Genomic DNA, 60,948 nt, shown 5'->3' on the forward strand with positions numbered 1-60,948 from the left:
TTGTTTAGATGGCTGACATGTTTGATACGGCACAAGATTCACGCAGTGCAGCCTGAGTGCAGCAGGTGTTCTGAGTCTTTGATTGCAGCGGTCCGTTATAAAGCGGAGCGGTCTGTTATCCAGAAATATCAGACCGCTGATTTCAGCGACTGACCAATCAGAATCAAGTATTCAAACAAGCTGGGTAATAATGTCAAATATCAATTGTGTTACAGACTCATTCTTATAAAAGCAGGACCACATTGTTGACTAAGACTAAGACTAAAAGACTACAATTTTGATATTTAGTCGACTAAGACTACTAGCTAAGACTAAACAATTTCAGATGACTAAAATAGGACTAAAATTCAAAAGACTTGCCCATTCCCACTGGGCCAGATAACAGATAAAAAAAATCTCTTTCTCCAGATATTTTTGCATTCAAAGTGGATGGTAGACACAGATAAAAAAAATATCTGCCACAGATAAAAGAAATATCTGTGGCAGATATTTTTTTATCGGCATCTACCATCCACTTTGAATGGAAAAATATCTGGAGAAAGAGATTTTTTTTTTATCTGTTATCTGGCCCAGTGGGAATGGGCCTTTAATCAGAATTAGCTGTCAAAATGAACACTGGACTACTTTGTCTCTTAACATTTCAGCTCCAGTCCATGGTTATGGCTCAGCTGATGTAACAATCCCCTGCCAGGCTCCCAACTCTAACCTGAAGGTCTTCAGTGTCACCTGGCGCTTCAACCACAAAGATACCATTCTCAACGAGGGAGAGGTCACGGACCAGTGGAAGGAACGAGTCAAGGGGGTGTCTGAGTCTGGTGACCTCCAGCTCAGTGCCTCCTCTGAGAAATTGGAAGGGGTCTATATATGTGAACTCAGCCATGCTGACGACACATATGTCACCTACACCTATCTGAACATAAACCAGGAACCACAAAAAGGTATTGTAATTTGAAACACAAATAATATTACATACACCCAGTGGTGTAAAGTAACTAATTACATTTACTTACATACTTTATTTAAAGTAGGACTGTCATCTAAAGGGGTACTGTCACCTGTTGTCGGGGATCGAGGGGCAGATTACACTGTGACATGAGTTTCAGACTATTTCAGACTGTTTTCAGAGAGACCACGTGACCATACTATTATAATTTCGGGGCGTGTCAGCGGGCAGGTATTTGTATTTACTTGAGTATTTCCAATTTCCAATATTTTTACTTCTGATCCGCTACATCTCAGATCCAAATATTGTCCTTTTACTCCACTACATTTATTTGAAAACTTTAGTTACTAGTTACTTTGAAGATATACATTATAATATTATAAAACATACATTAATCACTTTAGCCCTATTTTATACCTAGGCTATTTGAAAAAAGCAGATCTACAAGCTCACAATGTGTCGCATTGTTGTGAGCTTGTAGATAATAACACACACACACACACACACACACACACACACACACACACACACACACACACACACACACACACACACACACACACACACACACACACACACACACAAAAAAACAATCAATCGATTCTTAAACTTGAAGAATGTAAAAAGAGATTAAGAACCCATCTTATGCAACATCAATGTAGACATTGAAATTGTATTTCTCTAAAGGGTTGGTGACAAAGGATATGTAACACTAAAGGGTGGAGTTTGTATGTTCTCCCTGTGTCTCCTAGGGTTGATACCCTCACAAAAACATGCAGTAATCCTGGTCTCAATAATGCCTCCCCCTGGCCAGCCGGGGCGCTTGATGGAAAGGAACTGGTTGGAATAACGTGTTCCTTCCACGCACTACGTCCATCCCGGGGAAATCCCCCCTGTCAGGTGAAAAGAAACAACTTGGACTACTCATGCATTGAAGGAAGCATGAGGTCAGTCCGTTGTCTCCCCAGGCGCGGCAGAGGGAGAGCAGAGCCCAGGATTACATAGGCAATTGGCACTGGGTGAAAATGGGTTGCAAAATCGTGGGATAAAAATTATAAAATACAAAAAATAAAGGGAGAAATAAGAAATCCTTTTCGTTGAGCATGTAACTTTTCTGCTACAGTATTGCTGCAACGTAAAATATGTTGACAGAATTTTGATGACAGAATTTCCCTCTTTTAGGTGGTCCAAATGTTGGAGCTATTGTAGGCGGTGCAGTTCTCATAATCTGTATTATAGCAACAGCTGCCACTGTCATATATAAAAAGGGATGTATACGGGTATGCAAATCCCAAGGACCCAAAGTCCAAGTTTCAGAGGTAAAATAAAAGTTTGTCTACACTTGTGCATGTTTTGTTTATTTTATATACTGTATATGTATTATTGCTGAGCATTTCCTTACCAGTCATGTGATCTCTCCATTTAGCAAGCATCCGAAATGGAACATCTACAATCACCAGGTAGGCTACAGTTACAGTATACCTGCGTTTTTATATACTGCACAGTAGTGATGATGCAATGAATTAGTTAGACTACTTTGACATTGTAAGACTAACTAATTATATATTTATTTATTATCAGTAAGTACCCGTATTAAAAATGCTATTGTAATTGTTCTCTGCTTCATTTCATTTGCAGGTTAATATGACTGAAGCTAAAGTAAAAGGAAAGAAGCGTCAATGCGGGGTCAACGAAGTCAGATGAGCTCCCCCTGGTGCTACTGTATGCTACTGCATCACTGACTATAAAGTTAGACAGGTACATACTATTGCGGCTGTAGGTCATTCAAAAAGAGCCGCGAGGAGCTAAACATGAGAGTGTAGACACTTGTATGACGCGCATGCAAAAGAATTCAGGTCCACAGCAGGCATCGCGTTTGACCATTTAATTCTTCACAAAGCAGATAAGTATAACAGTTCCCAGCACACTATTATACATACTACCGTTGATGTTATTTTACGTTAATGCGGTCAACAGAAATTGTCGCTCCCACGCTCACCCCCTCTCCGTCCAAATTCCCCAAACTACTGGTGCCCAGCTGAACACCATAGTAATTAACGTGGCAGCGCCCCAGCTACGGTGCCCACGCCCACCACCAGTGCAGTGCCCAAGCTGTCAATCAAAGGTGCATCTATTCATGTCAATAATAAAACACCAGACCTTACATTTAAGTCATTCTGGCTCCTACATACCGGCCCCTAATTATGGAAACACAATAATTACACAATCATAACATGTAGGAGACAGCAAGAAAACATTTAAAACGATCTTCTTTTCTTCTTTAGGCAAAAAACAAAGTTCAGCCTAATAAAGTGACGTGATCCATCACTCAGTGAGTCAAGTCAAGGGAAAAAATCAATGTCAGTGTCTGTGTAAATGTCTATGAAGTTCATAGGTCCACCGCAGTCCTCATGGCTCTTCTGATTCCTGTAGAAGGCAAACTTTGGTGATTGGTCTGTCCAAATAGCTGGTCTTTGTCTTGATCCGCATGCAGCGTACAAGTCCTCTTCTATCTGGCGTAGTTTGCACAACCTTTCCAGTGAGCCATGAGTTGCGTGGTGCTGAGTCATCAACTATGAGAACAATATCTCCAGGAATGAAGTTGCGCTTGACTCTTGACCACTTCTGACGTTCCTGAAGTAGAGGTAAGTATTCCTTGATCCACCTTTTCCAGAACAAGTCAGCTATATACTGTACTTGTTTCCATCTGCGTCGAGCATACACATCCTCCTTTTGAAAGCATCCTGGTGGTAATGATGGCTTGATTTTAAGCAGCAAAAGATGGTTAGGAGTCAGTGCCTCCAGATCATTTTGATCTGTAGATGCTCTTGTAATGGGTCGGCTGTTGATGATAGATTCCACTTCGCAAAGCACTGTGTGAAGACCCTCTTCATCAAGGTTCTGTACTTTCAGGGTGGAATTCAGTACCTTCCTCACAGATCTTATCAGCCTTTCCCAGACTCCTCCATGATGGGATCCAGTAGGTGGATTAAAGGTCCACTTAATTCCTTTCTGAAGTAGGGTGTCATTGATTCGAGCCAGATTCCAACTTTCCATTGCTTCTCTCAGTTCCCGCTCAGCTCCGACAAAATTGGTTCCATTATCTGAGCGCAGTTCCAATACTTGTCCTCGTCTTGAGATGAAGCGTCGAAGGGCATTAATGAAGGAATCCGTATCCAATGACGGTGCTACTTCAATGTGGATGGCTCTTATCGCCAAGCATGTGAAGAGAACTCCATATTTCTTCACCATACTCCTTCCTCGCTTGACTTCGAAAGGCCCGAAATAATCAACTCCAACATGAGAGAATGGAGGGTGATCTGCAGAAACTCTGTCTTGAGGTAAATCTGCCATCTGCTGGTGGGCTGGAGTTGCATTCAGACGCCTGCAGACAATGCACTTGGACAGAACTTTACGTATGGCCACACTAGCACCAGGGATCCAATATCTTTGGCGCAGGCTAGATAGCATGTGGTTACGACCTCCATGTCCTACATCTTGGTGTACTTGCTGCAGAATGATGTCAGAAATGTGAAGATCCTTTGCCAATATGGCTGGATGTTTACTTTCTTCAGGCATGGCCGATCTACTGAGTCGTCCTCCAACTCTCAGAATGCCATCTTCGAGTATTGGGTTGAGCCTGTAGATATGACTAGTCCTTTTCACATTCTCTCCTTTCTGCAAACAGTTGAGTTCATCAGGAAACCTCTTCCTCTGACAGGAGCGGACGATTTCCATCTCTGCTCTTTTGAGTTCCTCCACTGAAAGAGAACTGACATGTTCCTTGATCGTCTGCAATTCTCCTTCCATCTTTCTTTCTTGTTGATCTTTATTCAAACCAGATTGAGGAAGAATGACACTCAATTCTTTCCTCCTCCGGCTGAGACAAAGCAGCAGGTTCCCAAACTTGAGCATCCAGCCCACAATCCTCTTCAGACGTCTCCAAGACGAAACGCGATCAATCAGGTGGGCCACAGCATCAACTTCCTCTTCAGCCTGCACCGCATTAACCAAGACAATCAACTTGACCTCCGGGTCATCTGGGGAGATCTTTAAATTGTCATCTGGGTTGACAGGCCATTCCTCTTCAGACCCAGTCAAAAACCGTGGTCCAGAAACCCATGTGTCATCTTTCAGTAGTGTTTCCACCTTGACTCCCCTAGAGGCAATGTCAGCAGGATTGCTTGTGGTGTCGACATACCTCCACTGAGATGGATTTGACACACTGAGTATCTTTGAGACCCTGTTGGCTACAAAGGTCTGGAACCTTGAGGTCTCATTCCTGATATACTTCAGCACTGAAGTACTATCGGTCCAGAAAATTGAGTCTTGAAGTTGCATTTGCAGCTCCTTCCTCCACAACCTGTCCATTCGACTTGCCACCATTGCTGCTGTCAGCTCCATACGAGGGATGGTAATGGCTTTCAATGGGGCAACTCGGGCTTTCCCCATGATGAAGGCGCAGTGCACTTCTCTGTGGATGTTGTGTAATAACAGGTAAGTAACTGTTCCATACCCGCTTTCACTTGCATCTGCGAAGTGGTGCAACTGCGCAGAGATCACTTCTCCAAAATCCTCTGGTTTCAAGCATCTGGGAACTTTAAAACCTTCAAGCTGACAGAGCTCCTTCAGCCAACTTGTCCACTCTTCAGCAGACGTAGATGGTATAACGTCATCCCAACCTAGATCTTTTCTGCACAGGTCTTGTAGGATGATTTTGGCTGACAGCACCACAGGCGCCAAGAATCCTAAGGGGTCATAGATCGAACTGACTGTGGAGAGGATCCCTCTTCTGGTCAAGGGTTTGTCACTGAGCATGAGCTTGAACATAAATGCATCAGATTCGACACACCACTGAACACCCAATGCTCTTTCAACAGGAAGTGTGTCGTTATCCAAGTCCAGATCCTTAACTTCCTTTGCTCTCTCCTTTGATGGTATAGCAGCCAGCACTCTGCGTCGGTTGCTTATCCACTTTGTCAGTAGGAAACCCCCTTTAGAACACAGTGCTCGTAGATCTTGATACAGTGTGATCGCCTCCTCTTCAGATGTTACTGATGCCAGGCAATCATCTACATAGAAGTTGTTAAGGACAGTTTCAGTTACTCTGGTTGCGAACTGGTCTTTATTATCCTCCGCACACTTCCTCAGAGCGAAACATGCACAACTTGGCGAGGATGTGGCTCCGAACAGATGTGCAACCATCCTGTGTTCTATCAGGTTCTTCTCATGGTCTCCATCTGGCCACCAGAGAAACCTCAGCAGGTCTGAATCCTCAGATGTTACTTTGACCTGATGATACATGGCCTCAATGTCTGCCATGAGTACAACAGGCTCCTTCCTAAATCTGGTCATCACTCCAATAAGTGAGCCGGTAAGGTCTGGACCCTGTAGAAGCTGAGCATTCAATGATGTTCCCTGAAATGTAGCTCCACAGTCAAATACGACCCTGATCTTTCTCTTCTTAGGGTGGTATACACCATGGTGTGGTATATACCATACCCTACCATCACTGCGTTCCAGATCCTCGACAGGCACCTTCTCTGCATAGCCCTTAGAGATTATGTCATTCATGAAAGCAGTGTAGTCAGCATGAAATGAAGCATCTTTATGAAACCTCCTTTTGAGGCTCAGAGTACGTTGTTCTGCTACTCTCCTGTTGTTTGGCATGTTCACATCTCTTTTCTTCAAAGGCAAGCCAATTGTGTAATGGCCATCAATCAACCTCGCAGATTCTGTCACATACTCCATGAACTGACCATCTTCTCTTGACAACCCCATCTGCTCATCTTCACTGCATTCAGGGAAGTCAACTTTCAGCTGCTGCTTCCACAGGTCATCAAGGCTTGCAACGGAAATTCTATTGACTGTGACATCTGGTTGTCCACGAGCAGTGTCATTCCTTCCGTCTCCTCTGAGAGGTCCATTCACTGTCCAGCCCAGCATTGTTTTGACTGCGTATGGGCCTCCTTCTGCACTTCTCACAACTTGCCATGGTTCCAGAGCCTTGGGCACGTTGGTTCCAATCAAAAGGTCAATACCTGAATCAACTTCAGTTATTACCACATGTTTAAGGTGTTGCCATCGTTGCAGGTCTTTCTGTCTTGGAATGTTGCCTTGATGAACTGGCATAGTTTTCTGTGAATAGATGTCAGGTAGGTCACATGAACACTCGCCATCCAATCCAGACACTTCCAAACCTGCAACTATATGGCTTCCAATAACCTTCTCTTGGCCCATCGTTCTAAGGAGAATGTTGGTTCTTCTTCCCCTGAGATTGAGCTTGTTCATCAGTCGCTCCGTACAAAATGATGCCGAGCTCCCAGGATCCAAGAAGGCATATGTAATCAATGTCTCTTGTCCTTTCTTGGCCTTGACTTGAACTGGTACAATAGCTAGTGTGCAGTCTTGTTCACCGGCCCCTGTTAGACCACTCGATTGCACAGAAATCAGAGCACTGCTCACTGCGGTCTCGGATTCTCCTGTGGCTTGCAGAACATTTTCTGCTCTCTCTCTTGAGTAAACATGAAGGATGCTGGGGTGCTTCAGACTGCATACCTTACATGACAGGCGCTTCCTGCAGTTTCTACTTATGTGCCCAATGCACAAGCATCCGAAACACACACCGTGTTCTTTTAGGAAGCCAATTTTATCACTATGCATTTTCTTCTCCAATTGAAGGCAAAGATCCAATGTGTGTTTACCTCCACAAAACAGGCAGACTGTAGTTTCATATGAGCTTTTCTCCTTCACCTCTGTTCCAGGTTCAACATCACTTTCCATGGTTGCAACAGTGGTGGCAAAGCTACTTCCCTTTTGGACTCTGGGTTTCCACAGATCTCTTTTTGTAGCCATTGGTGGAGCATCCTGTATGTCTCCAAAGATTGGATCACTTGCGATCTTTACTTCTCTCTCAATGAAGTTAACAATGTCAATAAATGTAGCTCTCAGGCCGCTCCTTTCCTGCAAGTCACAGGCCTTAGTTCTCCATTTGTCCCTGTGTCTGTAGGGCAATTTCTTTATGATGGCCAGCATGTTGGTAGGTGTATTCAATTCGTACAAATAATCAACCTCCTCCATGGCGTTGCAACATCCTCTAAGGAAAAGACTGTATGCCTGTAGAGCTTTCACATCATCAGATTTTATTGGTGGCCATGAAAGTGCCTTTTCCATATAGGCAGAGGCGATTTTCTGGGCGTTTCCAAAATGTTCCAGCAGCAAAGCCTTAGCAGTGGCATATCCTCTGTCATGAGCCATATGGTGACAGCTTCTGACAAGCTCCCTTGGCTGCCCCCTGGTGTACTGTTCAAGGAAGTATAAGCAGTCCTTGGGGTTGTCAGTCCTTTCTTCTATGCTGTGCTCGAACGCCCTTATGAAAGTGTAATATTGCAAACAATCACCATCAAAAACATCAATGTCTCTCTTAGGCAGGAATGAAAGAGTTTGCTGTTGAACAAGCAATGCTGTTATTTGATTTTGTTGTTCCAGTACTTGTATTATTTGACTTTGTTCACTGCTGCTTGTTGTAGATCGATTCCTTGGTGTGGCTGCAGGCTGAATGCTTTGTATTGGTGAATGATTGATTTGTGTTGCTGGTTGGTTGTTTTGTATCACTGGGTGGTTAGTTTGTATTGCTGGGGGGCTGGTTTGTATTGCTGGGTGGCTGGCTGATATTGTTGGGTGGCTGTTTTGCTGCTGAGCTCCATTCTTTCTTTTAGGTATTGCACCCAAACGATATGGGTTGTGCTGGCCACCTGCTGGCTTATGAGGCACAAATGATTTTGCATCAGCACTGAGTGTTTTGAGTTTCCTGTGTTCTCTTTCGGCATATGCATTCATGGCATTAGATGGCCTGGATGTTCCACTTGTGCGAGATCCTCCAGAGCGTCTCAGCACTTCCACTTTTGCCCTTGAGGCTGCTATTTCCACTTCAAGCTCAAGTTGCTCCTTTTTCTTCCTTATAAGTTCTTCTTGCTCCTCTAAAGCATGCATTTCCTTCAATAATTGTTGCCTCGCAATCAGAGCTGCCATGTCAGCCTCCTCAGCTCTGATGCGGGCTGAGGATGTTCTTGAGACATTAGACATAGCTTTTACAGACCTCTTGCTTCCCACATTGGACACACTGTCGCTTGGACTTATTTCGTCTTGTACGCATACTCCAACCCTTTGTACAGAGTGCGAAGACGCATAAGTGTCACCTTCATGCTGTTGTTCAGATGTAACATTTGTAACAACATTGTGTGCCGTGATTTTGCACTTTTGTATCCCAATTTCAGAAAGCCAGCGTTTTGCACCTTCAATAACACCATTGTTGCATTTGAGCACATTTTTAAACCAGTCATTTTGTTTTGCATGTTCCTCCGGAGGAATTAAAGGAATCAGGGATTGGTGCAGCACAGTGATGTCATGAACCATTTTTATTAAACTCTCACGGTTACGTTGTACTTGTATGGCATTTTCATCGCATTGCATTAGATCTTTCATAGCATTAGTTACTTCCTTCATTTTGTGAACCATAGTTTTACGTTCCTTTTGTATCATTTCTATTTTATTTGCCAAGGCCTTTGCAGTGAGTTTGATTTCCCTTTTTTGTTGGTCATCCATTTTTGAACCATTGACATTTAAAGTTGACTCCAAGTCCAAGACATTCATTTCCTCCATTTTCCACCAGCGCTCGGCGGCGCACCAAAGACCCTTTATTCACACAGAGCAACAGACTTCACAGTTGTTTATCAGCAACAATCCACTTCCTCATATAAACACCACCCAACGAAGCCAAAACAACACACGAAAACAACACGTCCCCAATGGACAAGCAGCAGTCACTTGCAATTTCGTAGCTGTGTTCCAACACAACAGCTAACACAGTACGAATCAACATCAAGTCACTACAGTCAAAGTCAGTAGGCCTACCGCTTTCGTTGCGTTGTTACCGTTTAGCCGACGCCGGGCTGTTTTTGTGAATGAACGTGTCGCTCCTCCTCCTCTGTCCAAAACAGCGGAGATAGGATCCGATCTTTGTGAATGAAAGTGGCGGGTGGTATTTCGCCATTCCGAAACATCGCCATTCCGAAAGGGTTAGGGTTAGGGTTAGGGTTAGGGTTAGGTTAGGGTTAGGGTTAGGTTAGGGTTAGGGTAAGGGTTAGGGTTAGGGTTAGGGTTAGGGTTAGGGTTAGGCTAACAATGTAAGTCAATGTGCGGAATGGCGATGTTTCGGAATGGCGGAGTGTAACCAAAGTGGCGTCCTCTGTATAGCCTCCAACAGCGGAGATCCAACGTTAGTTCTTTCACTGTCCAAAGCGTCCCAATGCGATCCAAGAAATCCACGCTGACGCTCCAAAGTTCATTTTCCGCGGATCCACACAGGTTCGGAAACACTTTCTGTTGACTAATATTGCGGCTGTAGGTCATTCAAAAAGAGCCGCGAGGAGCTAAACATGAGAGTGTAGACACTTGTATGACGCGCATGCAAAAGAATTCAGGTCCACAGCAGGCATCGCGTTTGACCATTTAATTCTTCACAAAGCAGATAAGTATAACAGTTCCCAGCACACTATTATACATACTACCGTTGATGTTATTTTACGTTAATGCGGTCAACAGAAATTGTCGCTCCCACGCTCACCCCCTCTCCGTCCAAATTCCCCAAACTACTGGTGCCCAGCTGAACACCATAGTAATTAACGTGGCAGCGCCCCAGCTACGGTGCCCACGCCCACCACCAGTGCAGTGCCCAAGCTGTCAATCAAAGGTGCATCTATTCATGTCAATAATAAAACACCAGACCTTACATTTAAGTCATTCTGGCTCCTACACATACTGTATATCGTTGTCGATATATGTGCACTGTTCCTTTGCGTATCTTAAAGACCAGGCCCATGTTTTTTATTAATAATGAGCACCTTATCAATCCTGCTTATTGAGCCAGGCTTTTATTGAGCGTTTTTTTTTTTTTTTTTTCTTAAAATATTTATCCCATGATTTTTGTAACCCATTTTTTTTCACCCGGTGTCAATAATCTAATGTAATCCTGGGCGCTACACTCCCTCTGCCAACCTGGGGAGACAACGGACTGACCTCATGCTTCCTTCTATGCATGAGGAGGCCAAGTCGCTTCTTTTCACCTGACGGGGGAGTTTCCCTGGTTGGACGTAGCGCGTGGAAGGAACACGTTATTCCAACCAGTTCCTTTCCCATCCATCAGGCTGGCCAGGGGGAGGCGGTAAAGAGACCAAGATTGCTGCATGTTTTTTGTGAGGGTATCTACCCTAGGAGACACAGGGAGAACATGCAAACTCCACACAAAAAGGCCCTTTCGGCCAACCCACCCAGGGTATGGGCACTGATGACGTGGAGGAGAGAACGCGCCCCCAGCGCCCACAGTGTCCCCTGGGGGGCTGCTATGCTTGATAACAGGCTCAACAAGCCCAAAGCTTATTGATACTGGGTCTCAATAAATGTATTATTTATCAAGTTATCAAGTTTGTAATGGGCTTGGGTTTCGAGCTCCATCCCTAGGCCCATTACAAGTTGCTGTACTGTTTTCCACCTCGAGCCATCCCAGCCGGACCAAGTGAGTTAGGGTCAGGTAGTTCTAGTTTGAGGTTCAGTAGTAGTCTTTCTTATTTGTTTGTTTTGGGAGGTCTGAAATGTAGTTTTCAGTGCCATGGGGGTGTTAGTGAACCATGAGGTGCAAGCATAAACAAAGTTACACTGGATGAGGGCTCCATTTTCTCACCGGAAAGTTTGCAATTCAAAATACAACCCAAATAGTGCACAAAAAGGTTGACGCCTCACCTGTCTCTGAAAGTTCATTAACCCCTTTGTCCTTGAATCCTATCAGTGCATCAATCGTATTGCTCAACGTCACTGTCTCCTTCTCAGCTTTGTACATTATTGTGAATTTATATCAAATGTTTTTAATTATTATTCTGTTTAAAGAATACAATTTCGACAAAATATGTTACAAAAATGTCTTCCATGTGTATTGTTAACCCTGTGTTTCATACTGTATCATGTGTTTGGCAATCATTTAAATAATTTGATTAATTGTATAATCTGTGATTAACTCACTAAAAAAAACATACTACTACAGATCAATTAAGGTATACAATTTGCACTCAAGATAGTGATCACAGTTGGGATAAAAGTATCAGCACCACCATACCCAGGCCGGGGGCCACTCTCCATTCCGACATGCTGCCATTCCGACATTGACACTTCCATAGAGGTTAGGGTTAGTGTCGGAATGGGGGGTGTCTGAATCACAGCATGTCGGCATGGGGGGATGCACCCCACTAGGCCAACTACTACTGCTGCTGTTGGTCAGTTCCCAGTTGTACAGTTCTGCTATGCAGATAAATGTTCACATTGCATTATTTAAATGTGTTGTTCCTTGATCACAAATTCTAAGAATGTTAGTAGTAAGCAAGCATGTTGTCTCTGGTATCCTAGTTTCATGGAAGCACCAAGTTGTTTTGTTTGCACTTTTATGTGACTTTCATTTATTGACCTGGGTTCGAGCAATTTACCTAGAATTTTAACTTGTAAGTCACTCAGCCTATAAGAACTGCCAAATTGTTAAAAGAAATGTTTGTAGATAGGTACTGTTTCATTAATGATGTATTTTATTTGTGCAAATGCAGTGATTGTCTGTTGGCATGACAAAACTTTGATGCTATAAACTCAGTCTGACTCTCACCTAATGTGTTTCTATTTTATTTTTCTATTTCTCTTGAAATCAATGTAAAAAACGATTCATATTGTAAGCGTATTAATTGTACAGGAGAAAACTGCATGAACATACATGTAACATCCCCTAATGTCTTATGGATCATGCACAATTTAAACTATTGAACAAAGTAACACATTACCACTTAAAGCACAGACACGCCAGGCATCAGTTCTTAATATTTTAAAATGAGTTAATTGTTTTGTTGAAGTAACTTAATTATGTTCCTATGCCATATTTCCTAAATGGTATATGCAATGCTCTGGATTTTACAGTACAGAAGATGGCAGCAAACATCCTGCCTCATTTGCTTGTCAAAGTGCTGCCACTTAGCATCTTTCACCAAAATGCAGACAATAAGATAGCTACATAGATAACTTACATATCTGCTATACCAGTATTTGGCTAATGTTCCCCACAGAATATGGATGCTGGGTTATAAAAAATAACCCAGTATTTCCCTAATTAAAAGTTTTGAATCGTTTGAAATGGGGGGGTTCCAATTGAACCAATGTAGTTATTATTTAGTCACTTTGTCATAAACTCTGTTCTTAAAGGACCACCTCACCTCTGGGACAACCAGATCTTATTTTATTGTTGTTTGGGACATCTGTCTTTTTAGATATTTTAGTATTTCAGCATGCAACAGCATGCAACAACAACAACTGTCATATGATGCATTTTGCATCATATGAACAGTTGTTGCATGCTGAAATACTAAAATATCTAAAAACACAGATTGAACACAAACAATAACTCAGGTTTGTGTTGATCGTGTCCCAAACAACAATAAAATAAGATCTGGTTGTCCCAGAGGTGAGGTGGTCCTTTAAATACCCTGTATAAGGAAATACCTTGTTTGGGCATTTCCTGCTGAGAACAGTTTTTCTTGTAGGCAATAAAAACCTCACCTGATGACAGGTACCGGTGAGTTTCACTGATGTCATCAGAATAACACTTAACCACTTTCGCTTTATTTCAATTGTTTATGATGATTCAGTTCAAAATGATCTGGCCAAAACTGGCATGGTTATGAATACTACAATGGGGCCGATTTGAAATAATTGGGCCTGAACATTTTCCTTGACCTGTTGGGAGTGCATGCGTGCAACGTTTCACGCCAATCGGTCCAGCAATCGGTCCAGCGGTGTCCAATATTGGCTACTAACAAAAAAACAACAGCAGATCAAAAGTTCATGACATGTTCAATACATGACAGTGATTGGAGCTGAGCTAGACCAGCTCATGAACAAACACTATGAACGACTGAGTCACTGAGACCTTCGTCATAGGCTATAATCGGTTCAGGAATATAAAAGAAGACATATCACAGGTATTTTTACAATCGCTTGCTTTTCGATGTGCACAGTACATAATTAAACTAGAAGCAGTGCTCTTCCGAGCACAGGTCTCCACCAGGCCAGGCGTCCTGGTGGCGCTATAGTAGGCCAATGTAAAAAGGGTGGCATGTGTTCTTCGCCAATCTTAGACCTTTCATGGCAATCGGACGCTGCATGTATGATTTGAGGCATTGTGTTCCAAAAAATTGTTTTGCTAAAGTCTACCTGCTGGTGGCGCTATAATAACAGTCCAATGTGAAAAGGGTAGCATTTGTTCCTTGACCTAGTGGGAATATATGTGGCAAAGTTCACTGTAATCGCAAACTGCGTTGATTTGACACATTTTGTTCAAAAACTGAGCAATCCTGCAAACTTTAGAAGCCAATATTAGCCAATTAGGATGGAATATGAAATATCAGACGGATCGCTCTTGATCACATGACTATAGAGATACTGTGTACTGATTTGCGTGATTGTTGGAGGAAATCTCATGGAGTAATAACAAAGAATGTGTTTTACATAAGTTGTCTTCCTGGTGGCGCAAGAAAATGCAAATGTAAAAAATGCAGGGCAAAGGTTTATCCTTAGCCTCTAGTCTAGGGAGTGCACATACAAAGTTTTCCACTTATCGGTGGAGTTAAAGGTAAAAACACAAATTGCCCTGTTATAGCGCCACCATGAGGCTGATTTGAGAAATTTGAAGTGGCATTTCTTCCTCTGCCTAGTGGGAATGTGCGTGCCCAATTTCACCAAGATTGCACAGTGTGTTCATGATTTGAGTCATTTTATTTAAAACGGAGCAATCTTGCAAACTTTGGGAGCCAATTGTAGCCAATCAGGATGGAATATGGAAAATCGGACAGATCCATGTTGATCACATGACTGTAGAGATACTGTCTACCGATTTGCATGATTTGTGGACAAAATCTCTAGGGAGAAGTGTACAGAAATGTGTTTTGTAAACATCGGCCTCATGGTGGTGCTAGAACAGGGCCATGTGAAAAATGTGGGTCAGAGGTTCTGAATTGGCATCCAGGGAGTGTGTGTGCTCAGTTTGGCAGTGACCGGGCCAACGGTGCCCGAGATTAGCTGGTAACAAACTGGAGGGACGGACGGACGTCCCTCCAGGACGGACGGACGGACGGACGGACGGATGGACGGACGGACGGACAAAGGGGAAAACATACTCTCCCCCATGCCTTCGGCTGGTGGAGACAAAAATTACTTTTGTACAGTTAAGTACAGTACAGCCCTCCAGAGCGGTCAGCGCGGTGAGTGTGAGACCAGTGGAAACGAGCACAGGTCTCCACCAGGCCGTGCGTCCTGGTGGTGCTACTGTATTATAGGCCAATGTAAAAAGGGTGGCATGTGTTCTTCACCTTAGATCTTTCATGGCAATCGGACGCTGCATGCATGATTTGAAGCATTGTTCCAAAAATATGTTTTGCTAAAGTCTACCTGCTGGTGGCGCTATAACAAGCCAATGTGAAAAAGGTAGCATTTGTTCCTTGACCTAGTGGGAATATGTGTGGCAAATGTCACGGTAATAGCAAGCATGGTTGATGATTTGAGGCATTTTGTTCAAAAACGGAGCAATCCTGCAAACTTTGGAAGCTAATATTAGCCAATCAGGATGGAATATGAAATATCAGACGGATCGGACTTGATCACATGACTATAGAGATACTGTGTACCGATTTGCGTGATTTTTGGATAAAATCTCAAGGAGTAATATCCAAAAATGTGTTTTACATAAGTCGGCCCAAAGGTGGCGCTATAAAAGGCTGATGTGAAAAATGCAGGGCAAAGGTTTATCCTTAGCCTCTAGGGAGTGCGCTTACAAAGTTTGAAACTGATCGGTGGAGTTATAGGTAAAACCACAAATCGCCCTGTTATAGCGCCACCATGAGGCTGATTTCAAAAATTTTAAGTGGCATTTCTTCTTCGACCTAGTGGGAACGTGTGTGCGCGATTTCATGATAATTGCAATTTGCGTTTGGGATTTGAGGCATTTTGTTCCAAACGGCTCAATCCTACAAACTTTGGAAGCCAATCTTAGCCAATCAGGATGGAATATGAAAAATCGGACAGATCCGTGTCGATCACATGACTGTCGAGAAACTGCCTACCGATTTGTAGGATTTTTGGACAAAATCTGTAAGAGTAGTGCACCGAAATGTGTTTTGCGAACATCGGCCACTAGGTGGCGCTAGAAAAGGCCCATTTGAAAAATTTAGGGCAGAGGTTCTAGATTGACATCCAGGGAGTGTGTGTGCTCACTTTGGCAGCGTCCGGGCCAACGGCGACTGAGATTAGGCGGCAGGCACTCACAAGGGGACGCACGGACGGACGCACGCACGGACGGAGGGGAAAACATACTCTCCCTCAGCCTTCGGCGGGTGGAGACAATTATTAGGGCGAACAGCCGAGAGGGCGAACAGACTTGTTACCCTACCTACTGCACATGTACTGTAATACACAAAAATGTCTTCCTGGCCTGAGGGGGTAATCCAAAAATATATGTACCTGTCCATAATGGTATAAAATACCATTTGATCAAAGATTTAATGTAATAAAAAAATTAACATTTCTGTCAACGAGGAACTGCCTCCTGAAATGAAATGGTAATCCTACAGGGATTTCCCAGTGGGGAGGAAGAGAGCTGTTCTTGTTTCTGCTTGCTACCACACCATCTACAGTACAGCAACTATATTTGCACAGCAGGGGGAAAAAAAGACTTTTAGACAGAATATTTCCATATCATTGTATATTGGAGATGAACTACAATCATTTTTATAATTGTTTTTTTCTTCTCTAGGTGATGGGAATTCTGTTGCAATCATTGTGAGTGTAGTGGCTATTATTGCCGCTATTATTATATCACTACTTCACTGCATTTAAAGGGGAAGACCACCCATTTTCAATATTGAACTATATAGAGGAGTTGTGTGGAAATAGAAAAAAAGTTCACCCACTTCTGTGTTGCCTAGAACTGGAAGATTGATTTTGGGCTTTGTATTGTAAAGTACAATGTGTGATGTCATCAAGTTGTAATTTGCAATACAAACCCCAAAATCAATCCTCCAGTTCTAGGCAACACAGAAGAGGGGGAACTTTATTTTTATTTCCACACAACTCCTCTAAGGTATATTAATGACATAGTTCAATATTGAAAATGGGTGGTCTTCCCCTTTAAGAGAAGGAAGCCCAACGGTGTTATTTGAACATCTCACCAGGTATAGATATCCATGTTACCATAATAATCATCTTAATTTATTTTCAAGACATTGTTTATTAAAAGCAAATCTCTAAAATACTGAAATGCCATTGAGATTTGACAACGAATGAGCTCTCAGCCTCTCTGCTTCATTTTATTTGCAGGTCAATTTGAACAAAGCCATGCTGGAAGGACAGAAGGAAGCTCACTGGAGGTCTCGTTGCCCTTAATATATACTGTTCATGGTGCTGCTTGGGTGGTGCAATGTTGAACCTACCCACCATTGAGAGACTGGGGGTTCGGGTCCTCTGCGGTGCATCTGGCTTGGCCATGTCAAAGATATTTAATTAATGAAGATAGCTCAACTTCATTGGATCCACTAGAGTGCGACATGGTACACAAATCCTACAAATAGACTCCTAAGTGGGCACCGGCTCTGACTGCAAATCTCGCGCACGTCCCGTTTGCTGGGACAGCTAAAGAGCAATAATAAAGTCGATTTTCTCCTTTGTTGTGTCGCGGAAAAAAGCCACTTTAGTATGACAATTTTGATAATATTATGAGGCTTGTGATGAACGGGTCCAATATTTAGTTCAGTGACCATAGCTTCTGAACTATTATTTTGCTCTGTGTTCACGTTAGCTCTCCCTTTGTAAATGAATAGACTCCAAACATGCTTCCGCCTCCTAAAAAGGTATCCACCTACGTCGCGCAGAAACGGGAAGTACGGGTCTAATCCGCCCTCTTGGGCCACGTGTTCCAACAAAGACATTCAGGGAGGCTGATCTCTGTTGCTGTGTCGGTTAAAGGAAATTATCCTTTACTCAAGTTTTATTGGCGCTTGGCAAACCGCACAGACCAAGTTCCAAGGGCAATCGGTTATATCCGTGGACAAACTTTGTATGCAGATACATAGTGAAAGAAAATCATGAATGGACTGAATTTACAACAATTTGGTGTCTGCAGACGTACACGTGTTCAGGAGCAACACAAGATGGACTCAACACAGGACACGAACTAATGACCTTCCAGAGAGGACTTGTCATGGCAGGTCATTGATAAGAGGTCTACTGGCTCTGTCTTGTGTCAATTATTTCTGTGCATTACTGTTATCCTCTGAAGATCTCAAATACTAATAAATGAACTCAGAAAACCTTGGAGAAGGGGCGCCCGCTGGCCTACTGGTCCAGGTGCATACCACTTAGGCATTGCCACATGGGCATGGATGCCTGTCGGCGTCGCCGGTTCGATTCCAGAATCAGATCCGGACGACCTTTGTCGTATGTCACTCCCCATCTCTCCCCCCATTTCCTGCCAGTCTACTGTCCTATCAATAAAGGCATAAAAAAAAACTTAAAAAAAAGAAAAAGAAAATAAAACCTTGGAGAAGTCTTTTATGCAGGCTTTTATTCTCTCATGTTGGTGAGTTAACTGTAAATGTGCTGTATTCAGTACAGACTACAACCAAGTAGCATAAAAGACTCTAAGCATCCTGAAAGACACCCCATGGCCACACTGGACTAGCAACATGTTTAATTTTGTTCATAAAAAACAGTATAGTACATAATGAGTTCAATAAAAAAATGGAGCTGACCTGAACCATGTGGATCTGGCCCTTGCAAATTGCATCAGTATGAGTGAATGCGGACGTTAATCCTCCGTTAAACGTATAATCATTCACAATATAGTACTATATGTTTACAAGCCGGTGCGCCTATTTGATATCATGAATACATCCAAAATGAGGTGCAAATGGATTGATAAATGTGTTGGTAGAACTGCATTACATACGGTAATAATACTTTCACCATGAGTCAGCAGTCAGATCGTAACATAACATACTTTTACAGATGTACAGGGTACTATTACAATTACTTACAAGTACTTAGTTCTTTAAGCAACCTTTTTTTTTTTTAAATGAAAGTAACATGTAATAAAGAAACTTACTCACCAATGTTTGAACTACCGGTACATGCAATGATGCAATGAAACATTCTTAGGCAAGTCAATTACGGTATCATTCTTTTGTCAACATTCACCAAGTGTAGAAACAGTTCCTTTGTGTAGAAACACTGGTGCAGATAGTGTTGTCAGGATGTAGATCTTATTAAATGCACAAATATGCAGAAAATGAAGCATTTTGAGCATGATTCTAACGTAAAATTGTCATCGGATGGATTTTCACTATAGAATTGTGAGAGGGTGATCTTACGATTTTTTCCATTTAAACCTCCCTGGACCCGAAGATCCAGTAATTATTAACTTAACACTGCCACGGATCATTTACTACTAATAACAGTCATTACAAGCTACGCAACCCTATCTGTGATACTGCCTTTCACCGTAGCTCAGCATTTTGTGTGGTCTACTTTTTGAGCAGAGCCTACCACTCCAACATTTGACCGAGTGTGACGAGAGAGTCTGGATGTCTGTCCGCAGGGACGTGCTGGGCCCCTGATTCAGCCCGGGAAAAAGAGTTGGAGAGGCCCTTATTGCACGCTATAGAGCGAGATCTCTCTCTATAGCGCTGCTGCTACTCAAAGATTTTCCATTTCAGATTGTGACAAGTGACAAGCCAGTGGGCCAATTACATGAGTTATATTTCGTCGTTGTCGGGTGGAAACCTTGGTTGGATGTCCAAAACCGTTTGTTTTGTATTTATCATTTAAAAAAATTATTAAACTAGTGAAAACAGCCGATCTACAAGCACACAACGCCTCGCACCGCGAGGCGTTGTGTGCTTGTAGATCTGCTGTTTTCACTACTTTTGTGCGACGGCCTTGTATAATGAAGCAGGGCTTTGCAACTGAAACTTGGAGATACGAGGTTTCTGCCCGACAGTGACGATTTACTTTGTTGGCAGCCCAGCCCCCAAAATGGAATGAAGAAGCCGACATTTTATTTTTAATCTTTTCCTAATGGCCGGCCTGGACCGGCTGGGAATGAACCGGCCGTTCGGGAGTTGTCCCGCTTTTCCCAATGGCCAGCACGTCCCTGTCTGTCCTTATGAGTACAGCCTCAACAGCTGCAATACTGCTACCTTCAAGTGGCGCTGTTGGGCAGCCTCACAGCTCATCTGCACTGCCCGCGATGCGACGCGAGCGATGAAATCTCATCAAAATACATTTGTTTCAATGATGATGTCCTGACCTACCGCGAGCGACAACGCGTCGTGCCGCGACGTCGTCCACCCCTCCGGTTTTCGCTCGCGGAGCCTCTATTTGAGCGAGGTTTCGTAGCGCCGTCCATAGTGGTAAATGGCCATGTCCCGCCACCCAAACACTTTATATTATTATGTATTTATTTGATTGGTTCAGGCTACGTCACCACGCAATTGCCGACGCTCCATATGCGGACAGTATTTTGCGGCACATCGTGTCGCGTCGCTCGCTCGCGTGCAGTGCGGATGAGGTGTCAGGCACCCACTCACTCCTGTTGGGTGGGATTTTTAAATGTAACGGGCCGGCAGTCCAGAGTTCTTACAGATATCCTTAGTAAACCTGATTAGATCTGCTGCTGGTCGGGAGCATGCTTACACCCATTTAGGCCTGAGGCCGATTCTAAAAACGCCTTCATACCGTACGCTACATACAGTACATGTACTGTACTACACAAACATGGGTCCCGGCCTGATGGGTATAAGCAAAAAAAAGGGGTTCCCGTCCAAAAAACAGCACAGGTTGTCAAAAACCCGATTTATATTGAAAGGTGCAATATAAATAAGGTTGTATTATTATTATTATAGAGCTACAGTGAAGTGGGTGAAGATAGGACTACAAGCTATGCTGATTAAATAAAGAAAGCGATGTGGATAAATTGCTGTTAACACATCTGGTGCCAACCCCGAGTTTCCCGAGTTTGTATTGGTACCACCCCTGTGCCAACCCTGAGTTTCCCGAGTTTGGGCCGTTTTTGAAGAATTCTTTTTTTTTTTTTTTTTTTTCAATTTTTTTTTTCCAAAAATGTTTTTTGGACCTCCAGAAATGTATTAGGCATGATCGCGATCGCGAAATTGCAAGTTTAACCCCCATACCAACCCATTCTTTCAAACATGGCAGCCATGTTTGTTTACATCTGAAGAAAACATAATGGCTGATAAATCATGAATGCCTGAACGGATTTCCAAGCGGATTTTTATGTTTAAAAGGTGTGAACAGTGTGCACACACGTGGTGCATCATCTAGGCATGGGCGTGCACGATCCATGCACTATAAATTACATGGAAGTCTATGGAGACCATGGCATCGCGGGACATTGAAGAGAAAAAAATCATCGCAACATAAGTGTTAAATGCTCATCAGGAAGTCCCCTCCTCTTCATAAGCAATGGCTATGCCTCTCCTCCCCGTCACTGCTTTCAGCACAGGCGTCTCTCCCAGCTTCTGTTCTAAACCCTGCCAGCTACGACCAGCCAGGAAGGAGGCTGTAAAACACAAAAGGAAAACAACAAAAAACATTTTCAATAATGTCGTAAGATAATTTATGCATTGGCAAAAACAAAACAAAAATTGTTGCTTGAGAAAAAGTATTTTCAAGACATTTTTCTTTTTCAGTTGAAATAAATTATGACACCTTTTCACCAAATCGGGGACGGACCCCCATTCCGACAACCCACCTTTTCGAAACCCCCACACTTTGACACACCGCCACTTCGACACGCCCCCTTTTCGACACCCCACCAGTCCGACCTGTCTGAAAACCCCCATGGACCCCCGCCCGTACCCCAACCCGGTCCCAGAACTCAATCGTACAAAGCTATCTCTAAAGTGTAGGCTATTGCCTATACTGTATATATCCGGCCACACATTGATGCACAGCTGCAAAGACTGATAGTGAGATAGCATACAGTATGTACTATATCAATCAATAGACGATTCTACTCCAACCGACGCACAAATACGCACGTGGCGCGCCCCGTAGTAGCCAGGCGTTTTGCACGCACAAGTATTGTTTTATTAACTATTATAAAATAAAATTACTTTAATCGAAACTGACAATGATAGAACTGGAGCGGACATAAAAGAAACAAAACGGATATCCTTTTTAATGCAATACAAACGTAGCCAATAACAACAGTTAAAGCATTAGGCCTACATTATATTTGGGACTGAAAACTAGTTCCCCCCCCTAGCCTCGCGTAGCCAGGCTTACTCATCTGCGAAGAGAAAAGCCTGGTGACAATATCAGGCAGAGACCGTTCAACTTCCGCCGTGAGAATTTCAACGGAAGACTACAACGCATGACGTATCTTCCGTTAAACACAGCACTTCCGCCACTTCCGCTAGAACCAACCTGGAAGTCATATTGTGGCCAGGGTGGTCCCCCCCCCCCAAAAAAAAAGCAATAAACTTAAATACACTGCTTATTATTTCAAATAATAAACAAACAATTTGGTGTAGGGCTTCGGCCTAAAGTCAATGAATCAAAGCAGTCCATCTCCAACTGGGATAGAGTTGTTAACTCCTAGCTGGTAGATCAAACAAAGAGTTGATGATGGCCCATTAAGCTACAAGCTGTACCTAAATGGACAATTGGAATTTAAAAGGAGTAGAGATTACGTACGGGTGACGATCAGAGCAAGGTGACCTGGGTAACTCTTTTCACAAATTATCCACAAGAGGACGAATTCCACTTTACCATGTGGGCCTCTATGCCCCGTGTAGAAAAGAATCTCTGCCCCCATGACAACGGCAAAACGCTATTTAAACCCCTGTTAAAAGCCTGCGTCCCCCTGATCTCATCACAGCTCAGCAGCAGCTATAGCTTATGTGACTATGCCATTGTCCAATTATTTTCTCAATCTTCTTTTATCGAGCCCACTATTTAGCGTTTTCTGATATTTTGTGGAAAGCTCTCTCTCTCTGTGTGCCTGCCTGTCTGTCTATCTGTCTGTCTGACTGCATCAGCGCACTGCAGCAGAAAAAAGACGAACATACAGTACATCCCGTAGGCTAAATCTAATGCATTTCTGGGAATACAAGAAAAGATTAATAATTTGACAATTTGGAAGATGCGGTGACGGATGGTGCGGATTTATAAATTGTATAAATATAATTAATGCGATTGGATAATGGGCGGATAATTAATTTGCGCGGATGGATTCGGATGACCTCAAAAGCCTATCCGTGCATCACTAGCACCTAACAACATCCCCCGTTTACTTGAAAGGTGAAGTCAATTGTAGAAAAGCCGACGTGTCGCGAGGCGTTGTGTGCTTGTAGATCGGCTGTTTTCACTAGTTTTGTGCGACAGTCTTGTACGATGAAGAAGGGCTTTGCTTTTTCTGCCCGACGGTGACGATATTTTAGTGATTATGTTGCGAGGAAAACGTTGAGATAATAGCTATTTTGGTTAGAACTGACTGAAAAAAACGTTGTACTTCATGTTTAAAATGATACTAAATATCTTTTCCAAGTGTCCAAATAAATTCCAAATATTATCAAATGATCTCGCGGCACCCCTGGACTGCCGTTCGCGGCACCCCAGGGTGCCCCGTCACCCACTTTGAAAACCCCTGGTCTACATGCTGTGTGTGAATGTGTCCCTGCATGGAGCACCGTACCTGCAGAGTTAGTGTTGGCCACAGTGAGCGTGGGGTTCCTCAGGACCACCGAGGCGTCAGACGGCCGAGGCGGGGGCCCGTCGAGGATCATCTGACGCGTTCGGAGCGCTCCGGTGATCAGCGACATGTCGGTATCATCATCGCGCTCCTCTTCCTCGCTGGCCAAGGGCACGTGACTCGGCCCGCCTGGAGCAGAGTTGAGATTGAATACTTACAAGGGTAAAAGTCTGATTATACTTAGTGGTGTGGGGACCGTACCTATGTTCCCCAGGTTCTATGTTCCCCACTTTCTTACCACCTAACCCTACCTCTAACCCTAACCATAACCTCACTAAACTAATGCTGTGAGGTGGGGAACATAGGTTGGACCCCGTGGTGTGCTGGTGTCACACGCCAAAAATAGTCGATCTACAAGCTCATAATGTGTCGTGATTCGCCGCGTTGTGAGCTTGTAGGTCAGCTATTGTTGGTGTGCAACACGGTACACAATCAAGTATGGTAGGCATGGTAGATAATTGTGGCCACTTTGACAGGTCTACCTAAATCCTGACTGGACAGATAGAATGAGAAGGTCACCAGGAGCTTACATACTAGGACCAGGAGTTGGGAACCACTGTGTGTTCAACTACTTGAGCTAAATAGGCGTCTTTGAATCAGCATGCAGAATATACCTTTCTGGTTAACCTATTAAAAGGGAATAAAACCTCCTTTATACTGCTGCTCTCCGAGCATTGGTTACATTCAGCGACTGATATTACCAACACACAACCAAATAAATGTAGTACTTTCTCATACCCCACCCCAAAATGCAAGACTTTCAACCTGGCATTCCTATTTTGGGAATGTCATTATAGAAAACGTTATAGGCAGCTCTGTCAGGTGGAAACCTCATATATTATTTTTGAAAGCAAAAGAAGCAAACCGACAAGCTCAAAACGCGTTGCTTCGCGCTGCGTTTCGAGCTTGTGGATCTGCTACATTTGTGTAGCAGATCTTGCTTTAAGACACTTTATGTATATATATTATTCGTTCCCTTTCCTGTTGTACCTTGCTTTTACTGTACTTACTGTACTCTGTTCTTGTTTTTTCTTTTTATCTTTTTCATACATCTCTGTAACTTTGTAAATAACTGTGCTGCCTCTGGGCAACTCATTTTCCCCCTTGGGATAATAAAGATATCGATCGATCGATCGATCGATCGATCGATAGATAGATACCTTTATTATCCCAAGGGGGAAAATGCCCAGAGGCAGCACAGCAGTTTAAGGTTACAAGTAAAAAAGTACTGTTGTGTACAGTAAATAAAGAAAAGAAGAATATAAACATAAAGTGTCAAAAAGCTGTGACACTGTAGTATGATCAAGTAGGGCATTAATTTAGGAAAGAACACACAAAGTTAGAATATGGAGATGTATAGGATGGATGTGGTTAACCCCAATCTAACCTGGCAGCAGGTGGCGAAAGTCTGTCACGTACTCCTCGGACCACTCCCTGTGCTTGTTGCAGGCCACCTCCATTTCAAAGGGCGTGACCACTGGCTTGTAGAACTCGCTGGAGTCCAACAGGGTGTTCTCGGGGCAAGCGATCAACACGTAGATGTCAATCTCCAGGAAGTTGGCCAGCTTGGCCACGTTGAGTTTGCCCATGGCAAACATGTAGCTCTTCTTGCCCGCTCGGTGGATGGTCTCCTTCAGCTGCTGGATGATGGTGAGGTAGTCTGCCACGCCCAGCGTGCCCACCAGAATGCCCACCACGTTGGCGTCTTTGGCCCTTTCTATGGCGTAGTAGCGCTTCATCAAGGCCCGGTTGATGCTCGCCGACTCCGCGCGGCCGGTCGCCGTCGACGGGTTGAAGGAACAGAAAGAACAGCCGTTCCACGTCATCATGAAGTTCCTTAAGGCCGTGCCTTGCGCGCCTATGAAGAACATGCCGTAGTCCTTTATGCTCGTGCCGCTCTTCAAGGCGAAGCGCCTGCCGAACTGGCAAACGACCTCGCCGTCGTTTTGACCCGAAACGCAGGGTTCGTGTTGACTTTGCGTCCGTCCGGGACTGTGGCACTGTTCCCCGTCCACCAGGAGCTCTGAGGTCACGACGTTGGGATACTCTCGGGTCAGGAGGGCTAGGAGATCGTCTGAGTGAGGGAAGACATTGAGTTCACAACTTAAACTAGTTTACAGCCCTAAAATGAGGTGAGCCAAACTCCCTTTGTTTAACCCAGAGCAGTATAATCAGAGAGTGGTGTCACTGCGGGGTCAGAAACAGCGCTGGTCACGTGGTTCATTGTCACTATACACCTCATAGACTTCAATGCATTTTCTAAACTTCCGGTTGGCCGTTTGTCACTATACGCCAATAGATGTGTGCGTAGAAGACCTGGCCCCATGAAGTGAACGGGAGTGACGCAACTCTCCATTCTAGGGCTCTGGTTTAACCCATTTAGGCCTAGGATTAGAAGGATTCAAAAGACACTTATAGAATCGGGTCAAAATTCTAATGTTCACGACTTTTCAAAAATAGCAGATCTACAAGCTCGCAGCGCGGCACTCGGTGCCGCGCTGTGAGCTTGTATATCTGCTATTTTTCAATAGTTAAAGCATAAAATAATGAAACACAAATTGTGTACCCGTTCTAAATGGGTTAAACAGTGACATACTAGAGTCAATGTGATCCAATAGCCTACTAAACAGTACACAGTAAAGACAAGACATGCATACAATCTGATTTATGGTCTTGAAAAAAGAACATACAAGAGCAACCTTTTAATTGTATTTTAACCACATGCCAGTGATAGTGTTATGTCTTCCACAACTTATTACTTGTAGTAATTCCTCATTGTATAGTTGCAATTAATATCACATTTAGGGGTTGTCTTATTCAAAGTCAAACATTCCACTATTCCACTACTGTATATCGACAACCTAAAGACAAGCAGACTTTTTTTTCCCCTTCGTTTTTTTGGAACATCTTACCGATAATGTGGGCGTAGTTCACATCATACAGGACTACGACGTGACTCTGTGTGTCGGGATAGAGGTCTTTGAAGGACGCAACGCACTTCTCCAGGTCCACGGGTCTCTTCTCAAAGACGTACATCAGCGGCAGCCGTCTGGAGGGGCTGAGGCACGCCCTGCCGTAGTGCACGATGCAGTCCGCTGCCACATGTTCCGCGGCCACTTCATCCACGCAGCAGCTGGCCCAGAACGGAACAGGAGAGGTGAATGGCTGCTTCATCTGCGTTTAGGCTCTAATTCTTAAGTCTTCTGCAGCTATGGGGGGGGGGGGGGGCGCTCTCCATTCCGACATGTCGCCACTCTGACAGTGACCTCTTATTGTCGGAGTGGCAACACTTCCATAGAGGTGAAGGTTAGGGTTAGGGTAAGAGCTAGGGTTAGTGTCGGAATGGAGACATGTCGGAAAGGAGACATGTCGGAATGGAGAGATGCACTTGCAGCTATGCTCCATTTACTTTAGTTTACCTTTGCTTTTGCTATATCGTTTATCAGATGTATGCCTATAAATGCATGGAACCAACGGCGCTTTCTAACAACATGGAAGCGGAATAGAGACTAGTTGTTGGTGTTGTTGTTACCTGCCATAGGATGTGTCTCCGAGTATGTACATCTTGGCTTGGGTTTCCTTCTCTATCTCGTCGGCTATTGCTACTGAATAAACCAGTAACTCATCAGGAAACTGCAGGGCAACCTATAGGGAGGATTTATGAGAAATTCCTTTATAAAAATGGCGTATCGAAAGAACAATATGAGTATATTTGTGGTCCAACTTAACCATTTTAGTTTATAATCTATAAGAAATTAGGATAATGTCAGGCGTGAGAATACAAGTGTAATGCTGCTATCACAAACAATCTACGTTTACTGTTTGCTTTGGCTAATCATCAAATCCTGCCTTTCACTTTTGAACACAGAGCATTTCCTAGTAAAAATGGACTTACCTTTTTGTAATGATTGCGACTGATGAACTCACATGTCTTCTTAATCTGGTAAACCTCTTCCAGGCTTTCCAAGGGAACGTTCCTCTCTACTGTTGCATCCAGCACACGCTGAAGAACTGCCTCCGAACTGCTGCTGAATGCATCCGTCATGGTTGGATCTCAAACAAGAGGCTGTGAAATAAGTCCGTAGTATTTCATTTAATCAACAGGATGGGTTATTTATTAAATGGGTTACAGATGGGAGTCCATGGCCAAATATACTTGAATTTAGGGGTTCTTGGCATGAAGAAGTTTGAGAACTACTGGGTTAGGTCCCAATTGCCTCCAAAGACTGCCCTCTAGTCTACACTCACCAATATCACACCAGCTTGGAATTGGATCATCCTCTTTGCAAGCCTCACAAATATCTTTTACCTGGGTAAACACACAGCAAAAGAAGAACACAGAGTTTATTGACAGAAAGTTGACAGTGGATTTTCATGAAACCACAGTGATGGATCCTGTTTGGTTAATATTATTAATATAATATTAGTTAGTTAGTTTCATTTATTGTCCACAGTGTGGAAATGTGTCTTTTGTCTAATATACATTTATACAACATTAAAATGACAGATAAACAGCAACAAACACTTACACACAAAACATCTAAAAGACCAGGTCACCTCTGGGACAACCAGATCTTATTTTATTGTTGTGTGGGACACGATCAACATCCTTTGTGATGTGTGTGATGTGAAGCACTTTGTTAACTTGCTTTTGAGAGCTATACAAATAAAGTTTATTATATATTAATGGCATTTGGAATGAATGAATTTAAAAAAATATTACGGCTACGGTGTGCCCAAGCTGTTCTATAGACTATAGGGTCTACCAGAGGGAAGTAAATCGAACTCCCTATGGAGTGGGTGAGAGGGATCATTTATTATTTTGACAGCTTTTTTCCTAAGCACTTCATAGTAGATACAACTTAATTGTTTTAGTTTTTTCCCCTATGATTTTTTTATGCCAGATTTACTATTCTCTGCAGCTTGCCTCTACATTGTATGTTAAGATTACCGTACCACATTGCCATGTTGAAGGTTAAGATTCCCTCTATGAGGTTCTTATAAACCGTTTCCATAATGTGCTTGCTCATATAGTATTGTGTACCAATTTTTCTCTAATGGCCAAACCCTGTTTGTTCTAACATTGTTATTAAAACATCTTAAAACTGAAACCTTGACACGGCACAAGTGTCTGACCTTCCACTGGTTAAGTAAACAATCTTTACCCTTATGCGAGTTTTTAGGTCTGTCTGTGACGGCAGGAGCCGTCAAAAACCAGATTACACCATCACGTCAACAACTCTGTATTCTATCCACTGATGAAGGCCGTGTCAGCCTGTGACATGAGCACTCTGCACAATATGACGTTATTATGATATGACCCATCCATCCTATTGTCTTGATCATATAAAACACCATGTCAACTGTCTATTATTACAGAACAATATGGGTGTACCGCTGACTTGCTGTATTATTGAATTCTGTTAACCTCTTGAACCCCATTGCCCCCGCCGGTGGGAGCAAAAGGTGTTGACTGTCAATAAATCAATTGAGACCAAATCAAACTACACTTTCATCGTTGATTATTGTTACAGTAGGCCTACAGCATAGTAATCAGCTGCCATTGTACTTTTCATCCATACATTACTCATATTACAGTATTATTACAACTTATTGTTACTAGTTTTTATCATGTTTCACCCTATACTTTAACATTACTAATATTACAGCACTACTCTCACTAAAACATCTGTAGAGTTTACATAGTTTGGAATATATTCATACAATTTTGCCTAATTTTGCCTACCTTGTTGAACAATTTCTCTATTCACTATACATGTTTTCAATGAGGTCTTGAGAGGCTCACTCACTATTCAGAAGGCAAAATTTCCATAGGCGGAGGTCTTATTCAATTATCTTTTCCTATGGTAAATGATCACAGCAGGACAATTTGGTAGGAGAAATGTGATGTATTACAATGCATTTGTGAATTTTCAGGGGTTAGCTGACATTTGGTGGGTCAAGAGTAGCCACAATCATTGTAGTTTTGTGTCCACAACTGTTCCAATTTGGGTATAAATTTTAGGCAGATTTTCCCCCTGGACCCCCCTGGGGCTTAAGAGGTTAATACAACTCGCAGTGACTCTTCATTGACTGGACTTTGGTTGTATTCTGGGCGGAAGCAGAGTCTTCAGGAAATTGTTTACTTTCTAAAGGAATTAAAATACCTAGCACACAGGATTTCAGATCAGAGGATAATAATAATAATCATAATATACCCAAAGCTGTCCATAGAGGTGCAATATTGGTGACACTTATCGCTGTTAAATAAAATCAGATTAAGTCACAATACACAACATTAAAATGTCCTTTGTCACTTGCAGATAAGAAAACCCAACAAAGCATGTCTCATGAGAGTGAAGCAGGCTGAGGGCGTTTCTGAAAAATAATGTGTTCTCAGTTAACCTCCCTGCCTGGGTAAATAAAGGTTGTTGCAATGTTACAACATTTCTTAAGTGTATTATAAAATTGCCACCGGGAGAACTGGGCCCATGAGAGAACCGGGCCTGTATTTGAGGGGAGAACTGTCACCGTGTATAATTTTTGAGAGAACTGAGCCTGTTCTGGGTGTAAAATTGGGAGTCATTTGGGACCATTCCCCATTTAAAATACATCTATCATAGCCTATATCATTCTTGATCTGGCGCATTGTTGCATTCAGTGTTTTCCCTGGAATGTCACCAGTAAAGCCCGCAGTTCTCTGAACATGTAGATAAATATATATAAGGTGCTTAACAACTTACCCTAAATGTTAACTAGGCTTGCGGAGTGTTTGTGCAATGTATTAGTCCATATATTTCAATAAAGAAGCGTTTTAACCCAGTCTGTGGCCAAGTTCCCAATGGACCGTAGTGAGGGGGCGCATCCGTTGAAAGCAGGAATTACACTCAATGTAAACAGGAATTAAACGAGGGGGGAAACGGCGTTCGGCCACAAACAAGATTAAAACACTTCTTTATTGTAAAATATGGACTAATTCACCGCAAAAAGACTCCGCGAGCCTAGTTAACATTTGGGGCACGCGTGTAAGCACCTTATATTTTACATTGGTACATGTTCGGAGACTTGCGGGCTGTACTGGTGACAATCCAGGGCGGCATGGGGGGCTGAACGCTAAGACTCTCGTAGATAAATACATATACGAATGTCTTAATCTAAGGCTAGCTAGGGTTAAGCGTCTAGTAGGCAAGTCTACAAATGGACCCACCAAATGGACCCGTATTTGTACACTCTCAAGAGTTATGGGGGTCGGAGTCCCTGTATAAATAGATCCGCTATAAAAGTATAGAGATAATGATATTATGTACCTCAGTGACTGTGTTGAAGTAGCTCGTTGTTGGCAGCAGGATCATTCAGGCTCCACAACTCCTCAACATCCCGTCATTAAGCGGGAGCCTTCAGAGGAACACCAGTTGTATTCTTCAGCAACATGTAGTGTTCGTTAATACAGTGATCAGAGTGTTATAATAGCGGTTGACCACCCGTTCAGTAAGTCAGTCCACACCATAGAGTTATATTAAGAAGGTCCACACGTGCTAAGAAGTCATCATCACAGCTTTGCGTCACATTCTGTCACATTGCGTCAACCTGGATGTAAATATCCGGTTTGAGTTTTGTAAGAGCTGCAACAACTCGCTAGCGTCATCTAGCGGACAGGAGATCTATAGCGCTTTATTTATGACTTATTACCCCAAAATAAAAATATACTTAACAAAGGCAATTTATCTGATCAGCAGAACACTACACAGTATGGAAGTCCAATAGTCTGGAAGTATGCACAAAGAAGCATTAATACAAATCCAAAGTTAATTGAAGTCAGTATGTTGTGTGAAATGTAATATAAAGTTGTGCAACTAGACAGAATGGGCTGTGGCTGCAATACCTATCTAACACTGGATAGATTCAGAACAGTCGACATTTTTTAAGCATGTAGGCTACTTCCATTGATCTCCAGCCTAAATAAAATATTGCTTGGTAATAAGTAAGTCCTAACTAGATCTGGGAATCATCATAAACCTGCAATTCGTGCTTTGGCCACACGGTGACAGCAGTGCTATTAAAAACACTCGTTTAGTCAGTCTTCTAAGTATATCAGGAAGGACTTTCAAAGACCCAGTTCATTTGTCTTTAGGAGGCCCTGTCTGCCCAAACCAGGTGGGTGAAAAGATGCCATGAGATAAACAACGAATGGTGCTTGAAAATGACTAAATAAATAAAATATGCACCATTCATTTTGTAAGACCATTTTAAATGTATAGCTCAGTGATGTCATAAAGAAAAATATAGACCTATATGTTAACATGTCCCTGTGTGTAATGAATGAGCCACCATAAAACAATTGAATGTGCAATTTATTGCATTTATTATTTACACAAATCAACATGGAAAGCACCAATCTGGGACTGTTATAATTATTGCAGTACATTTCTCAAAACCACACATCAGAAAGATACGAGGATCATTCAAAGAATTAAATAAAAGTTTGTCTAACCACTTTTAATCTGGCATCCGTATTTTGGTCATGTCATCATAAGTGAAAAGGGTTAAACATTCCAAAGATGATCGGCTATTTTCACTGTGCGACACCATCATACGATCAAGTGTAGGCTACACTTTTAGATTAGATTAGATTTACGGTAAATGGTTAAGGGGGGGAGGGTTTCAGATTTAGCAGCATAAAACATTGGAAAATATTTTTGGAGGTAATAATACTATGTCATTTTATCTTAGCCTAGTAAACTTGACTCCTAAGGCAGGAAGAGACTGGTTTACGAGGCTAATTTTATCTACAATGTCCAACAAAACCTGATTAAAGTTAAAAGCTAAAAAAATATATAAGTTTTAGTATTTTTGCTCACCCCTCCCTATTATGAAGGCCTATGACATTTCCCAGTGCAAGAGGACAAATAACTGTATAGAAGTGTAATAATAACACATTTTGCCTCACTTTTTCTGCCATAGCATGTTGTGTGCGTGTGGAGGTTTTTCATAGACAACGGGAATGTGCCTCAAGCGAGGAGGACAGGTTTTGTTTCCAAACACAACAACTTAACCTAGTTCCTCTTGTGTATCAGTAGGGGCTGCATATCATACCATGGAGCTGCTTTAAAGGTGCATTGAGGTAATGTGGTTGGTTAATAATGCCATTTGCATGGTTTAATTTGACCCTTTTTCTAACAACACAAATCTATACTCCCTGAATGTTCTCAATATTCATTCCCCTTCTGTGCTTCACCTAGTCCTTCTAAAACAGCCTCCTCTCCAAGTATGAACATTCCTGGTAGATTACTTCTGGCACAATAAACATATAAAAATACGTCACAACAACTTAGTTCAACACTATATTTTTTAGTGAATAAAATATTATTTTGACCAATCAGTATGGTAGAGTATGTTAATATACAATATATAACCAAGTGTTGGTTATGGTTGGTCTCCCTAGTATTCTAGACATTTAGATCCCGTGGTCGGGGGGTAGGATCACTACTGGTTTAGCGAGTGGTATTGCACAAAGCTCAAATTATGCAACTTATGCTCTGCCCCCAAAGTGCAGAAATGTAGCAACAGGGGATCCTGGGTTAGAATTACGGGTAGGTAACGCTAGAGATGATTGTCTAGAAAAAGATCTTTTGAATGTAAAGAGGGCATACAGACCGTCGGCCACAGATATAAAAAGCTAGATACCTCATCCGCCGCTGCAGTTCATTGGCGCGACTGGTAAAACAAGACGGGCGGAAGTGTGGAACTGTGGAAGGCACTCTGCCCCCTGCAGTGGGAAAGCGGGAGTCCCGTATCTGATTGGCCTACCGAGCATCCCTTTCTGTGACGCACAAGGAAGCGTCCTTCAGAATTCCGGAAGCTTGCCAGTCCTCTTTTACCAACGCCCCAGAGCCGGAGGAGGCGTCTGCCTTTCTATGTCTATGCAACATAGGCTACACTACAGGAACGCTTCTTGTTCCACTGGTTATGGTTCAACATAATGTCAATAGGCCCGTCTTTCTGTCAACTGTTGCCGTTGGGCAGAAACGTTGAGTATCTCCATATTTCAACTTTTTTGGTTTTGTGAATGAATGCCCTACTTTGTCATACTACTAGAGTGTCGAGCTAAAGTAACACAAATAGACGATCTGCAAGCTCACAAGGTCTCTGACTCGCCGTGAGCTTTTAGATCTGCCATTTTTGGATAAAGTGAAAGTGGTTTAGTGCAATGGTTCTCAAAGTGGGTCCAGGAAAGTGAAATCCACATCACAACTCTGACAGTGTGATAAAACACAAATCCAGAAACGGTTCCAAATTGTGATGGAACTGATTGCTGGTTCCTCAATGTTGGATCCGGTTCCTCCGGTTTGGCATCCCTACCCCACGTGCAGCTAGCCAGGCTTTACACTGTGATCAGACTTCTATAGAGTCCCAGAACCAATTCATTCACCATGTGACAAAAGTGAACATGCAACAGACACGTGTGACATAACAGTGGATTGTCTGACGTGAGCCCACCATGACATGACCAATGTGATCGTCATCATCATGGTTTACTCATCACATCCAAATGCGATAGAAACCCAGCACCACGGTGAGACAAGTGAATACTGAACCTGAAGGAAGAGACAAAACATTAATTTCACTTACTTTTATATTCAACATTTAGCATTGGATGGAAACATATATCCAGTCGATGATATTAACCATAAACGCTCTACTTTAGTTAATGAGAATGTATTTCAACATTGATTCTGAAAATAGCCGAGCTCACAGCATTTTTTCAAAAGGTTTCACAGTTCACATCTTTGCCCATAATGACATGCCCAAAATAGGGACACCAGGGTTAACATGGCTAATAAAAAGTGAGCACATCACAGCTTTTTACATTAAATAGTAATGCATACGATACATTCATTACATTTCTTTGAAAAAAGATACTACTTGTTACATTTTGACAGGCATACATTTCAAAGATTTCATAGCCGATTCCAGATGATAATGATGAATGTGTATTGTGTAGCGTTTCTTACCTGCAAGGTATTTGATGGTGTCCAGTTTGTGCGCTTCCAACATGGTTTTCAAACCAGCCACTTCGGTGTCTATTTTCATGTTGGTCTGAGTTATATGACGATCTTGTTCTGAAGTCTTCAAAAGCACAAATGTATATATAGACACTATCATGAACAGACTTTCACTGACAGTAGACTTAGAAACCAATGTACAATATGTTCTTCAACAGCACACAAAACAGTATATTCTTCAACAGCACACAAAAGGTTTTAACCACATTTGTTAATCCATTATGGGAGTGTTCTTTATTTTTTTCCTTCTTTTTTTGTGAGCGGAGGGGTTTAACTGGGAAGTAGTGATCTATGTACTAGTAGTGATCTATATACAGATAAACCAATGACCGTCTTAATCTTGCTCATGTTACCTTTATTTACTGCTCATGTAGGTTAATCGAATAATCAAGAAGCAGGGTTTTTTGTGATTTAAAACAAATATTTGTATTATTTCTTATTAAAACAAATCGACAAGAGAACATTTCAAATGGATTCGTTCTAATTGACTAAATCAATTAGTCTGATTACGCACTTTGTTATAAAAATGATTGTGTGCAGAAATAGTGAAAACAGATCTGCTATTTTAACCTTTAATATTTATTGTTCAGTAATCATAATCAAGACCATTTGAACCACAACAGGCATGCATTACCGATGGTCTTTTATGTCACTGCATATTTGCAGGCATGAGTGCAAATACAGGACTCTGTCTAAAATACATGTTGCCTTTCCTGGAAAGTGGGCTGTAAAAAAACAAACTTGCAAAAGAGTTTTATTTGTGAACAGAGCTGCCCGTGATCAAGAAACTCTGCTCATACTGTGATTAGCCTTTAGTGGTACTCGACAGAATTCTTGAAACTTTTCAAAAGCAAGTCTGTTTGGTTTTTGGGGCTACTATTTGTTGTCAGTGAAAAATGCTGACATTGTAGAAAAACTATGTGTGCCTTCATAGTTCACACCAAATAAAGACAGTGAGAATGAAATGAAATTAAAATGTGGGTGAAAATAATCAGTCATCTATACAAACCATTTCCATGATATCTGACCTCGTCTCCAGAAGCCTCTTTTCATGTTCTGCTTTCTGGGGGAGAAAAAGAAAGGTCATCGAGCCTGAAGCAGTTCTGAAAGAAATGGTAACATATTCTCCTCAGCAACCTTGCCAGTGTCAGTTAGCTTTATGAGCTTTATTGTATGTAACGCAGATAAAGCTACCTATTATACTTGTAATCACAAAGAACAGTCCAGTAGAACAGCTAATCGTGGGTGTAGTTTCTATTCTAAAAGCAAATATGGTCAGCCACAAATACTGGCCCAGGTCAATTATATTTGTCACTGTAGTAGATTTGTATAACATTTCACAGAAGAGCTGTTGCATCTCCAACACATACATTATTAGGAAGGGAATGCTATAAGCTTCGTTTTTCACTTTGTCTTCTGCTTCAACTACACTGACTTCAAATCACTCATCATTCAGTCAATTCTCTAGTAGTAGAAACTCACCTGTTCCTTCACTCGACTTTTCTCCAAATTCATGTCCAACATTGTGTCTGAACGTATTTTATTCATTACATCCTTCAATGGGGAACAGAGGGACACTTTCAGCACAATCGCAAACATGTATTTCAAATCCTGTGTTGCATATCGTCTCTGTCAAGTGGAAACCTCACACATCCAAAACTGTTACTTTCAGGATTCAAATTCAAATATAGCAAATGTACTTTTGATACTTTTTTTTGTGTGACGCTGTAGTTAGTATGATCAAGTAGGGCATCAATTTACGGGGAAAAAAAAGTTAGAATATAGCGATAAGAGGTTTCTGCCTGACAGCAACAATATCATCTACTGCAGTGGTTCTCAAACTTGGGGTCGGGACCCCAAGTGGTGTCCCCAAATTATTTTGTGGAGTCCCCAGATAATTAGTTTAATGTAAAAAAAAAAGAAAAGAAAAAAAAAGGTCTCACTCAACGGTAAACAAACCAACATAAGTGTATACAGGGTATCTGCACATTCATAAAGTGACAATTTAAGGATTTTCAAGACAAAGTCAAATATTAAGTAAGCAAGAGGCGAACATTGTGAAAATAACAGCTCACAACGCCTCACACTGTGAGGCGTTGTGAGCACGTAGATCTGCTATTTTCACAATATTTATCTGTGGAACCGAGTCACATTTAATGTAATATTTACAATTCTAAGTGCTTGTCAGGGTGGGGGTCCCCAGTTCATATATGTTTATTTTGGGGGTCACAGCCTAAAAAGGTTTGAGAACCACTGGTCTAATGTATGTGTTTGCATTCGGTGAACAATAGTTGTGATCGTAGTGGATCAGAGTGAATACTTACAGCTAACTGAACCTTCAGCTGCATCAGTTGTATCTTTACTTTCTGGGAGGAAGGCACATAATGCTGTAATTGACAACCTCACCATGGACAGTGGCAAAATCAAATATACTGTATAACATCAAGGTGCTTCAGTATATGAAGCCGACATAGTACACTGTAGGGATGGGACAATAATTGATATAATCGTTTATCGTGATAAAAAAACACTCACGATATTCGTATCGTGGAGATTTCATTTATCGTGTAATCGTCCTCCGTCATGCACTGGGATCAATTCGACTTCTATTTGCAGAGCTGCATATCTGGTACCACTTAAACCCTCTATAACTGGTAAAACGGACCTGTAAATAATGTACTTGATACAGTCTTTTTTTTCCCATTCTCTACCAAATCTCTTTGCCAAAAAATAGCAGATCTACAAGCTCGCAACGCGTCCCCAACATCCAGGATATTGGATGTTAGGGATATTTTGATTATCGCGATAATATCGTAACTCGTCATTTCTTTGGTCACGATAATCGTGACATGAAATGTTCATATCGTCCCCTCCCTAGTACACTGTACACTCACCTCATTCTCTGCCAGCAACGCAGAAAACTCGCTCTTCTCCAGGATAATCATGTCCTTCTTTACGGAGGATATCTGAGACATGATCTGCTGCAACATGATCTCCTGTCAAATCACGATAATCAATAATTAAGAACCAGTATGTACGCAGGCTGCATCATGAATGTGTAGGCCTATATTATTAATACAAATAGCATAACCTAATGTTATTACTTATAACTTTAATACTTGCTGTTGTGATTATCATAATATGAATGTAATATGAATATACGTATGTATTCATGCATGCATGAATGCATGCATGAATACAGACATACATGCATGCATGCATACACACACACACACGCATGCATGAATACAGACATGCACGCACGCACGCACGCAGTAATCTTTCATTGAATGTAGATAGGAGTTGATTGGAGCGGGGTCTCACCTGTTGCACTTTAGTTACCATGTCACTATAAATGACATCCATGTTGGAATGGGTTGTGTTCACAAGAATCTGGACAAGGATCTCAGCCTGTTGGGGACTGAAGCCTAATCAAAGAAGAAAATGATTTTCAAGCGTAATATTGCCGCCAGTGGGGATACAGTCTCAAATAGCTGAACTTGTTTTTGAAAAGTTTTTCATAGATGTATTAATGAATAATTCATGTATTATTTTGACTTTCTAAAAATGATAAAATAAGCCTAGACAAAATGTATGTTATCAACCTTCTCTTAATTCTTGATGTCATATTCATTCACGAAATTCGCAAACCAACGTACGAATTGTTGTTTTTAAAGCCTTATTGTCATACTTAGACTGAAAAATCTGTGAAGAATATACCTTAAGTCTATAACCTCAGGTTTTATACATTTCCAGTGTTGTAACTGCAATTTGACCTGATCTTTTGTAACATGTATCGTTTGTATTTTGTCAATAGAAATGTCAAATAGCAGTAGAACTAGTAGTGATCCAAACCATTTTCCTCAAGGAGTCGAACCACTGCATGTGTGTCAAAGAAGAGTTTCCGGCCTGTAGACTGCGGTATGTCTGCCCTAATCACATCGTACTGCAGGGCTCTGACGGAGGTGCTCAGCTCTGGAATCAAGTAAAACAAGACCAAAATTAAACTACAGTTAGATTTAACTTTAAATACCAGTTTTTAGAATACCCTAATATTTTAAAATATCACTTATTCCAAATAACAAAATGTAAAATGCCGGATGAATGGAGAATCACTGACACATCGTCTCTTTCGGTTGGAATTGAAACTGTTACTTTTCGGGATTCAAATTCAAAGGCATCAAAATTAGCAGATCGGCGCTACTTAAAAAAAAGTTCAAATAAATTAGGAGATAAGAGGTTTCTGCCCGACAGCAACAAAAAAACAGGTCTTTTCATTATTTGCATAAAAAAGCACAACTGAACAGAAGAACTGTACATGGAGCAGCAGTAGCTCAGGTTGTAGAACAGACACTTGGGAATCGCAAGGTTCAAGGTTCAATCCCCGGAACCCGCTGGGTTAGGTCCATGTTTCCTTGAGCAAGACACTGAACAAATAATAGATATTTCCTCCCGCGAGGGAAATTCAGTATTTTCAGCCCAACCCAGCTGATTCGCTGCCCACAAGGAGCGCGTGAGCAATTAGGGGTTAAGAGTCTTGCTCAGGGACACACATCAACATTGCTACCCTGGCCTGGAATCGAACCTGGGACAACCAGGGGCTCTGGTTCCGCAGGCGGGCTCCCTAACCATTCAGCTAAAGGCCAAATATACAGTAAGTGAATGTAGTGTGTAAAGTGTCCACTGACACAGCAGAAACAATGACGCTGTAGCATATTATTGTGTAAACACTGTAGAGATCTGGGCAGCAGTTTGTACTGATGACGGTCTGTATCGCTAATAACAACATGGTGAGTGGTTGGTTAGTGAGCTTGCCTGGGGAGCCAGAGCCCCTGGTTGGCCTAGGTACGATTCCCGGCAAGGCCAGCAAAGTCGATGTGTGTCCCTGACCAAGACTCTTAGCCCCTAATTGCTCCCAGAGCACGGCAGAATCCAATGGCTGCTCACTGCTCCTAGCTGTTATAGGATGGGTAAATGCAAAGGACTCATTTCACCTATACTGTATGTGTAAAAGTGTATCTAATAGGGCTGTAATCTAGCCCTGTTTTAGGGATTCGAACTTCGGGGGGATTTTCCGAACGGACCATCGAACCTTAGATGGTTCGTTCAATTGAATAAAAACCGAACGTTCGAACCTCCGAACCATCGAACGTACTGTACCTTTAACCAGCTAAAAGTGTAGGAAATGTTTTAAATGCGCTGTTTTATCCATTGAAAACGCGTGGATGCGTGGCTGCATTAACACCTAGGCTAACACTTGGAAAATCCAATCCAATCGGAGAAAATGTTGCACAGTTTGTTGACGAACAGGCTCAATGTATAGCGGAGTTGCACGGATGATGATTAGACTTGGTGACTGCGTCGGAGCGCGTCGCGTTCGGGCTGAACTGGTCTCGATGTAACCCCAGAAATCGCATTATAATCCTTTAGGGGGTTGCAATGAAATCCATCTTTGCTCATGCTTAGGAGAAAGGCTGTTTAATCTTTGGGTGCATGGATGGGTGTTCGCTGTTCAGAGCACAGCAGCACACACACGTCTGTCTCTGCCCAGCTCAGCTGCTCTCACTCTACTGTCATCAAGCGTGTGTGCGCGGCCCCAAATTGGAGCGGAATTGGAGCGGAGGACGGTCCTTGATCGCTCCAAGCTGTTCTGGTGCATTTTATAACTACTATAACGGTCACCATTAACTGTTAGTGTTTACCGGTAGGCCTAACTTATTTCGTATTTGGCTATCTCTACTACTGTGATATTCTGAATAGGCCTATCACATTCTGATAATTATTTTTCGTGTAAAAAAAAAGAAGAAAAAAAAAAAGAAAAAAACCTGAACCCATTAATTTCGAACTTCGATTAACGTAACGAACGAACGTTCGAATCCCCGAAGGTTCGCTTGCAGCCCTAGTATCTAATATCTATACATATAATGTGACAAAAACCTGGGGACTAATCACACTATGGAGTTAGATTTTAATATAGAAACAACATGATTCTGAGTAATTGTCAAATATTTATGCTGCATAAACTATTATTTTCATATTCTGAATTATTTATTTGAAAATACTCAACAGGGAGTGTGATTTTTTTTTCTCCCTTCCGTCTACAGCAGATTATAGTAACTCGCTCAGAGACGAGTATGTTTTCTCTCACTATATCTCAAAACCTAATGAAACATACTGTAATTCATTACAGTCATTACATAAATGGGATGCAACATTTACTGTACCAAAACAATTGTAAACTAGTGTTTGATGTAATTACTATTTACAGTAGGGTTCTAAGATCACGGATGTAATGATCCAATCAAACCTGCCTTGGATGTTAAAAAAATGTATGTTGGGTTATCAAGTGAATATAAGCTATATAAAATGATAGCATCCAGGGTGCCCGCTGGCCTAGCGGTCCAGGCGCATACCACATAGGCTCTGATGCCTGAAACCATGTCGCGGGTTCGAGTCCCGATCCTGGCAACCTTTGCTGCGTGTCACTCCCCATTTCCTGTCAGTCTACTACTGTCCTATCAATAAAAGCCCCAAAACTGGAAAAAATCCAGGGGATGAACCATGATTAGAATAGAATATATAGATAACAAAAATTTATTAAGTTACATCAAAATTGGTTACCCATCGAATTGTGCAACATTTTTTGTCAGATTATTACTTTCATTTGATGTGTGCAAATGTGAGGATGGGAAAGTCCCCTGAACAATATTTATTGTTATTATAATCAGGTCTCAACCGTCTCATTATTCCTGTGTTGGCATTTGTGTGCAAATGGTGAAGGACTGTGAAAAGAAGTCTTTTTTGGCAGTAGTGTTAAGTAACTGTATTAAGTACAATTTAGAGGTATTTGTACTTTTACTTCTACTCTACTACATCTCGGATCCAAAACTTGTACTTTTACTTTTACTCCACTACATTTACCTATTTGAAAACTTTAGTTACTAGTTACTTTGTAGATTGATTATTATTACAACATACAAACAGTAAACACTACAACCCTATATTCATTTTGGCCCCCAAATCTTTGTGTCATAGAAACCTTTTTTCTCCTTTTTTATATTAACCACTTGAACCCTAATAATGTCCATATTCTGAGAACTTTAGCCAAAAATAGCAGATCTACAAGCTCACAACGCCTCGCATGTAGGCTATTTTTGGCAAAGAGCTTTGGTGTAGAGGGAAAAAGAGCAGACTAAGTACAGAGTGAAAGGTCAAGTTTATTAAGTACTAGTCCTTACCCGTTCAAAGATATGAGCGCCGAAATGATGTGCAGTGTGTGGGTTATGGGGCGTGCACTGTGCACACAGTATATGAGGGATGGAAAGTAACTTTCTGGTGCTTGCATGATAATATGTAGGAGCATCAATGTAAGAAATACCCGTTTCGTTTAAAGGCTACAGAGATACTGTGTACCCCCCCCCCCCCCCCACCCACCCACCCGCCCACACACACACACACACACACACACACACACACACACACACACACACACACACACACACACACACACACACACACACACACACACACACACAGCTGGTTAAACATGTTGCCTCATGCTAGATGCAGAATAGATTAGCCTCAAGCTAGATGCAGAATAGATAGTAGATACACCATAAAAATGCTAATATACAGCATACGATTTGTGAAAGTGACAAACGGGCTTCACAGTTATGTTAGGTGTGTTCATATGCTAATTGTGATGCGATTTCAGATCAATTGCTCCAGCCACTGAGGAGAAACGCTGTTTCAGACAGACAGACAGACAGACAGACAGACAGACAGACAGACAGACAGACAGACATTCGCAAAATTATAGTATAGATTGACGGTTCAAAAAGATCTGAAAACACAAATTGACATGAATCCAAAATACACTGATGATCGTACTGTCAAACGATGAAACTATATGGAATCTATGAAAAGGTTGTGGGGGTCCCTGCTTCACCTCTCTCTAAACTAAGGGGTCTTTGGCCTGAAAACGTTGAAGACCCCTGGCCTAGGGTGTATTAGCCCTGATAACATGACGTGCGACCGTCAGGGTTCCGTGTTACATGGATTTGCACAAGCGACTTCTTTAGCCTATACCACCTACACAAACATTCAGATTTCACAAACAGAGTGCCTTATAGAGTCTCACACCTGTCTAAATACTATCCGGCATTGTATAATTACCCGGATCCTACGTGTTCTTTAATAAGAAGACTTTTTATCCGATCGTTTTCTGTTTCCTTGTATTTCCTGGCGTTCCCCATGCGCAATGCGCACCAACAACTATTGAAGATGTGAGATGTGGGCGTGGCCTTGCAAAAATCGGTCAGGAAATACATGGGAAAACAGAAAATGATCAAAGAGCACGGAGGATCCGAGAAATTATACAATACCGGCCGGTATTTAGACGGCTGTGAGACTTTATAAGGCACTTTGTTTGTGAAATCTGAATGTTTGTGTAGTTTGTATCGGCTAAAGAAGTCGCTTGTGCAAACCAATGTACACACGGGCCCATGACAGTCGCACGTCAAACATGTTTCAGGGCTAGGCTAAGGGCGCTTATAATATTGTCTCTTAAGTTTCCATTCGTTGTTTTAGTTGTTTAAACCAATAATTACTACAAAGAAGTGACGTTGGGAGAGACTCCAGGACGTACCTCTCACACATAAACATGTGTACAAGTTGAACCTGTGTCCAGATGTGTGTCTTCTGGCAGCAGCAGCGGTGGTGTTGAGGAGGACACATGTCCAGGGATTCACAGTCAAACCCTCCTTCAGTAGAGTTGACGCTGCCTGCCGTGGCTCACTTCTGTGTTGTTTATGATGACGCCATAATAACAACTCTGGTTTAAAAGCAGAAGGTTTGATCCGTGGGCGACATGCTTTCAGGACCATTCTCTTCGTCTGTCACATAAATAGTTGAATAATCCTCCGTAGTAGCATGGAGGGTGACTGTGAAGGGCAGCAAATCAAAACTTCTGCTGCTGTTCCTTCCCTCTTCGTTCTTCTGCTTGTGCTGCTGATCCAGAACGGTAACTTCTAGTCCATGTGGTTCTGCCTGGCTTCGCCGCTTCCTCAAGTCAAGAACAACAGAGGAACGGTGCACTGTGACTGACTGCTATGATCATTCTGATTCTTCTGAGTCTCTGTCTGAAGCATGGTCTGAAGTCATTTGCATTTTTTGACAGGGTCACTTGGCTTCGCGAGAGTTTGCACGTCAATCTCGCGAGGGTTCTGGGTGCTATTGGATTCTTTCTTTCTTTCTTTCTTTCTTTTTCTATCTAGTCTACACACACAGGTAGCCTAATTACAGCATGCACAGTTTAGGCTGCAACTTATCTGCTACATTTCCCCCACAATTTAGGGTATGAAGAGCAGGAAAAACTTATATATTTTTTTTATTTATTATTATACAAATGCAGGATATACGTCTGGAACTGTTTGTAAAGTTATAGAGAGATATAGAGATGGGCAGTATTTGAAATAAATGTATTTGAAATATGTATTTGAAATACTTTTTTGTATTTTGTCATTTGTATTTGGCTGGGATTGGAAAAATCGGTGGCGCAGTGGTTAGCGCTTCGCCTCACAGCTAGAAGGTCCTGGGTTCGATTCTTGCCAGGGGACGCTGTGGGTGCTGGGGGCGTGTTCCTCGCTCCGCGTCATCAGCGCCCACACCCTAGGTGGGGTTGGCGATAGGGCCGTTCTGTGTGGAGTTTGCATGTTCTCCCTGTGTCTCCTAGAGTTGATACCCTCACAAAAACATGCTGTAATCCTGGTCTCAATAATGCCTCCCCCTGGCCAGCCGGGGCGCCTGATGGAGGGGAAAGGAACTGGTTGGAAAAATGTGTTCCTTCCACGTGCTACGTCCATCCCAGGGAAATCCCCCGTCAGGTGAAAAGAAACAACTTGGACTACCCATGCATTGAAGGAAGCATGAGGTTTGTCCGTTGTCTCCCCAGGTGCGGCAGAGGGAGAGCAGAGCCCAGGATTACATAGGCAATTGGCACTGGGTGAAAAAATGGGTTACAAAATCATGGGATAAAAATTGTAAGTAAAAAAATAAAATAAAAACAATTACTATATCATTACGGTAGAGACCTGTACTTTTATTATTACACACACATCGACTTCTCTTATTATCCTTTGACTTCTTCAGTTTTGTCAAAGACACAACACATAGTTTTTGCACCAGCAACTTTGTTACAAATGCATTATTTGCATATGAACATTTTCCTCTGGGTAATGGGTATCCATTTGGAGTGATGGAAACAATGCTTGTACAGTATGTGGTGCAGACATTTCATCAAACACGCTTTTCTTTTTTTTAATTTAATAAATGTAGCAATACCACAATGTAGAAATTCTCTCTTACAATACTGGCAATACATTTACATCGCTGGCCCGGCCTGGAATCATACCTGCGACAACCAATGGCTCTGGTTCCCCAGGCAAGCTCACTAACCACTCATATTATATTATCATATTATATATTGATCCTGTCTGATTGGACATTATTTTGTCCAAGATATGTGGCCTTGCAACCCAGATAACTTCAGTCAAAATGTTAACAAAAACAGGTTCACTTTAGCTGGCATAAAAGTTCTCGGACCAAGAACAATAGTGTGTTGCCTAGCAACCACACACACACACACACACACACACACACACACAAAGAAAAGTAGTGGAAGAATCTTGGCCACCTCACACATTAGAATGTCCTTCTAATACATGAGGGGCCCTGATTTTTCTTTAATTTCTTTAATGTTTATTTTATTTGAAAGTGAAATATGCCTTTAATGTATGTTTTGTAGCCTACTAAATCAAAATCTGCAAAGCAACTAGTAACAAAAGCAGTCAAATAATTGTAGTGGTGAGAAATTTGCCTCCGAGATGCAGTGGAGTGTACTGTATCTAAGTGTTAAAAAAAAAGAAAAGAAAAAGGAATTACTAAAGTAAAGTCATGTATCTGTGTGTTATATTGATAATGGAATAATAAATAAATAAGCGCTCGCACACCGAGGGCTCCAATGTGACAGATGCTTTATTGCACCAAATATTAGATTTTTGGTAAATTGATATTGGCATGTAAAACAATAAAATAAACATCATCGGGCATCGGTTGCTTTCTGACCCTTTTACAATAAATAGAGGATTGGACAGATATGGGTTATAGTTAATGAAATACAAAGGGAAAGATTTACTTAACTTATGTTAGCTAAGCTATGGTCAAACTGGGTTGCCTATGATTCTGTTTTAAGGAGATTCAGAGAGGGTGGTAGGAATTTACACGTTTAAACTTCACCCTACTTCTTTTCAAACATTGTTGTTTCGTTATGCTTGTTGTTTGTTTTTGTCTTCTTTTTTTTTAGAACTAACAAATTCATTTGTTTGTTTAGTTTGACTTTTTCTCCTTTCCTTCAATAATGGACAGTGGTATGCCATTTCATCACTCAACTAAAACAAAAAAAATAAAACATAACATGTAAGCAGTCATTGGAAGAGGACATTCTCCATCCTATAGACCGATTTCCTGAGCGCTCCCCTGTAGAGAGCGTCGTCGCCATTGTCGTGGTGTAAACAGAATCCAGTGGTGGAGTAGAAGTAAATTATTGAAAATGGGAAATACTCAAGTAAAGTACAAATACGCAGTTAATGGCCGGGGCGGGAAATCGGTCTATAGTGGATCAACTGAAAGGCATTAACACCTAGTCAGCTACATCTTCCCAATATCAACAAAAAATGTGTTTTTTTTTCTGACAATTGTAAATGACAATGAATGTATGCAAGAGCCTGTTCACAAAATGTCTCGATCTTCATTTAAAGCAGCATAAAAAAGTGTTGGGAAAAGTATTTTCCTACTCCTCCATTGTATAATATTACGTGGACATGACATTTCCATGTCATTAATTCCATTTGTCATTTCATTTGACAAAAGCAGAATAGGGCAGCTTTGGCATTATCGCATGGCATCTTGTTCAGGTCTGGCAGAAAATAGTCATGTGCCAGTGCATGCTTAATGTCTGTTTCCACGCAGGTGATGTGTGCATGTACAGTACATTGTTTATTATGCCATATCTGCACAGTAAAGTCCTTATTGTTCATTTAACTCTGTGTGACTGACTGACTGACTGACTGACTGACTGATTGTTTGATTGATTGACACGTGCAGTATAGCCAGACAACTATTCCACCGAGGTAGGAAGCTGGAGTCATCGGTTTGTCATTACCGTTCACTAAAATATATTTTAAAATATCTTTACATTTAACTTCTTTAATTTCCATTTCTGCTAAGCAGCGTGCTATGTATGCTTAGATGATTTTGATTCATATTAGGATAAATTTGCGTGACTGTAAAGATAAAACGAAAGTGGGAGGGAGGCGGGGCTTCCGCTTTCCCCCCCACGCTCATCGCATAATAGTGAATCGTAGCGACATTCGGGCAAGCGCCGCCCTCCCTGCTTCCTCATTGGCTGAATACAAGAAACATGGACTTTTCCAACAAATGCGACGGAGGTGCGGCGCCTCAAGCGACCTTGATCCACGTGAGACACCGCCGAGCGAGCTAAAGCGAGCGAGTCGCCGTGTCGAGTGTTGCGATGGTCGCTTGAGCAGACTCAGCGCCGTTCGAGTTGTAAACCAGGCCAGGGGGCCAGAATAGTAAATAATGTTTGGGGGTGAAGTGTCACTCAAAGTGCCTCTGGCCAATCACAGCACGTCTTTTCCGGGACTTGCCTGAACGTCGCTATCATCCACTTAGTTAGGGAAAGTTAGACGAATCTTAGACCAATCTGGGAAATAAATGCTTACCAAACCCAACTCCCTTGGGAAACTTTGAGGGAGCCATTTAAAGTTGGGGTCTCATTGACTTTACTAAACAGGAAAACATACAAAAAACAAATCTGCTTTAAGTAGCATGTGAGGGGTCAAACTAGGGGTTTTTCATGATTCTGAATTTATTTTGTACGAAAAACATCCCTTGGGCTAAAAACGGCCCCCACAAAACTGTGATGAGTAGCCACCTTTATGAACACATTTGTGAAGAAAGCTATTGGTAAGCATTTATTTTCCCAGATTGGTCAAAGATTTGTCTAACTTTCCCCAACTATCTATCACGCATACTCATCAACAGAGCTTCCGTGCTCCAGATTGCATGGACCGGAAGCATTTCAAAGTTGTGGGAGGCAACAGCCTGGCCACGTCGAGACGAGGGTCCATTTTGGTCCCATTTGTACACTGTACGCAGAGTTAAATTAACACTATGGACTATGTGTGCAGGTCAGTCCCTCATTTGAAGAAGACAATGCAGACGGACAGAGCGGCTGCTACCACCACGACGGCACACAGCAGCAACGCCATGTAGATCCGACTGTGCTGCTGCTCGGACCAATGCCCCCCGTCCCCCTCACCCTCCCCCACCTCGTCCACAGAGAAGGGGAGCCCCAGAGAGGCACTGTCCGCGGCGCTGTCAAGCGGCAGGTCGACGTGCAGCGGGCCGCGGGCCTCCACGGTCCAGCGCAGGACGTTGACCTTCGCCTCCATGTCCTCGATCATGTGGTCCAAGTGGGCGGTCTGCTGCTCCATGGCGCTGCGCTCCCTCCCCTCCAGGCCTTCGGGAGGCGCTGTTGTAGTGGTCTGGTTCAGGTCTGCCAGGCTGAGGGCTCGGGCTGCCACCTCGCTGCCGCCCCCTGCAGGACGAGAATAACAAAAAAGGTTCAATTATTTGGGCCTTATATGCCCTTAAAGGACACTTTTTGTTTCTTTTTTTAGTTTGTAATGATAATAATTATAATTATTAGAGTGTTAAAAAATATTTTCTATCGTTCTATTGTGATTTTTAACTGGGGGCATTGGTAAAATAATGCATTTTATTTTATTTTACAAAATATTTTACAAAATAACCCAGCTATTTATGTCTCTGTGAGCCTGAAGGCACAGAGATTTTTCACATCGGTCTTTTATAGCGCCACCAGGAGGCCAATACTCGCGAAACATTTTTTTAAACATTATCTCTATAGTCATGTGATCAAGACAGATCTGTCGGATCTTTCATATTCCATCCTGATTGGCTAAGATTGGCTTCCAAAGTTTCCAGAAGTGGCTCGTATTGTACAAAATCCCTCATGAACGCAGTGCCCGGTTGCCTTGAAACTTTGCACGCACATCCCCACTGCATAGGGGGGACCCACTGGAACCCACCTCTGCCATATTGGAACGCCCACAATGCTCTCTATTTGTACATGACTAGATGGATAAAGGAGGACTCCAGTAGTCATACAGTATGTCATAATAACAATAGTTCGATAGGATTTATTTCATCTGTCTGGTGGAAATCTATAGTTCGATAGGATTTATTTCATCTGTCTGGTGGAAATCTCATATGTCCAAAACAATAGCAGATCTACAAGCTCAAAACTGTGTTTTTGATGCTTTTGTATGACGTTATGATAAATTAATTAACCAAAGAACACAAAAGGTTAACACAAAGAGGTTTCTGCCCGCCACCAAATGTGCATCCTGTGGCAGAGTCCTGCAACGGGTCAGGGCCCCGACGGGCACCCGTGTTTGACGGGTGAAAACAGGTGGAATATATACCATTATAAATTCGAGGGTGCGGGGACAGCGGTGCGCGACTAAACACGGGTGGGCGACATTTTATTGTGAAAATCAGAGAATCGTTTCTGCCTAAACAACGTCACAAGAGCGCACACAGTGAGCAGCAGGACAGAACCACGGCATGCATACAGCACTGTTTCCACCTAAATGTCAAGTCACAGACATATGGAGCGGCTGCCGGCTGGAGCGCACAGTCGCACACAGTCACAGTGAGGCAGCAGCCTGCTGCTGGCAGGAGGACAACACACACACATCACACACAACCACAGCACGCACTGGCACGTTAGTCCATGTTCTCATCATAGCAAGGGTGGTTTAAAAGGCTATCTAAAAGAATTAAGGCAGCCGACCTGGAGTTTATGTAAATACTGTATATTGCGTTGCAAACACTGCAACGCAGACGCGGCTGTAGGCTATTTACTTTAATGCATGTAATCACGGCAGGGCAGGAATTTCAGGGAGGCCATGAAGGCCATGGCCGTCCTTGCCCCTCAGTTTGGCCTTGTGCCCCTTCAAAAATGACCTGAGGCATGACCTGAGGCCACAGTGGCCTTAATGCCCCAGCTGACTGTACCACTTTCTCCTCTTAATACCCGCTCAAGGACCCCTGAACCACTGGCCACTGGTGCCAGTACGCCCAGAAACGCCATTGCAGAGAACCATACCAAAACATGTCTTCCAAGGCAATGTGAACAGTTTAAGAGCTGCGTTTCTCAAATGCCCTTTGACATTAACATTCTAATAAAGAACCCAGGTTTTTAAAGCAAATGAATAATGTGGATGATGTCAATATGACAATTATTCTCTAATTGCCTTTAGTGCTTTGAAAAGTTCAAAGCTATCACTTTAGAAGAATTAGAGGTAAGGAAGTAATAAAAAGGTTCAGAGATGGCCATGGAAATAATAACAATAATGCACTTGATTTTTAAAGCATCTTTTTCAAAATGGATTATAAATTGCTCTATCTACACCCTCCCTCTCAGCTTTCCTACTTTCCTACTATAAAATAAAGTTCAAAGTTCTTTAAAAACACAGCATGTGTTCTCCATCAACACAGCATGTGTTCTCCATCATGTCTACTGGACTAATATACATTTAGTATTTTATTCATGGTAATATTATTGACCACTCCTTTTGTAAGTCTGTGGCAAAAATATATTTTTGGGTTCATGACCCATGACCAATGCAGTAAGTTTGATTTGTGCAGGGCTGAGATTTCACTGCAGATAGTCTACATTTCAAAATCATCCTAACCCTTAAATTCAATTATTTCTTTCAATGGACTAAACCTTGTTTTATTTGATGGCCTTCCTGCCCTAGCATTTGGCCTTTGTGCCCTCCCAAAATTGACAACAACAAAGGCCAATTGGCCTTGCCCCTAAAACGACAAAATTCTAGGCATGAATCACGGGTAGACGGGCGGGCGACGGGTCCTTTTTTCGAGGGGTGGGGCGGATCTGGTGTTGATTTTAATATAATCACGGGTAACGGGTCGGTCCACGGACTGATTAATGACGGGCGGGGGCGTGCGTGGGTTGTCAAAATTGGACCCGTGCAGGACTCTGTCCTGTGGTTTACAGCAATGTATGTAGGCCTATATTATGATGAATATGTGTACGATATAACCAACTACCTTCCAGGCCAGTCTGCACACGGGCAGTGGCGTTTGCCATAGAAAAGATGTCGCCCATGTTGAAGACTTTGCACATGTCGGCGTGGAGCAGCTCGAGGCTGGAGGAGAAGGCCACCCAGAGGAGCTCCATCTCCTTGCGCTCGTCCTCAGGAAGGCTCTTGTCGCGGAGACGAGACGTCAGGTACCGACAGCAGGTGTCAGCCAACTTCTGGGCCTTCTCTCGCGTCTGCCGCAGCTCGTCCCGAAGCTGCAAGCCGTCCACACTGGTGCCCACACACGAGGCCAAGTGCCGGTAACATGCCACCACCTGTATGTATGGGGGGGACCGGGGGAGGGAGACAGAAATTGAGGCTTTACAGCAGGGGTCTTCAACAAGGGGTCCGGGACCCCTAGGGGGTCCTCAGAGTTACTACAGGGGGGCCGCCAAATCTTTGTGTAATAGGATCATGTTTCTTTACACTAATCATTTGATCATCCCTGTATTTTTTGTGGAACATTAGCCAAAAAATAGCAGATCTACAAGCTCACGGGTGTATGTTGTAAACAACAGTAAAAAGTGAAAAGTGTTAAATAAAGGAAAGTACCATAATTAATAAGGAATATCGGGCTACTGCTGTGCTGTGCGGCACCATTGTGACAAAACGATAGTGGAGAGATTAGTTTTCTCAGGAGGGTGGCTGGCATCTCTCATGAAGATGAGGTCGTCATCTACAGTGGTTCCAAAACTGGGGGTCATGATCCCTAGTGATCCCCAAATGACTTTGTTTTCTCACTCTATAGTAAACAAACCTGCATTGCGAGGCAGACCGGACTTGGACACAAATTCAGTCCCGGCATACATGCGACCACAATCGGCGCGAACCAAACATAGAAGATCTACAAGCCCACAACGTGTCGAGGCAGCGATGCGCTGATGTGGGCTTGTATCAGCTGTTAAATGTTTGGGTGGGACTCTTGGGCCAACGTAGCCTGTGATTGGGCTACTAGGCCAGTATTAAGATGATATACAAGCCAGTGGGCCAATCATGTGATGTCGCTCTCTGCTCTGTGGGCCGGTGCTGTTGAAGGATTGGCCCTCTCGACTTTGTGGCCACCCAGCCCGGTATGCCAGATGCCGACGTTGTGAGCTTGTAGAGAGGCTATTCTTTTGGGTGGGTCAAGGCCTGAAAGGTTTGGGTACGCTTGATGCTTGGAGTAGAGCCGCTACATTGCACAGACAGGAGCCATTTGAGGTGGTTCAGGCATCTACAGTATAGTTAGGAGGAGGGGTATATTATATTTCCATGCTGGTCTGGGAACGCCTCAGGATCCACCAGACACTCAGTCACTGGTATTTGATAGGTATAAGTTTGGGCAGTGGTGGAAAAAGTTCTCACATTTTTTAATTAAGTAAAAGTATCAATACTGCAATGTAGAAACCCTCTGTACTTTAGTAAAAGTACATAAGTATTGGCATCAAAATGTAAAAGTAGTTAGTTCTCAAATAATTGTAGTGGCCTGAAAGTACAATATTTGCCTCGGAGATGTAGGCCTAGTTGAGTAGAAATAAAAGTACTGGAAACTGGAAATGCTCAAGTAAAATACAAATACCTCAAAATTGTACAGTACTTGAGTTAAGTTGAGTACATGTCAGGGCAGGAATTTCAGGGAGGCCATGAAGGCCATGGCAGTCCTTGCCCCTCAGTTTGGCCTTGTGCCCCTTCATGCACTTTCTCCTCTTAATACCCGCTCAAGGACCCCTGAACTTTGAGAACCACTGGCCACTGGTGCCAGTACGCCCAGAAACGCCACTGCAGAGAACCATACCAAAACATGTCTTCCAAGGCAATGTGAACATAAAGAACACAGGTTTTTAAAGCAAATGAATAATGTGGATGATGTCAATATGACAATTATTCTCTAATTGCCGTTAGTGCTTTGAAAAGTTCAAAGCTATAACTTTGGAAAAATTAAAGGTAAGGAAGTAATAAAAAGGTTCAGAGATGGCCATGGAAATAATAACAATAATACACTTGACTTTTAAAGCATCTTTTTCAAAATGGATTATAAATTGCTCTATCTACACCTTCCCTCTCAGCTTTCCTACTTTCCTACTATAACATAAAGTTCAAAGGGATGACTAACCACTCTCCCTCTTTAAAAACACAGCATGTGTTCTCCATCAACACAGCATGTGTTCTCCATTATGTCTGCTGGACTAATATACATTTAGTATTGTATTCATGGTAATATTATTGACCACTCCTTTTGTAAGTCCGTGGCAAAAATATATTTTTGGGTTGATGACCCCATGACCAATGCAGTAAGTTTGATTTGTGCAGGGCTGAGATTTCACTGCAGATAGTCTACATTTCAAAATCATCCTAACCCTTAAATTCAATTATTTCTTGCAATGGACTAAACCTTGTTTTATTTGATGGCCTTCCTGCCCTAGCATTTGGCCTTTGTGCCCTCCCAAAATTGACAACAACAAAGGCCAATTATTGGCCTTGCCCCTAAAACGACAAAATTCTAGGCATGGTACATGTACTTAGTTAATTTACACCACCAAGTCTGGGATTCTCTACTGGACCTGCTGCATCCGGGACCCAACTCTGGATAAGCGGATGAAGATAGCGACTAGATCAGTGATATTCAACTGGCGGCCCGCGCCGCGGGCCAAATGCGGCCCCAGCGGAGCTTTCTTGTGGCCCCTGGAGAACATTCCATATTCCAATGTAAAAAATAAATTGTGCTTCACCATTGTGCTAGGTAGCTTGGCAACATACAAGAGCTCAACAGATGAGTTCTGAGTGCAGTTCATCCATCCATTTGAAACCATTTCTGGGTCTCGAGAGGATGTTGTCCATTTACCCCAAAGAGACAATTCACCTGGATTGTGTCTTTCATCTTCTCCATCATCATTAACTTCAAACACATATTGTGTTCTTACCGGGTGCTCAAAATAAAAGCTAAAACCTTTCATTCATACCAACATGTAAACACTTCACCTTGCCAGCCTGCCTCAAATAGTCTTCCTGCATGCCAATGCGGGAAGAGGCCAATTACCCAGGTAGAACATACTGAAATACTGTATCTACATCCTCCTTTCTTAATATCAAAATCTCAGGACTGGCACAGAAAACATCAAAATGCATGAAGTGAAGCAGGCCCTAATAAGTTACCATAGCCTAATGGACATACTGTACATGTCCCTTTGGTGTGTCTTATCGGACATATAGCGAACAACAAACGGTCAAGTGGTTAACCTTGAACATTTTTGTTCATTTCTGTCAGTCTTGTGGCCCCCGACTTCAATTGATTTTACAATTGTGGCCCCCTGCCTAATCTAGTTGAACACCCCTGTACTAAATGGATGGACAAAGCACCACAATACCTTGGCTAGCTGGTGCGTTGATAGCCAAGGTGTTAAGGTGCGTATAACATAGGCTCTGATGCCTGGCAGCGAGTCCCGTGTCTGGTTCCCGCGGACGACGGGCCGTTGCTGCCCATCACTCCCCGATTCCCTCTGCCTCAGATGTCATGATCCCCTGGGCTTGTGATGGACATTTTTCCTCAAACTGTATTTTTTCCAAGGACATACAATTACAAAATGAGTGGTCAATAATATTACCATACATATAATACAATACATTTCTTTTTAGCAAAGCATTTTTTTAATTATTCTAGTTGTTTTTTGTCTTTGCCCTGATTTTAGTCCCATGTAAATTACTGATTGCCTTTATGTGCTGTTTTCTTTATGCATTTCTTTGCCTTTGTAGCACTTTGAGATTGTAAAGCGTGTTATAAATAAAATGTATTATTATTATTATTATTAAATGTATACTACTCCAGTAGACACAGTGGAGAACACATGCTGTGTTTTTAAAGAGGGAGAGTCATTAGTCCTCATCCCTTTGAACTTTATTTTATTTTATTAAGATGAGAGGTAAGGCGTACAGTATATGGAGCATTTTGCAATTTGCAACTCCCCATCTCGCTCCCCCATTTCCTGTCAGCCCTCTTCTATCCCTATCAATAAAGGCCTAAAAGCAAGGGAAAGAAAAGATGAAAGCTGAGAGGGAAGGCATATATTATGGAGTCATTTGTAACCCATTTTCAAAAATTGCTTGGAATTTTTCAAAGCATTAAAGACAATCAGAGGCGGTGAGAAGAATTGTCATATTGACATCATCCACCGGTCATTGCAACCGTAGGTCACAGTCAACTATGAAAACCGGCACATCTTTTCAGTCAGGGTGGGTGGGTGAGTCAGTAACGCCTCAATGTCTATAGATCACATTGTTGACCCATATTTGGCAATGCCCATATGCATATATGGACGCTCCCAGATGATGCCCTGTTAGAGGAACCACACTAACAGAATCCCTTCTATGCCCATATATCAACATCAATATTAAGCCCATATCTGGGAATTCCACATACTGTGTACACACACACACACACACACACACACACACACACACACACACACACACACACACACACACACACACACACACACACACACACACACACACACACACACACACACACACACACACACACACACACACACACACACACACACACACACACACACACACACACACACACACACAATATAGTGTCAGTCTAACCAGTGTGGCTGCCCCAACACAAGTCACACTTGCAAATGAATTCCGTCCTTGTCCCTGCCCATATATGGAAATCCCTGATGTCATCAATATTAAGCCCATAGCTTGGAATGCCCATATATGGACATATTGTGAGAGTCTCATGTGGTCTATAACATCAGACATCTATGATGTCAGATGTCAGTCTTATCCATTTTGTGAAAATATTTTGTCCAGGTTTTGTCCAACTTAAACTACCAACCGCAACTCGAATCGCACTTGAATTCCGTCCTGTGCGAATACCGTCCTGCGCGACCTCGCCTACTGATTACTCATAACTTTAAAAACTCTGTCTCTTTATTAGAGTGCTAATGTCAAAGGCCAGCTCCTGTTGAGTTCAAATCAGATCATTCATTGGCAATGGTTCTTGGCAGTGTACCCTAGGCCAGTGGTTCTCAAAGTAAGGTTTGGGGACCCCAGGGTCCTTGAAGGGGTTCCTGGCAAAATTGCTTAATGGTATCAAAATCTGTTTAACCACTTTAAACCTATCTAAAAAATCAGCATACAACAATGGACAGCAGGCGTGTTGATGAGAGTTCCTGTTGTGAATATGAACAGTGTGGATAATTCAATATCATGACGAGTGACTTGCAATTATATTCTGATTTGAAGTCAAGAGGTGTCCAATGATAATGTACAGTACGTAGTAGAATTAAATATTTTTCTTATTTTAAATGTATTGAAATAAAAGTGAAAGTTGTGATGAGTAGGCTATAAACTGAAGTTACACCACTGGTGTTTCTGCATTAATTAAATCAGTGTCCTACCTATTCTGTAGAAACCTGGAAGACTGGCAAGTCAGCCACTGTATACTGGCTTTAGTATTTTTATTTTTTAAATAGAAGATTTGCCGCAGACATGGACATGTTTGTCCGTGTACTGACACATTGATGACCCCTGCTCTCCCTCTTCCCTGTCTCAATTCACTGTGGATCAATCAATAAAGGCAGAAAAAGCTGTCAGGTTGCATCACAGTGTGGTTTGGTAACCTGACTGTCCAGGACTGTAGACAGCTGCAGAGGATTGTGAAGACAGCGGCTAAAATCATCGGATCAATCAATAAAGGCAGAAAAGGCTGTCAGGTTGTATCACAGTGTGGTTTGGTAACCTGACTGTCCAGGACTGTAGACAGCTGCAGAGGATTGTGAAGACAGCAGCTAAAATCATCGGCACAGAACTGCCACAGCTCCATACAATCTATACCACACGCTGCAAGAAAGAAAACTCAGAACATCATTAAAGATAGCAGCCATCCCACCCATACCCCGTTCTCACTCCTCCCATCCAAAAAATGTTAGCGGAGCACCAAATCGCACACCACCCTTTTCAGTAATAGTTATTTTTTTTTTTTTGCCCAGGCAGTCAGGTTGCTCAACGAAGGGTTGAAACATAGGCAAACATAGGCACTGTACGCACTTTTAAACGGTACACTGTATGGTATTGTATGTTGTTTGTTGGGACTTGTTTTTGTGTGGCCTGCAAGGTATGTGGGTCCACACTCTTGTCGGTCACTGTGACTATGTCTTTGTGTAATACGGCTGAGAGTGCTCCTGAACCTGAACCTTACGTATGAATGAAAGGTTTGTGTTGCAGTAGAAGACATAAGCTCTCATGGTGTTTTCTCTTTCATCAGTTGAGAGGTAGACCAGTGAATAGAGACAGAGCATTCTCTCTTTGATGTGTTGTACACACTCCATTAAGGTCCCTCTCTGACCTGTTGTGCTATTTTAGGTTTATGTGAAAATGTCACCATGTAGCTTTTGTCCATGCCAGGGGTCTTCAACAGGGGGTCCGGCACCCCTAGGAGGTCCTCCGAGTTACTACAGGGGGGCCACCAAATCCAAGTTGTGTGATAGGATAATTATTTTAAATTAACAATTGAACCCTCGCATCCCTATACTCCGAGGAGAACTTCAGACAAAAATAGCAGATCTACAAGGTCTCAACGCCTTGCGCTATGAGGCGTTGAGACCTTGTAGATCGGCTATTTTTGGAAAATAGGTTTGGTGTAGAGGTAAAAAAGAACAGACCAATTACAGAGTGAAAGGTCAAGTTTACTAAGTATCGACAATTTATGATTTTAAGATTGACTTTGTATCAACAACACTGAAATTCATCCATACATGTCATACACTGAATATCAGGGTAGTAGTTGGTCTTGTGCAGTTTAGCAGAGGCTGTTCACTCATTACACTGTATGTTGTGACTGACTGATTGACAGTGTGACTGAGTCCTTCTTGTCCTAGTCTAGTCTTCGTTGTCTTGTCCTTCGTTTTTCCCCTTTCTTTTCTCTTTCTTTGGACTGCGCTCCGGACCAGTGTAATAACTGGATGGGTGTTGCACTACTGAACCTATGAACCTGTGAAGCTAATGTATCCTAATCTGGACCAGCTATAGGCAGTCGATGTGCTCTAACAGACATTGTTAATCTGAAACAATGATCTCCATAATGAATGATAATAGATCTGACCCTGTTGACCACTTAAACCCTAATCTGAGTTCCCAGAACCCTTGCATAATTAGTTGCATAATAGTTGTAATAAACACTTATTTATTATATAGACCTGAGGCCGGTTCAAAAATGCCTTTTCAGTTTTCTGGAAAACTTTATCCACAAAAATATACATAATGTTTCTATATGCTGTCCCGGATTGAAAGCACTGTTGCCAGATTTTGCGAGAGAAATAAGCAACCAGCAGATCTAGGAAAACAAGCCCAGATGAGCACTTTCAAACCTATATATACTGTAGGCCTATTGGCTATTTGAAAATAGCCAATCTACAAGCTCACAACGTGTCAATATGCTGGTTTAAATTGGCTAATAATATTATTTTTATGAAACAAAGCCAAATAAGCAACTACACTTCAAAAACAAACCCTAAAAGCAGCTATATTTACAAGGGATTTAGCAGAAAAATGTATGACAAGGGCACATGGCAACACTGATTGAAAGGTATAAAGACGTATAGGTTTACAACAGGTCTAAATGAAAGCCTTAAGTACACACACCCTTTGCAGATTTTCTTAAGCTTTTAGACACAATAAGTCAATTATACACAGACACGTTCACAGGGTGTGTCAAGTGCTACTGTATCTCTTCCTCAGGCAGCAATTAATAGCTTAGCCTGGAGGATTAGACGGTGTGGATTTGATACAGCTTTGATGCAGATTTGATATGACAAATATCAGAAATAATCTGATTAACATCAATCTATTTTTAGATAACCCAAAGGAGCTTTTGTAGTCCCAATTAGAATGTGTCTCAGTAAGAGTTGCTGAGAGGTGCCATGTTATATGTAATATAATATAATATAATCTTAAACTAACATAATATAACATAACGTGATTATAATGCATACATTTATCTTACAATATTGCCAATAGCAGTTGCAGAATTTGATTCTTGCAATATCTTAGTGCAAAGATATTGCAATAAACACATTCCATTACATATCTAGCCACTTATAGGCCTACGCATGCCCCACCAACTGAAATCAAAATCGTAAAAAAAAAATCGCAAAAAAAACAATAGAAAGCAGCAAATGAAAACATTTTAACAGTCATCTTTTCTTTTCTCTAAATCTAAATCTTAATCTAAAATATGGACGCTTGTTGCAAAAAAGTTGTCCTTTAAAGTTATGCCTTTACCACACATAATTGACACAGGCATTTATGAACAAGCAAGGTAGTAGCCTACAGAAAACATTCATTCATTATGTCCAAGATACAAGCTATGCCACATAGACTGTATCTTGGCATCTCCATCCTACGGGACCTACTTAAGATGGAGATGCACTGGACCAAGACATTTCTTTTCAGCGAAAAGTGCTTTTTCTCCCACAGGGTAAAACACGTGTTTTCTTTGTCTTCCTCACATTCAAAGTGTCTGGGATATTAACCTACTATAGCTGATAAAGTAGAACACTGAGGATAGAATGAATGCCGATGCATTGATGGATGCAATAGGGGAGTGTAGTTATGCATCCAAGTAGCCTGTGCATGTTGTAGGCTACTGTACGTTTGTACATTGAAGGTACAGTAAGTGTGTTGATATAAACATATAGAGGAATACATAGATTTATCTTTTGCATTTCTTCGTAGTTTTAAATGGAATGATGTATTGTTTTTAATGTAACCTACTGTGTGTGACTGTACAGGGTACCGTCAGCTGTGCCTTGCTTGTACAGCTATTTTTGTCTTTCTGTAAAGGGGATCACTTTGAGTTTTATTTTGTTATCCTCAAAATGTTGAATTAATATGCATTTGTCGTAGTGATGTCATATATCTTTCTTGTTATATTAAAGAAGAAAAGAAACATTTAAAAATCAAACCTGTTGGGTCATTGTTTTCATTGCCATGTTTTCAGAATTTATACAACAAACTTAAATTTACAACCAACACTGGCATATTTAATATAATATATTAGAATTTACTTTGTCTAATCCAGATATCATAATGCCATGACAAATACCCCAAAAACAACTAATTGAGGGAAAAAATAAATGAAAAAATACAACACTATTATTATTTCATTCTCTGCATGGGTCCAAAAGCAAATTAGCCATAGCATTAGATCATTTTGGAACTTGGGCAGCTCACCTTAATCAAGGAATAAACGTCAGCCGTTCCATCAGCCAAAGTGCGGTCTGCGCCGGCTGTGCCATCATCGCCCACCTTGTTGTTACCAAGTGAGGGCATGAGGGCAGATGGACCAGAGCCCCGGACTCTGTCACTTCACTGCTGGCCCCTCAGCTCCACGTCCCTCCGTTGGGAGAGATGCTTCATTCAGCGCTCCTCGGCTGGGACAGGCTCGGTCCCAAGGGAAGACATGCCTCTGCGCAGAAAACGCTCCTCCTCTCTGACAACCCTAATCACAGGTAGCAACTGAAAAGTTCCCTCCGCAACTGAAAAGAAAAGAACAAAAATCTGCAAATATCAGTAGCACACTTTGTATAATAAACGAATGTATTGTAATTGTAACCTCCAAAGAAAGAGTGGTAATCCGGCTGTGATTGACACCTTTGCACTGACGCAGACGAGGTTGAACAGCTAATCTCATTACCTTTCACTGAGACCAGCAGCATCCCACTGGCAGAGCAGCTGCTTTTGTCTCCGCTCTCCAGCACAATGGCCCTGTCACTG

The 60,948-nt window shown here is 42.2% G+C and overlaps 3 protein-coding genes across 5 annotated transcripts; all 3 read right to left on the reverse strand.

The window, feature by feature from the left end:
* Window positions 1–20,009: 20,009 nt before the first annotated feature.
* On the reverse strand, window positions 20,010–31,398 carry dph2 (diphthamide biosynthesis 2). 3 transcript variants are annotated; one of them, XM_080751595.1, is made up of 8 exons: window positions 31,157–31,398; window positions 28,098–28,158; window positions 27,745–27,915; window positions 27,382–27,494; window positions 26,762–26,982; window positions 25,237–25,923; window positions 23,793–23,978; window positions 20,010–21,653 (listed from the first exon to the last, which is right to left on the reverse strand). In XM_080751595.1, the coding sequence occupies exons 3-8, from the start codon at window positions 27,892–27,894 to the stop codon at window positions 21,529–21,531; spliced, it is 1,482 nt and encodes a 493-aa protein (XP_080607721.1). In that variant the 5' UTR covers window positions 27,895–27,915; window positions 28,098–28,158; window positions 31,157–31,398; the 3' UTR covers window positions 20,010–21,528. The 3 variants fall into 3 exon arrangements, with proteins under 3 accessions (XP_080607721.1, XP_080607719.1, XP_080607720.1); XM_080751593.1 differs by lacking the exon at window positions 20,010–21,653 and having other exon boundaries at window positions 23,517–23,978; XM_080751594.1 differs by lacking the exons at window positions 20,010–21,653; window positions 28,098–28,158; window positions 31,157–31,398 and having other exon boundaries at window positions 23,517–23,978; window positions 27,745–27,923.
* A 2,990-nt stretch (window positions 31,399–34,388) lies between these two features.
* Window positions 34,389–43,797, reverse strand: mcur1 (mitochondrial calcium uniporter regulator 1; the record flags this gene model as incomplete). Its single annotated transcript, XM_080751698.1, has 9 exons — window positions 34,389–34,444; window positions 34,862–34,976; window positions 35,922–35,975; window positions 36,395–36,466; window positions 37,237–37,278; window positions 37,807–37,908; window positions 38,237–38,340; window positions 38,768–38,887; window positions 43,560–43,797. The coding sequence occupies 9 exons, from the start codon at window positions 43,795–43,797 to the stop codon at window positions 34,389–34,391; spliced, it is 903 nt and encodes a 300-aa protein (XP_080607824.1).
* A 4,392-nt stretch (window positions 43,798–48,189) lies between these two features.
* Window positions 48,190–60,504, reverse strand: rgs9bp (regulator of G protein signaling 9 binding protein; the record flags this gene model as incomplete). The annotated part of the gene is made up of 3 exons (XM_080751699.1): window positions 48,190–48,590; window positions 51,152–51,458; window positions 60,406–60,504. The coding sequence occupies 3 exons, from the start codon at window positions 60,502–60,504 to the stop codon at window positions 48,190–48,192; spliced, it is 807 nt and encodes a 268-aa protein (XP_080607825.1).
* Between the last annotated feature and the right edge of the window lie 444 nt (window positions 60,505–60,948).

The sequence above is a fragment of the Nannobrachium achirus genome (genome assembly GCF_963921795.1).
Source record: "Nannobrachium achirus genome assembly, chromosome: 21".
NCBI lineage: Eukaryota > Metazoa > Chordata > Actinopteri > Myctophiformes > Myctophidae > Nannobrachium > Nannobrachium achirus.

Coding starts and splice junctions, on each gene's coding strand:
- dph2 (XM_080751593.1), bottom strand. CDS start 27,894: ATGACGGATGCATTCAGCAGCAGTTCGGAGGCAGTTCTTCAGCGTGTG. Junction 26,983..27,381: donor GGAGACACATCCTATGGCAG/GTAACAACAACA, acceptor GTTCTGGGCCAG/CTGCTGCGTGGATGAAGTGG. Junction 23,979..25,236: donor CTTTCGCCACCTGCTGCCAG/GTTAGATTGGGG, acceptor ACTCTGCTCCAG/GCGGGCCGAGTCACGTGCCC.